Raw genomic sequence first — 72,089 nt, forward strand, 5'->3', positions numbered from 1 at the left:
CTGGAATCCTAAAGGATTCCTCTGGAATCCCTAAAGGATTCCTCTGGAATCTAAAGGATTCCTCTGGAATCTAAAGGATTCCTCTGGAATCCCCTAAAGGATTCCTCTGGAATCTAAAGGATTCCTCTGGAATCTAAAGGATTCCTCTGGAATCCTAAAGTATCCTCTGGAATCCCTAAAGCATTCCCTCTGGAATCCCTAAAGGATTCCTCTGGAATCTAAAGGATTCCCTCTGGAATCTAAAGGATTCCTCTGGAATCCCTAAAGGATTCCCTCTGGAATCCCTAAAGGATTCCTCTGGAATCCCTAAAGGATTCCCTCTGGAATCCTAAAGGATTCCTCTGGAATCCTAAAGTTCCCTCTGGAATCCCTAAAGGATTCCTCTGGAATCCCTAAAGATTCCCTCTGGAATCCCTAAAGGATTCCTCTGGAATCTAAAGTTCCTCTGGAATCCTAAAGGATTCCTCTGGAATCTAAAAGATTCCTCTGGAATCCCTAAAGGATTCCCTCTGGAATCTAAAGGATTCCTCTGGAATCCCTAAAGGATTCCCTCTGGAATCTAAAGGATTCCTCTGGAATCCCTAAAGGATTCCCTCTGGAATCCCTAAAGGATTCCCTCTGGAATCCCTAAAGGATTCCTCTGGAATCCTAAAGTTCCTCTGGAATCTAAAGGATTCCCTCTGGAATCCTAAAGGATTCCTTCTGGAATCCCTAAAGATTCCTCTGGAATCTAAAGGATTCCTCTGGAATCCTAAAGGATTCCTCTGGAATCTAAAGGATTCCTCTGGAATCCCTAAAGGATTCCTCTGGAATCCTAAAGTTCTCTCTGGAATCTAAAGGATTCCTCTGGAATCCTAAAGGATTCCTCTGGAATCTAAAGGATTCCTCTGGAATCCTAAAGGATTCCTCTGGAATCCCTCTGGAATCCCTAAAGGATTCCCTCTGGAATCCTAAAGGATTCCTCTGGAATCCTAAAGGATTCCCTCTGGAATCCTAAAGTTCTCTCTGGAATCCCTAAAGGATTTTCTCTGGAATCCCTAAAGGATTCCCTCTGGAATCCCTAAAGGATTCTCTCTGGAATCCCTAAAGGATTCCCTCTGGAATCCCTAAAGGATTCCCTCTGGAATCCCTAAAGGATTCCCTCTGGAATCCCCAAAGGATTCCCTCTGGAATCCCCAAAGGATTCCCTCTGGAATCCCCAAAGGATTCCCTCTGGAATCCCCAAAGGATTCCCTCTGGAATCCCTAAAGGATTCCCTCTGGAATCCCTAAAGGATTCCCTTTGAAATAGTTAAAATATTTTCTATGGAACCCATACAGGATTCACTTTGCAATCCCTAAAGGCATCGCTTTGCAATTCCTGAAGGATTCGCTTTGTAATCCTAAAGGATTATTTTTGCAATCCCAAAAGGATTCGCTTGGCAATCCCAAAAGGATTCGCTTGGCAATCCCTTAAGTATTCGCTTTGCAATCCTTAAAGAATTTTGTCATGGATTTGCTTTGCAATCCCTAAACGATTCGAATTGCAATCCCTAAAGTATTCGCTTTGTAATCACTAAAGAAATCGCTTTGCAATCCCTAATGGATTCGCTTTGTAATCCCTAAAGCATTCGTTTCGCAATCCCTGAAGGATTATTTTTGCAATCCCAAAAGGATTCGCTTCGCAATCCCTAAAGTATTCGCTTTGCAATCCCTAAAGAATTTTCTAAAGGATTTGCTTCGCAATCCCTAAAGGATTTGGTTTGCAATCCCTAAAGAATTTGCTTTGCAATCCCTTAACGATTCGAATTGTAATCCCTAAAGCATTCGTTTCGCAATCCCTAAAGGGTTTGCTTTGTAATCCCTAAAGGATTCGCTTTGCAATCCCTAAAGGATTATTTTTGCTCAGGGGTGCTCAGGACACATGAGTGAGTGATTGAGTGTAGCATTTGGCAAATCACACCAGTTATTTTTGCACTAACACTAACTGGCTCGAAACTGCTAACACTATACCGCAATCCTCTAGGGGAGCGAACACTTATTACCTATAATAGGTACTTTCAGCCCCCTCTTCCCTTCGTAAGTCCTTACGGGAAAATGTACAAACAATGGTGTATTATTTAGATGCTAGACCAACTCTCTGGGAATATTCCGACCGATCAGGAAAAACGATTTTAGGATGCTTCTAATTAAGATTAAAGAACTTGGTCGGGGAATATTCGACAGTCGGGGAATATTCGGAACTGGTGCCGCTGATGACTCACTACGGACGGACGCAGCCGTGATCACCCAACCGTGCATGTATCCATTGTAAATGTGAGGGAAAACTCCCGACCCGGTACCAAAGCCGTGCAATCGTGGCTCACAAGAAGATAGCCTGTCGGAAATTCCGGCAAGCTCCGAATCGAATTGCTGTGGCCACAATATACCGCTCCCCAGGTGCAGTCGTTCGCATACCAAGCCCGCATTGAGAAATCCCGCAACAAGTCACGCAATTTTTATTATGCTTAACGATAGCTTTCCATTTTTTTTGTCTGGAAACAAAGCAGAATCCATACGAAATAATTTGGAATGCTGAAAGTTGGTATAAACAATGACTCACCTTCTAAGTTAGGTAGGAATAACGATATTCTTTAAGAATATTATAAAATTTATTCCGGCACGACACTTTCGACAATTTCCACTCGCGAGTAAAAAAACATGGCGTGCGATTCGGGTTCGATCCAAAAGCAAATCTGACCAGTGTTGCCGAGATTCAATATTGCATTCTACTCAAATATAATATAGCATTCAAACCTGTGTAATTTTACACAACTTGTTTTGGCTGACTGGGTTGCATCTATTTTAGTGTAATATTAAATATTTTAGATATGAATAGTACACTGGAGCAACGTAAAAGAAAATTATCAATTGCAAACTGTGTAATTTTGAAGCGGTGTAGTATTACATCCAAATATATTCAAATATGCATTAGAAAATCGTTATTACATCGATTTTTTCGTACATCTGTCTGATTACGTCGATGCACTTTACAATCTTTTTTGCTGTGTACCTTATGAAATATACTGGTAAGAACCAAATAAACTTTACATTTGAATTTTTATTAGTGTACTATTAATAACATTAAATTGGCAATAGATTATATTGTAAATGAAATCATAGAAATACATTAGAATGCATTGTTATGAACCATTTATTCAAATGTAAATGAAGTTTTCGCAATATAATGTACGGGTTGTTAAGCATCGTAACTATACAAAATCTGAGATTTTTCCATACATTTTTTTTCGTCACACAATAGAGTGTATGGTTAATATATTGTTGAAATCTCCGAACAAAACTGTTCAAAATACAATAGATTGTATTGTATTTGTATAGTAAGACAATACGATGTTTAATTTCTCAGTTGTGACAACTTTACTGTTTAACAATGCAATTCAAAGGGAAAAAATGCATATTTCTCGGGTACTTTTTCAAAACGACGTATGTCGCAAATTGTAAACAAACCCGTTTTCAACAGCATATGGCATCAAATTCATTTAAAAATGTGTATATCTTCAAAGCTACATGAAAATGTGTTTTTAAAAATGTAAATCAATATTTTGCAAAACGGTGTAACATCATTGTTGAAAATATTGCACATACACCGCTTAGCAGAAAATGTACTTTAAAAAGTTTTTCGAACAACTAAATAGTTTAAAACGTGCATCTGCTTGTACTTTTCATCACTGATTTCAAAATTAAGCATGTCGCTTAAATATTCTGATTTTCGTTAAGAAAAACATTTTACGTTGTTTTTCTGCAGCAAATGTTGTTACGTCGTGTTGTAAGTGTTGCAATTTTTTTGTCGCATGTGCGTGAAACGTTTCAACTTGACGCAACATTTCGACGTATCAACAATGCAGCGTACGGAGCAGCGTAACATTTCGACGAAAGTAGCATGACCTCGGTCATACTGACGTATCAAAACGACGTATGTGATTTATCTGTTGCAGAACGTTGTAACATATATTTTTATCAAAATAACTGAAATGTTCACACGCAGTGCAGATTTCAAGGTCAGTGACGATGAACCTTTTCATAATGTATCGTTGAGGTGTATTCAATTGCAATAAAAATGATTAGTTTCTAAATAGGAATAAAAATGAAATCTGAAAACTTTCAAGCTCATTTTCTCAGCTTGATCAAAATGTTACATACGCCGATTTGAAAAAGTTCCCGAGATTTGGCGCTATGAGGCACATATTGTTATATAGTCTATACGCAATGTAAAGAAACGTTTCAAAAGTAATCAATGTATGAATCTAATGTACGAAAACGTTTCAAAAACAATTGCAAGTATTGTTATATTAGAGAAATATGTTGATTTATTGTATCCTCAGTGTTGATACAATCTGTGCAACTATCAAGAAACAATGTATCCTATTGTACACCGTACATTGTATTGTAATTCAATTGTTTACACTATTGAACCAATAGTACATTTTTATCCGGGCAGACTCGGCGACAAGGAGATAGTCGTCAAGTTGGTACTCCTGATTTTTTGACAACTGATGTCGATTGGTTGTGTGAGTGCACCGTTGTCAAAAAATAGAGCTTTTAGCTGAAATTTTAATTGTCAAATGCACATTTTGACAGTAATATAGATGTATGGGTGAATAAAATCTGCAAATGCTCTATCGCGGAAGCAGTCGCTGAAGACAAGTGTCAATGATTTCAGTGACGAAACGAAAAGTTTCAATGCAAAAAGCAATATTTGTATTTAGCTAGTTGTTCAATATACATTTCGATTTAAAAAGATATAAGTCAATAGCGTTTATAAAAGTATTATTCAGATACATAGCTGAAAGCAGAACAGAAGCTGGTTACAAATGTCAACAATGTTTGCCCAATTTGTTATTCCATACTACATATTGTTCAGCTACGAATACTTTAATTAAACGCTAGTTCGACAATGATGTCTATTTGTGGTAACTGATTGTTACTTGGGAATCTATTTCACAAATGTGGAACTTATTTGAACAGAAACATAAGTAATAATTATATTGAAATAGAAGTCAAATGACAAAATAACACTGATGGGGAAACCACGAGCTTTTTTCTTTTATCTACTTTCATATTCAAATTAGAAAAGAGTTAAGGAGTTTGATATTAATCTGAAACCAATAACTTCTGATTTTACTTCTGAAAGTGAAAGTATATATAAATATAAGATGTTCTATGAGATTTTTCAGCATGAGGCTAACTGCGCCATATGAAATCGACATAGTTGTTTCATAAGGGCCGAAGTCGCAAATGTAAACAAATCGAGTTTATGACATAGATCGAACCTCCTGGAAATGTACTATATGTAGCATATTAAAAATAGTACAAAATGTTGTTTTTTTGCTGTAAAAACAGAAAAATACAGAAGGGCGATATTACATTTCCGTTGGATATTTCGACATAGTTGTTTCATAAGGGCCGAAGTCGCAAATGTAAACAAATCGAGTTTATGTCATAGATCGAACCTCCTGGAAATGTACTATATGTAGCATATTCAAAATGGCACAAAATGTTGTTTTTTTTTTGCTGTAAAAACAGAAAAATACAGAAGGGCGATATTACATTTCCGTTGGAATTTTTTTCTCCATGGCAGCTATAGATAGTGGAATATAGACTACTATACTATCTATAATGGCAGCAAAAGGGCTAAACTGTGTTTCATTTTTGCATTATGACACTTCGTTCTTGCATCAAAAACACATGTGAGCAAAAGGGCTGAACGGTACTTTGAAGACACAACGGGGCGATGCAAACAGACGATACTGACAAACAGGTTGACAGCCGGGCGTGGAATTTGGGCGAAAAGGATGGTGTCAAAAACATTATGGCGCATTTCTGAAGGGCGCAAGTGTACACTGTTAGGAAAAAAGGACGACTAATTCTTTAATCATAATTTCAAATCGAAATAAATCCGAAGTAAATTTTATTTATATGTGGATTCAATGATTAAATATGGATGAATTTCATGCAAACTATTAACATTTAAAATAACATCTACTCTTTGAAATATAATTGAAAACATGTCATGGAACATTCCAACCCATTTTTCTCCATTCGAGCTCATGGCCCTTATGAAACAACTGTGTCGATTTTTTCTTGATGCGATTGCGCCCCGGTCTCTACATGGCAGCAAAGGGGCTAAACTGTGCTTCATTATCGCATTATGACATTTCGTTCTTGCACCGAAAACACATGTGAGCAAAAGGGCTAAACGATACTTTGAAAACACAACAGGGCGATGCAAACAGGCGATATTGACAAATAGGTTTACAGCCGGGCGTGGAATTTGGGCGAAAAGGATGTTGTCAAAAACATTATGGCCAAGGAATGTGTGGTATTCTAGAATAATCGTGTAGATTGGGAATCGAGTAGTTGGAGGTAGGCGTGCATTAGAGTGTCAATGCGGAGTGAAATGAAGAGCAGTGTTTTGGTGAATAAATATAGAACCTGTAATTAAGAATGATATTGTGTTGTGTTCAAATAAGGAATATCACATTGGCGATCCTAGCCATGAAAGAATCAGCTGAAGCAATGGTAATTATGGTTATGCGAGCGGTAAATCGAAGTGTTTTGTTTTTGTCAAACGGTAAGTTTTTGTTTTTTTTTTGTCGCGCTGAAGGCATCATGATGCGATGATTGTGAGATTGTGACAGAAGAAAGGAGGCATAGTGAATTATTCTATATGCCCTGTTTGTTTTTTTGAAAATACACGGTTAAGTAAATCAAACCAAACATAAATATAAATAAAAGTTCGTTTAAGTTGAGAGTAAATATAAAATTACTCATAATGCAATTTGATTATTATACCTTTTGTTTTTTCCGTTGATTCTGTTGATGGGTTGCATTCCTTGCATGATTATTTAAGAAATTGGAAAATCTTTATATAGAAAGAGCATTTCGCCGCAAAATTTCGCATGATAAGCTTCGATTTGCGTGTATCCGGAATAAATTTATACCGCTTTTTATACCGAAGTTGGGTTTTTCTCCAGATACAGGCAACTTTCATAACTTCGGAAGTAGTGCACTGGATTCGCCTAAAGAGGCGCTAAACAACGCATCAATTAATTTGACAAATAAAACTTCGGAAGAAAGTTCGGTTCGAAAGTCCTGACTTCCGAATTCTAACTACGTGCTACGCCGACAATACAAACGTATTCAGTATTTCAGTATTTATAATTTGGTATGAAAAGATCTTTTGGGCTCGAAAGTAGCTTTTAAGAAGGATGTATTTATTTTGAAACTTCAACTCGGAAACTGTTTGTAAGGTAAATAAGTGACTGAGAAGGAATGGTAAGAAATCAATCTAGTTTTAATTAATAAAAATATAGTAAACAAAGGTTTTTTTTTTCATTGTGCATATCGCAATGCTCCAAACACTTAACACACATCCTATTGTTTCAAATACGAGGCTTAACATAAATTTCATCTGATTGGAGAGTGGAGAGTGGTTAGGTGTGCTATTATAGATTTTATTAGTTGAACTTATCGATTGTTGAGGGTAAAAATGTATTAATTTATTACAGTGAAATGATTTAAATCTGGAAATATCTTTCTTCAAGAATTGATAGATAGCAAAAACTAAAGACGATGTAGATTTTTTTTTTTTCAATGATGATTAAATTAATAATTGAAGCTCAATCAACCATTGTATTTCAATGATTTTTTTCAAGTCCTGGTAGAAGGGTTGAGTGTTGTGTTGGGTGTTGTTGGAGATAGATGAGTCGGGTTAGGCCCAAGGCCATCTAGTGTTCGTTGAATAGTTGAAAGAGATGAGTCGGGTTAAGCCCAAGGCCATCTGGTGTCATTGTGTATATTGAAGAGATGAGTCGGGTTGAGCCCAAGGCCATCTGTTATTTGTTTTCACTGCGGAGATAGATGAGTCGGGTTAAGCCCAAGGCCATCTAGTTTTGGTTGAATAGTTGAAAGAGATGAGTCGGGTTAAGTCCAAGGCCATCTGGTGTTTGTTCTCATAGCGGAGATGGATGGATTGGGCTAATCCCAAGGCCATTTGGAGTTTGTTTTCACAGCGGAGATAGATGAGTCGGGTGAAGCCCAAGACCATGGTGTTAGTTGAACAGTTAAAAGAGATTAGTCGGGTAAAGCCCAAGTAGGTAAACTGGTGTTTGTAAAAAAGGTTGAGCCGAGTAAAGTCCATGTCGTATCGCTTTGATGCCATTACTTTGCAATTAATGAATTTGAATTACAATTTGAGCTGTTCTTTCAAATTTAGATAGCAAAAGTGTAAACTGAACTGTTCGGTTTGAACATAGAACACTGAATGACTCGGTTTTTCTCACGTGGCATTTTATACTATTTTCCTGCCTACTACGATAGGAATTTAAAATTAAATTCAAATTTGCTATATTTGCTAAATTAGCTATAAACTTAAATTCACCTTTGCTATAATTTGGTGGGAAGGTTTGTGCCATGGGTCAATATTATTGAATGCTATCACCTCTTCAATTGCACTAGATAAGCTTATAGAAACTTGGATAGATAAATAACATCGCTGTTTCTCTTACACTATTAATAATTACATGCAGAATGAGTTTATATTCCTAAAATTTTTTCTTCATTGTAAGTGATCATATACGAATCCTTCATATATCCCATAACGGTGTAAGCCACAATAATAAATGTTATACAATTCACACATTAATAATAGGTCATATATCCCACAATATTCCCCTTCACTATTCTCCTTTATATTTGTATTGAGTATTTTGTTTTAACTTGCAATTCATGTACCTCTGTTCTTTTCTTGTATTAACGCCTAACCTGAGGAGAATGACCTTATTTTTAAAACCTCTATAATAAATATAATAATAATGTACCTCTGTATATTTGTTTTATGTCACATCGAAATATCCATTACTACACAGAAAGAAAAACCATTGTTAGAATTAAAAAAACCATTGGTAAAAATAAAAAGTTTCGTTGGTTCTTTTTCGTAGAGAGTTGTAAGTATTCAAAATTAAAGTACGGTAACTGTTACGGCAACCATGGTTTAAAAGCTGCAAGCTATTCTGAAATTAAAAGTTTGAACTTTTTAAATAAATTGTCGAACTGTCAAATAGAAAAAAGGTTCACTGTGAAAAATAAAAGTGAAATATTGTTATTCCAAATGATGACATCATCGCTATTAGTTGCTTTTCTCAAAACAATCAAGGAGAACCAGTTTTATAGACATATTTTATTATACAATAATGGATATTATTTGACTAGGTACACGTTGATTTTACAGGTGCTTTTGCCCTCGACAGCCCTATAACTGTGATCTTCCGATCCAACACTGACGACTCTCGAACCATGATTATTTGTCAGCAACAATACTGCCATCGATTCCGCTAAAATTAACAAGAATAAAAATTAGCACAAATTAATTTTATTTTCTATAATTAATTATTTTGTGGCAAGATGCAAATATAGCACTGCGCGATTGATTTATGGTAAACAAATATGTATGTATGTTCCTACTTACTATCGATGGTATTTTATAGATCCGAAATTTGGCCAGCGATGTTCCCCCGCGACACACTCTGGGTCCATTTGAAAAATCCATTTCCATCGCTCTAACATTGTATGGGTGATTCCAATGGGACATCTCGTCATTGACTGGAAAGATCTGGGGAAGAGGAAGTGGAAAATATCTGAAGTCATTGTATAAATACTAGTCCCGTCCAATGGGCAGGTTCAAGTCGTTAGAAATTTATCATATCTGGCTCTATTTTTTTCAACAAGGGAAGACGAGGAGGATGGGTGAAACTTCCAGTGACTTCAACCTGCTCATTGGACGGGACTAATTTGAGTTTGATTGAATGCTTACCTTCCGTTTCCTGTAGCCTAGAGCAACGATTTCAGTTTGAGAGAATGCGAAGTTGTTTATCTCAGGGGGAAACCCGCAGCGCAGACCGATGCAGCTAAATTCACCGCTTCACAGCGGCAACCTATAGGAAAATATGCAGAAAATATCCAATAATTTATTAAATATAAATCGTGACTGAAATCTTTGTGACCTACCTTCTATTTATTATCCACTTTCCTGATATATTTAATCTAATTGAGGATATTTCTGTTTTGTCTGTTTTGTTGTTTGTTTTGTTTTGGATGTCTGTTTTGTTGTTTGGCAGATGGCTACGGGTGTTTTGCTTGGCGGCTTGACACTTTTGAAATACTCACACTGAAAGAAAACACTTTTTATTTTACATTATAAACAGACGAAAAATACTTTCAAATTGAAAATATAATTTTCACAGTAAAAAATAAACTTTTATTTTGATGAAATAAATACAATTTTTAAATGTAAAGGTCAAATTATTTAATTAAACAATTTTTGTTTTTTGTGTGTAGGAACTCTAAGAAAAAAATATACGTTGTTTTTGATAAACCATATTGAATCAATTTAAAAAAATCAACCCATATTGCGTTCTATTACATTTCTTTATTAGGATTGTTTTAAATTTTCATATATATATATATATATATATATATATATATATATATATATATATATATATATATATATATATATATATATATTATATATATATAAATATTTTTTTTAGCAACTTTATTCTATGCCATTTATGAAACTTAATCCCTATTATCAGTTGTTTCCTTTTTTTGTGCAAACCGATGTTTTCTCTGTGACATTTGAGATAGTGCTACCCAGGAGTGACACGGTGCGATGTTCATTACGTTTGCCAATTTCAAAGTGAAATCAAGCGTATAAATACGAGTTGCATTTGAATTCCTATTACGGAAAATTGTTATTTGGATATTTTCCGTTTTCTTCTATGGATCAGAACTGTCCGGATTGTAGGGTCATCTGGTAAGGTAATAATTATGGTATCATAGTGTTTGGTTTTCACGTAAACATACAATGTTTAGTTTTATAAGCTATCAATAGATAATGAACATTTGTTCTTTTGTTTCAGCATGTTTTTTTTTCAAGGAATTCAGCTGAGCGAATTAATGCCCCCTGCTGGAGGCCTTGTTATGATATTATCTGCCAGTTACGATGTGATTAGAAGACCTGGCAGCATAATGGCCCTAGGTAGGAATCTGTTGGATCGAACTCCCGTTCATGAAAGGACAGTCGGAAACCGCTGGTGGACTACCCATCGCGGCCTTGTTGCACTTTTACCATGAGTGAGTCATATTTATATTTTTATAATAACGATTTTTTTCCATATCCGATCAGGAGAAATGTGCAGAATACTAGCTGTAGTTTATGAGTTTCTCAATATTTACAATTAGCGTAGCTTATATCAATCGCATCAGCTACTATGTAACTTTATGCTCAAACATACACCCAGTTGTTGTGGTAATTCAATATGTATTAAACTATTCTACAATGTTCATGGTAGTATAAGCAAATCATTTCTATTGAAAAATTCTATAAACAAAATCGTCATTGAACCTTGTTGGCTTTTTAGTTTCTCTTCTACGAATACCTGATCTGGTTGGCATGTAGTTCTCTGCATTATCCTTTTCCACCTCTCGAGTGGCCGATTCTGATTCCCACTCTTCATCCGAATGTGAAGTAATTGTCATCCCAGATGCTGGTAAACTCGGAGCCTTTCTCAGGTCGTTAATGCTCCTTGCATACTGAACGCCGTTTGCACTTATAATTACCATTTTTGATCCCTCCTGAGCTACTACAGTGTAGCGTTCGGACGAAGGGGTGGGAGCCGTCTTCTACTTTTTGGCCTGTTTCACTAATACAATAGCACCAATCTTTATATCAGAGGGTTTGGCATGTCGAAGAGTGGCCGCATACTTTGAACTGACTAGCTTTTGTTCTGCGTCTTTCTCTCGAACATTTACTCGATCTAGTTCTTGGAATGCTGCACCGCTCCAAAGACTTGGAAATGTTCCACGAAACTTCCAACCAACGAGTAGTTCGAAAGGTGTTACGTTCAACCTAGAATGTGGTATCAGCGTGTTATGGTTGTGTACGAACACGTTTAGCTCCTTTCTCCAATTTTTTTCTTCGATTTTTGCTGCTGATAGAGTTTTGATTACAGCTTGATTTTGTCGCTCCACTAGACCGTTCGACTGCGGGCTTAGTGGGATAGATTTTCTCACCTTTACCCCTTTATCTCAGGCTTGCCAAAAACTCCTCGGCGAGTAGAAAATGAGCAAGAGCAAGAGTGTTTTTGAGGAGCAGAAATAAGCATCAAAACTCACAACATTGTGCATCATTAAACCTGAGCTTGTGCGTCGCAAAACAAGAGCGAGTCTATCTGTTCATCTTTTTCTTGTGGTGCGTCACTCACTTACACTCACACTCAAAACAGCCTCCAAGATTTTTTCACATACAAAGCGTCGCTCCGGAGGCTCAATGAATGTTCTTTCGCCCGACGCCTCACTCTTGTGTGTTTTTATTGTGCTTTCCCTCACTCTGCGTATTTGTACCTCTGCTTTTTTTACGCTTCCACTCAATTGTGAGGATGCGAAGCCAGCATTTTGCTGATGATGATTTTATTTGACTCTAGCGAGGTTGAGGAGTTTTGTCAAGCCTGCAGTTCCAGAAGTTGCAGAAGGTTGAGCTTTGAAACGGGGGTCCATTATCGCTCTGCATGATAAGTGGGAGGCCCCACCATTTGAATATTTCTTGCAATGCTCTGTTCGTTGCCTCGGCGTTCGTACTATGCATTTCGATCACAAATAAAAATCTTGAATACGTGTCGACTAGCATAAGAAATTCACCGGATCCGAAATCCGGTACTTTTAGAAAATCTATTTGAATGATCTCCAAGGGTCCTTCCGGAAGATCACGCGATGCAAGCGGAATGGGAGGGTTTTTTCTCGCTAGTAGTACACATGTTTCACAGTTGTTCAGAAATTTTTCAGTTTCTGAACTCATCTTAGGCCACCAAAAGAAATCGCGCATGATTCGCTTCATGGCCACCTGTCCAATGTGACCACTGTGCGCTGATTTCATTGCTCTCGCTCTCAGCTCCTTCGGTAGGATAATCCTGTCTCCTTTGCAAAGTAATGCTCCGATGTTATGGATGTTTTTCTTATGATCCTCAAAGCTACGTAGTTCTTCTGGCCAGATATTATGCTTCAATGCGGATCGTAGTTTCTCCAATTCTTCATCCTTTTCTGATTTAGATTCGATTTCGCTTAACGTGATATCCATACAACCTGCGTCCAGTGTGTATAAAACGTGGTTGCCATCGCCGTCATCAAAATGCTCTGATGTTTGAGATTCACGGACCAATCGTGATAACGCATCGGCTACGTTATCTTCTCCTTTGACTCTCTTGATCGTGAAGTCATAAGGCTGAAGTCTCAACGCATAACCTTCTGCCCTTGAAATTGCACGCTTTCCAATGCGGTGATTTGAATGGAAAATAAATTCATTTGCTGCCGCATCTGTTCGCACAATAAAGGGGCGGCCAGTAAGGTAAAATGCAAAGCGCTCTATACCCCACACTACCGCCAGTGCTTCTCGGTGGGATTGGGGATAGTTCTTCTCTGAAGCCGAGAGTGCTTTAGACGCGCAAGCGATGATTCTAGGGCTGCCGTCTAAACTGTATTGTACCAATACAGCTCCTAGCCCCACAGCGGAAGCATCTACGAAAATTTCTGTCTTATCGGTACTGCTGTAGTATCCTAGCGTCCTGATCGCTTTAACAGCGTCGTTCTGAAGAGAAGTGAATTCGTTTTCTTCGAAGTCTGTCCAGTAGAATCTGGTAGCATTGGCTAAAGCCCTCAGATGTTCGGTCTTTGTCGCACGATCGATAAGGAATTTATCGACAAAAGTGATCAGACCAAGGAAACTTTTCACTTCTGCGCAAGATTTGAGACGTCTAAAGTTCTTAATCGCGTTAATTTTGTCCTGATCGATTCGCCAACCATCAGACGTTAGTTCGAAACCTATGAACGTTACTTCTTGGCTGCCGAAAATGCATTTCGTATGGTTAACTTCCACGTTATGGTCCCTCAATCTTTCCTGCACTTTGGACAAGTTTCTGTCATGCTCCTCTTTCGTTCCACCGAAGACAAGCACATCGTCCAGATAGTTACATACGCCTTCGCAGCCGTCCAGAATTGTGCGTTCCATTACCTCCTGGAAAATGTCCGGAGAATTGCACAGCCCAAAGGGTAGTCGTTTATAGCGGTACACACCAAATTCCGTCATGAAATTCGTTAAGTGTCGCGAACGTTCATCAAGTTCAATATGGAAAAATGCGCTTGATAGGTCTATTCTAGAGAACCATTTTGCATCTTTCAGTCGCGCAAGAATTTTCTCTAGGCTTGGCATGGCGTATGGGCTGCGGACAATGTATCGATTAGGGCCTCTTAGATCTACAACCAGGCGGAAATCGTGTGGGCCTTTAGGGACGACCAACATTGAGGAACAAAACTTCGTGTCCATATTATCAGTAACACGTTCGATAATGTCTGCTGCGGTTAATTCTTTAAGCCTTTGGTCTACAGCCTCCTTCATAGCGGCAGGAACATTCATATAAATATTCCGGCAAGGCGGAATTGTTGTATCATAATTTATTCTCACTGCCGGTATGTTGAACTTAGGAAACGGTCCGCCGTTATTCACGAACGCGACACGATTCCAATTGTTGTAGTTATCCTTTCCAAAAGTTGGAATGCTCAATGGGACTTTCAATCCTAGGAGTAGGACACTGTACCTGGTAGCAGTAGACCTACCCAGAAGAACGCATTTCTCGAACCACATAAAACTTTTCGAGAAATACCGGTCGATTATCAGAAATTTGTAGGAAAGCTTCGAATGTGCATAATACTTGTATCCCTTCCGTTGTCGCATACGCTTTCAGTGGGCGATCGGTACCTTGTTGTATGTTATGTAGCCCATTGCTGTACTCAACGTTGCCAACCAGCCGTTGAAACGTCGATTCCGTCATTGTGTTAACCTGTGCGCCTGAGTCGATCAAGAAGTCGCAGGGCATTCCGGCTACAGTTGCCTGGATAACTCCATTGTCTAGCGATTCGTGCTCCGTTCCCAACGCAGTGACCATACGTGAATTGATCGATGATTCTGGTATCTATCCGGACAAAATGTATTAGATCAATTTGCTATAATATTTATCATCACCACGGATAAAGTAAGAATCTGCATGATTTGTATAATTTGTCAATAAAATATCTAATATCAGTAAATTTGTGTTTAGAAGTCAAGATTCGTTTTTTATTGAATGTATTTCAGAATTCAAGTTAATACAGTTCTTCTCACGTGTCTCAAGGTGGTGTTATTTAATAATTATTTAAACATCACTTACTGATTCTTTCACATTTTCACCCTCTTTTTTGTCTTCCAGTTTAGCCACCGCGTCCACTTCCAGGGTATCTTCATTCTGATTTAGATCATCATGTAGTCGTCCATTCCGAGCAGCCACTGGCAAGTTACAGGCTCTTAGCAAGTGGCCTACACCTCCGCAATTATGACATGTCATCTTGATTGCGAAACATTGCTCCGCTGCATGGTAAATGCTATTGCAGCGTGTACAACGTTCCGGAGTTTGTGAGTTCGAACCTCGCCATGTCATACCTCCTCTGACAGGCCTTTGTCCTCGTCTTCCACGAAGACTTGTTCGTTGGTATGGGGTTCTACCATATGCTGGGGTTGCGTAGCTAGGAACGTAACGTACTGGCCCTACAGTAGCACGCACAGCGTTCACTGAAGCCGTCAGTGGTTCGGTGACAACCTGCTTCTTGGCGACATATTCCTCATTGAGACGTATAGTCTCGATTTCTCTAACCTTATCAATGAGCTCCGAAAGTGATGCTTTGCGGCTCATCATTTTGAGCGCCGCAATCCTGATTTCTTTGTGTTTAGCTTGTTCTGCTACTGTGCTTAGAACTTCTTCAAACTGTTTTTCCTCCGGATAATCGCATTGTCTAGCTACTAGCATAATTCGTCTGATAAATGCTAGGTCTGACTCACTGGGCTGTTGTGCCATCAAGGCAAGTTTTCTGCGTTGCAGCATTATATCCGACGTTGACGCAAAGTACGATTTAAGGCGGTGCATGGCGTTCGAAAAAGGCTGAATCGCTTCATTTGGAGCCGCACTTGAAGATTCTGTCGCACGGAAAACATCAAGGAGCTTTTGTCCTGCCTTAACTTTGAAGACCACGAATTTGGTCATCTCGTCAGTAACCCCAGCCAACGCTAAAGAGTTAACTAGCAAATCTTGCCATGCGTCGTAATCAAGCCTGGAAATGTCTTCACCTTCAGCACTTGGCTTGCATTCTGGCACATTGATCGATGATATAGTCATCTGATTCATTGTAGACATAAACTGCGTCATTTCGACAGCCGGTTCATTTCGATGATTCTTAGTACTGGATGGCCCCAAATTGTTCTCAAACTCAACGCTGTTCACCTCTTCGCATTCACTTCTCGCCGACGATAAGCTGAATTGTAATGAGCGGATGGTCTCATGGGCTTTCTCCAGTTCTTCCGTTAGAAGAACATTGCTGGAGTTTGCTTCGGACAGATCTCTCATAGCAGCATCCAACTTGGAAATCTTTTTTTTTCTGTAAATTTAGTGTTAGTTTATAAATGTTCGTGCTTCTAGTTTTGGTTGGTCTGGTTGCACGTGCTTGTGAAACTGATGACGACGATAGTGAGCCAGATTATATTGGTTTTTACATATCGGCTTACCTTTTTTTTGCCATTTTCTCTTGTCTTTTTTTTCTTTGGCTCATCTTTTCTTTTGCCGTTTATTCAAAGGCTTTACTACATTTTTTGCCTGTTCTCATACTTTGATCGCGGCTTATCTTCATATTTTTTGCCTTATTTCCCAGTTATATTCATGCCTTGCTTATCTCGTTTTTTTTTTGCTAGGTGTCGCTTCTGAAAATGGCTTACCTTCAATTTTTTTTGCCATTTTTTCTGGGCTCACTATTGCCGTAATCATTGACTTCTAATATTTGCCTCTACATTCCTTTTTTTTGTCATACTTACTTGTTGGGAGCGATAGCCACGCCATTGTCGTATCGCTTTGATGCCATTACTTTGCAATTAATGAATTTGAATTACAATTTGAGCTGTTCTTTCAAATTTAGATAGCAAAAGTGTAAACTGAACTGTTCGGTTTGAACATAGAACACTGAATGACTCGGTTTTTCTCACGTGGCATTTTATACTATTTTCCTGCCTACTACGATAGGAATTTAAAATTAAATTCAAATTTGCTATATTTGCTAAATTAGCTATAAACTTAAATTCACCTTTGCTATAATTTGGTGGGAAGGTTTGTGCCATGGGTCAATATTATTGAATGCTATCACCTCTTCAATTGCACTAGATAAGCTTATAGAAACTTGGATAGATAAATAACATCGCTGTTTCTCTTACACTATTAATAATTACATGCAGAATGAGTTTATATTCCTAAAATTTCAATTTCATTTATTTAAATCTTCCATTATTTTTTCTTTATTGTACGTGATCATATACGAATCCTTCATATATCCCATAACGGTGTAAGCCACAATAATAAATGTTATGTACTAATTCACACATTAATAATAGGTCATATATCCCACAGTCCAAAATTTGGAGTTTGTTACATCGTTGTGAGAAACTAAACCCAAGGCCAGTTTATTCCATCGATGAGGACAAAGGCACCTGGTGTCCGTTTTAATGCTATCTTCTAAAAAAGTCCTCAATTACTTTTTGGACATGCTATATTGTAAAATAGACGGAATTCTTAATGTGCGTTCAAACTTTGTTCACATCTGTGCGGATAGGGTAAATGGCAAGCGGTATAAAGTATTCATCCTGTCGAGAAAAGTTGTAAGCAGAAAGAGTAAATTGACTCTTACTAATTATTTATAGTTCATTCCAAACAAAACTCAATTTCTTGAGTCATTCCAAATCTATCGAGGATTTCAATAAAAGAAAAGGTATGAATTATTTTACAATTGGCACTTGAATATATGCGAAGCAATCGACAAAATCTTTGAAATAATTAAAAAAAAAAAGATTGGCATAATGAAAATTTATTGTGAGAAAATAGTAACGGGTACGTAAACAATTGAGAGAGAATTTGCAGGTTCCAAGTAAAATAGCTTGAAATTTGAATTGTATCGAGTTTTCCGCTCCCTGTATTTGACATTGGAATAAAAAAAAATTAGAGCTTGTTATTTAGCCGAATGAAACCCCTCATTGAAATACAATCATTCAAATAGGAGTATCATGTGATCATATGTAAATTTTAATTGTTGGCTTATAAAAAAAAACAAAATATTTTTAAAGTGTTTGTTATATGAAGCATAACAGAAGTAACATGCCACACACGATGAATATTTAAAACAAACGAATCTGGTTGAACCCAACACTGTCTTATATTTTTTCCGACAAGAGTAATTCAAATTTATGGCCATATGCATCGCGATTACCTATTCCCCACTTCAAAGCTGGTATGGATGAAACAAAGAGTAAATAGACGTTCTCCACATGAACTTTCCAACTCTGTTTAGTATTGCGCTACAAGATACTTCTAACGCTAGAGTCTCATTTTTCGGAGATAGATTCAATCAAATTGTTGAAAAATATTGGAGAAAAAACTACATAAAACTTGCAAAGATTTCTGATAATCGAAAAAGTTAAATTCAAGGTATTGCCTTGTTAGTGCCTCTGCAGTAGACAAATTATGCTGAAGGCTGTATGGCTTGTTTAGAAAAACGCTCCGAGCTAAAAAAAAACAGTAGGTGTGAGATATGATCTAAGAAACGTTGGGCACTGTTTACTAGTTTTGATAAAACATATTCAAATTCAATTCAGAAAAATATCGAAGCATCAAATAAAATGTTATAGTGGCCTTCTCGTTTATTGAATAAAAAGGTGTAAATATATATGAGAATAAATTTTTTATGTTTAATAAAATCGATACTATTATTTTTTTGTGTGAATGATTACTATAATATTTTTGTTTATATTGGGTATTTTATCATAAATAAAAGGAAACATTCGTGGTATATTCTATTCGCTTTTTAACCAGAATCGCTATTGTGTTTTTTTTTGGTTATAGCTCCGGAATGTAATTATCAATCAGGTTGTAATTAGCATCATAATAAAAATGCTATGAGTTTTATACTAGAATAACTTCCTGACGACAAACAGATGTCATCACTCTAGTATATCTACTTATGCTTATAAAAATATTGTACCTTATCCATATATTTGTTTTGTTAATGTTATTTTTCAGCTAAGTTCTATATTCCTCAGCAAATATTTTCTAGGTTAACAGCGATCAATTAAAGTTTTGGTTGATATTCGACTTGGACTTTAAAGCAGCCTGCGACTCAGTGAAATGGAACGAACTGTGGCAGAGAATGCTAGAACATGACTTTCGATCATTGCTGATTAAATTGATTCTACGACGCTATATGGGTAAAAATCGAGCTTCGGAACAAACAGTGGAACATTCGATTCATTCATGGCATTGGGGGAACTGAATCAGGGCGATACGCAAGTGCTGTTCAACTTAGCCTTTGAAGGTGTTTAGGAACGAGTAATGGGAAAAGCAAGTTTGAGCGAAAAAAAAGGCGCTTAATACTTGGAGGCGTGGTGCAAAATGGAGAATGGCGCAGATGTATGAATCATGAGCTGTACTTAGTGAACAAGAATATAGAAATCGACAGGCCCATAAAATATGGCAAATTACAGGGACCTGAACATGTAGTTTTGTTTACCAGAGGAGAGAGCTGGAAATTGGCTGATGATTGGCAACCAAAGAACAAGCAACCTGGGAAATGGATTGTTTGACCATCAAAGAGATAAGTGGAAAGCTGCTAAGAATGCTAATGAAAACCAAATGCTGAAGGGCGGAAACCAAGCAGTTTGACAGATTGTGTTGATTTATTTCCATAATTTTAACAAATATAACATAATTATTTCCTTTTTTTCAGTTACTTTTTTCATTGTCACCGGAGGAAGATGAGGTTAAACGACATTACAATTGTATCTATGATAGCATGTCAACCGATAATCGTACTGAATGAATCGACCGGCCACAACACCTACAATGCGTCAACCGTACGGACTGAAGAACGAACTTAGTCTGCTGATTACACTTTTCTGTTACATTAATAATTTGGTACATTCTTATTTCTGTCAGGGGAGGATGTGGTATTCTAGAATAATCGTGTAGATTGGGAATCGAGTAGTTGGAGGTAGGCGTGCATTAGAGTGTCAATGCGGAGTGAAATGAAGAGCAGTGTTTTGGTGAATAAATATAGAACCTGTAATTAAGAATGATATTGTGTTGTGTTCAAATAAGGAATATCACAGAATGTAAAATAACAACATTGCCAATGACAACAACATTATCCTCTCTTGTAAATGTTGGGACAAACTCAACTCGCAATAAGCGTTTGTCCCAAACTGTGACAGAATAGGACAATAATCGCCTGCCAGATGTAGTCGGTTTCCGATGATGTTTTTGGTTAAATTAGTATCAGTTATCATAGATTAGACATAAACTTAACCATCTGTTGACATGATTTGCGTTTTACTTCTGAAATATACAAGTTATCGCAGTTTGAAAAGTTCACAACAATTATTTCTCCATGTTTGTTGCAAATAAAATGGAACGCAACAATGTCTTTATCCTCTGCAGATGGGGACAAAGAGTTATCACAGAACAGACGTAACACTATGAACATTCACTCATCAAATTCATCGTCGTTTAAACACTAGCGACATCTGTTGATTTCAGTTAGTTGGGCAAATCACAAAACAGATGGCGGTAGCGAGCAAACGTCAAACTAGAGTAAATCCGATGTGCGCGCCACGAGTGATCGATTGGTCAACTAATGATTATTTGAATTGATCAGTAAATCAGTGAACGATGTGAATTTGACGAGTGTTATGTCTGTTTGTCTGTGGAGTTATCGTTATTCTCTTTTGTCGCTTGTTTTTTGCATTTTTCAGCGACAATTACATTCCTTGATTATGGCGCATTTCTGAAGGGCGCAAGTGTACTCTGTTAGAAAAAATGACGACTAGTTCTTTAATCATATTTTCAAATCGAAACCAATCCAAAGTAAATTTTCTTTATATGGGGCTTCAATGATTAGATTTAGATGTATTTCATGCAAACTATTAACATTTAAAATAACATCTAATTTTCGAAGTACAATTGAAAATATGTCATGGAACATTGGAACCCATTTTTCTCCGTTCGAGCTCATTGCGACGAGGTCGAAATATTATAAATTCAGTAGAAAATCGAATTATAGCCGCTATTGAAATTGGATTTTTCTCACAATCTATACGTTAAACCAAGATTAATACACCACTAGGTGTTCCAATCTGCCAAATTCACGATTCAGCCATCTTGGATTTTAATATGGGAGAGCCAGCCGGTTTGTTTTCGTTTTGCACTGAAAATGAATCACCCCCGCCTTCTTCTCTTCCATATACTTGGCAGATTGGAGCACCTAGTAGTGTATTCATCTTGCGTTAAACCTAATTTCGGAAGTAGTGCGCTGTATAGCACATCACCAAATAAAAACAGCGCACCACTTCCGAAGTTAGGTTTAACGTACGAATTGTGAGAAAAATCCAACTTTGTTAGCGGCTATAATTCGGATTTGCACTGAATTTATAATATCCATTTCAAATATTATTTGAAACTATTTTCGGCCTACCGATAACTACCGATTTTTTTACAGTCAGTCTACCGATTTATCAAAATATAATCTGGCCACTCTGCTGTACTGTCACGCAACGTTTCCTTTTCTGTCTGCACGGTTGATCAACGCAAGAAACGTTTGCAGTCTTTGCAGCAGTTATTTTGCCAAGAAATCGCGTTTTATTTCACATTTTGGAGTGAATTTTGTGTTGTTTTGTCAAAAAGTTTCTGTAGCAATCGTTTAATTGAAATTAGTTCTGAAGCGAACCGATATTTTGTGAGTATTCAACGTAAACAAGTTTAGAAGATTCCTTTAGCCAACATTACGAAATAACTCGAATTGTTTTCACGAAGTTCGGCACACCAGTCCGATCATGGGCGATCTACCTAAACTTTCTCGCTCGATGCGGGCCAACACAGATTTGGACATTCGCCGGGTGCTCATCAGTCGGGCTGAAGACCGTCCCAAAATACAGATGTTTCGCAGCAAGGAGGCCAAAAGGTGATTGATTCATGAAATTGTTAAAATGTGATTCGACAATTAAAGTTATGTTTTCTAGCGGTGTATCTTGGAAGGAACTGAAGTTGTTCATCAATCAAAAGGTGGATCCGAAAGAGGCGTCAGTATTGACGAATCAGTTACGTGACCTATGGAATCACTGTCGGGAAATGCTTGGCAGCGAGGAGAATGCCGTCTTAGTGGACGAAGCTGCCATTTTCATCCTGCGATTGTTCATGGACCAGAAGATTGTCATGTTGAAGCATACCTCACGCATTAAGAAGGTTTTTGGTCAGGTACCAAATGCGCTTATCAATAAGATGTGTGTGGTAAGGCTTATATTGTAATTAACGTACTCTGTGATGTATTTAAAAATTTCTGATATTTTAGCTAGTTTCTACTATGAGCAACCATTTGAACGAAAACTGTCGTAAATACCTAGAGGAAACAGAAAAAGAGAATCATGACTGCTCTGAATCTGCTTGGGGAGGACATATTAAATGCTGTATGCCAAGTGGTCTAGATGGAGATGTAAGCCTGCTAACGGTAAGTTTTTTTGTGATTCTGTGATGAAAAAGATTTCTATTAAAAGAAAGCGCAATATGCTTCATTAATGGTTGTTTTTTCGCTAGCTTATTTTTCATAGACGGAATTGGTTCAGTATTACACTTCAATATGTGCATATAATATATATATATATATATATATATTTTTTTTTTCTTTCTGAGCAATGGAGGAGGAATCTGCTCAATAGACATCCTGGCCTGTCATAAAACGAGTTTATACAATCCCATTGAATTCCACCTGACAGATACGTATTTCGACCTCAACGGTAAGGCCGTCTTCAGTGTCTCGTACTTGACTCGACTTACGACTGTACGAGACACTGAAGACGGCATTACCGTTGAGGTCGAAATACGTATCTGTCAAGATACAATTAAGTGGTGGAATTCAATGGGATTGTATAAACTCGTCTTTCATTCCACTAAAAAGCTCAAAATAATTTTCTTATCAGACATCCTGGGTTGTCCAGGAAGTGCGGAGTTAGGGGCCACCTCCAACATCAAACGAGGGAGGCAGGACTGCGTCCCCAACCCGCTAAACCGTTTCCATTGCCGCCAAGCCCATCGGTACGACCAGAAAGTAATGCTTCAAAGGGGGGCCAGTGCACAACGCACCCTCGAGGTTAGCTGCGTGTCCTTGCTGCATCGAACATCGTGACTCGCTTTTTAGAACAACACCATGGTATCGTGCCAGCGCATTGCCGGCTTTCCAGGTGGCCTTACCATACCCTATGTCCTCGGAAGGTGGGAAGGGTCGACTTCGCGCCTGCTTCCCTCTGCACGACTGGTATCACGAATGATGATGCCGCGTGCACCCCAAATTGACCTCTCTGCGATAGGGCCTATTCGCCAACACACAAAGGGACTTTCCGACGCGGTGCCTACGCCTGCCCTAGCCTTGACGAGGACCCCTTTCCGTCCTCGGAGTCGGAACCCGCCCGGTTGACCGACGCCGCGAAAGCGACGATACCATGTTGTTCTTCGCGCGGCCACTTGTTTGATAAGAGGATCGAGTTCGACCACAGGGCACCGGTATGACCCATGAAGCCGACTCCGAACCCTTGGACCACCTCTTATTTGCGCCTGAACTAGCCATTCCTCGAGTCCACGCGACGAGACTAACGCGCATCCGTACCGATCGATTCGTTGCATGATGTCTTCTGGCGAACGTTCGTAGTAGACTGAGTCTAGATTGGCATTTCTCCTTTACTTCGTTGAAATGTTCGTTGAAGGATAGGTGTCGATCTATGCGTACCCCCAGTACTCGAATCGATTTTCCAAGGATCCAAGGATCTTACCATCGATGTGAATAGGAGAATGAAGAACTCGATGATTGGACGGACATACGTTCGTGTAGGCACATTTTTCCACACTCAGGAGAAAGCCTACGGAGATGGTGATTCGAGCGTGATTCCAATGCATACTTGGAAAGAACGATTCTGAAGAAAATTTTTGAGGGCTGGGCTGGGCTAAGACATCGGGCATCCAGGCTTGATTGTAAGCCTTCATTGGCATCTCGGAGTACTTGATTGAGGGTAGCAAAATATGTGCCTGTCCCATATCCGGGTCGGAAGGCATGCTGCCGATGGTCAATATAGTCGTTATTTTCCAAGTAATGAATTAACCGGCGATTTACTATCCTCTCCATCACTTTGCAGATACAATTCGTGAGCGAGATCGACCTAAAATCTTTGGTCTCTCTACCGGATGTGCCATGTTTCTGGATTGGGACAACCAGGCTGTGTTTCCAACTGTTCGGGACAGTTACATTCCCATAAATCGTTAAGATGTCGCACTAACGTAATCTTGCCGGTGGTATTTTTTTTTAGGAGTGGGTACCCTACATCATCAGGACCGGTTGATCGTCCGTTAGATTTGGTCAAAGCGAATTCCAGTTCCCGGAGGCCAAATGGCTGATTAATCTCTAAACACTCTACATCTTCCAAATTTTGTATGTCGTTCAGAGAGGTTACAGATACTTGTTTAATACGACAAAAACGTTCATCGTATCCTTCGAGTGCCGAGAGTGATGCGAAGTATTCTCCCATTGTATTAGCGATGGTGTCCGGATCCCGTGTAATCGTTCCGTTAACTTTATTGCCATTCCGCGGGATATGCGCTTACCACTCAAAGAATTGACTTTGTTCCAAAGATCGTTGGTCGTTTGATTGGCATTAATGCTATTCACAAAATTTTCCCAGCTTGCGCTTTTAGCATCACGGATTATTTGGCGACATTCGTTTCGCTTGGCTCTGAAGTCAGCGAGCGCATGTTTCTTCATAGAATGGTCCATAGAAAGTCTTCACTGCTGCCTTGATATCGGGTGACCACCACTGAAGTGATTTAGTTTCCGGTTTGCAGCTGGTTTTGGGAATTGCGGAGAGAGCTGCTCGGTGAAGGGATTCTACGAAGTCCTGGATTTTGTTTCCGTGCGAATTCAACAGCGAATCAGTCACAGACTCTTGGAAGAGAGTCTAATCGGCTTGGTTATATTTCCATTTTGATCTGAGTGATATTTCTAATGGCATCTTGTCTAGGGAAATCAACAGGGAGTTGTGATCACTGCCCATGGTGTCATCCTCAGCGTTCCAGAGCAATCTGTTGACCACATTTGCGCTGGCGAAAGATACATCAACTGAGGATTCTCTTTGTCCACTGGTGTATGTAACTGAACCGTCGTTGAGGACAATGAAATTCAATGTCTCTACTACTTGCATTCAAGTTGATCCTCTGGTGTTAACTTTAGGACTACCCCATGCCGGATGGTGACCATTTGTATCCCCGGGGAACAAGATAGGGTTATTCGAGCCCCTGAGAAGTTCTGTGAGAGTATCTTTCAGATGTAGATTTTTGCCGCACGGCAGATAGGCGAATAAGACCGTTATTGGTATTGGATACTCTAGTTTGACTGCCACGAATGGAAGATCTGTGGGCAGCTGGATGGTGGTGAAAGGAATTGGTGTCAGGACTCCTATGGCCGCCGAGTGGAAAATATTTTCTTTGCACTTGAGAATCCACTGGTATTGTCCTCCCAATAGACGGTTTAGTCCTTTGATATTAGCTCGGTGGATTTCTTGATTTCTTGGGACCCTCCTTAGCCGTGCGGTAAGACGCGCGGCTACAAAGCAAGACCATGCTGAGGGTGGCTGGGCTCGATTCCCGGTGCCGGTCTATGCAATTTTCGGATTGGAAATTGTCTCGACTTCCCTGGGCATAAAAGTATCATCATGTTAGCCTCATGATATACGAATGCAAAAATGGTAACTTGGCTTAGAAACCTCGCAGTTAATAACTGTGGAAGTGCTTAATGAACACTAAGCAGCGAGGCGGCTCTGTCCCAGTGTGGGGATGTAATGCCAATTAGAAGAAGAAGGATTTCTTGAATTGCCAGAATATTGGGTTTGTAGTTGCGAACGAGATTCTCCAGATCTAGCAGGTTATTATAGTAACCATTAATATTCCACTGCAAGGCAAATGGGAATCTTCTAGTTCTGAAAGCGGCGGGATTGTCTTGAGCGATACGGCAAGGGTCTGTATTTTGAGCTGGTGTGTGGAATACGGGGCTGGAGTACGAAGGGAAGGAGGATGTTGCAGATTCGTTTGACGCTATGGTGGCGGCATTTGTGATGCTGGTTTGCGGTTGTTCACATCTTGTTTTTTGTGATGACAAAGCCGGTACTGAGGAGGATGATATTTCATTTGGTGTGACTGATATAGGAGGCCATCCTGCATGCTGCAAAAATGACCGATTTGTAAGGAGACTGTGCAGTGCCCATGAGGGACCGGCAACGGGTGTTCCAATATTGCGACCTTTCGCCTGCCTTGAGTCATATTTCTGGGAATCCGTTAGAGCATCTGGTGGGATAGCGTTTATGACCACCAAATGATTGATTTTAGATGGGATAGCATTGGTTAATAATCGTCTCCCAACTGCACTTACTGACCGGGAGTTGCCCTTCGGTTCCGGTAAGCTTGGGATTCTGCTGGTATAACGAGTTTAATTGTTCCTGTCCATCGATGTCCACATGGGGGAGAGTGAGGTTATCACGCGACCCATTTAGCACATGAATGTGTTTGACATTTTCTTCCGGGAAATCCTTGTGGGGGAGTGTGAGGTTATCACGCGACCCATTTCGTTCATGGATGTGTTTGACATTATCGTCCTGCAAATCCTTGTGGGGGGAGTGAAGTTATCATGCGACCCGATAGAGCATTCATTAATTTTTATTTTGGAGGCGGCTAACGGGAACTGATGAGAGATTCTTGATCCTGGCTGACTATGGTCATAAGCTTTTTTATCAGCTTCATCGGGTATATGAGCTCCGAATTCAATAGGTGACTGCTGCTGGTGTTGATTTCTGTAATTTGAATCGTCTTCTTGATTTTGCTTGTTGAGATTTTCGACTCCAATGTGCTTTTTGGGATACATTGTAGAAATGCAGAAGGGGTTACGAGTAAGGGAGAAGCAGTGACAAGGACGATCATTTAAGACAGCGTTTCATTCTCCTCGCCGGACGGTTCGATTGACGAAATATCATAGTCATCGGAGGGCGAACGTTCGTCCATTGTGTTGAAGGTGCCGGGGGATGGTTGGGAGATGTAGTTGGTTTGGGAAAGATACATATCTTCTGTGTCGGAAATATACATAGCTGAGTTATCGGGTTTCGTCCGTTTTGCTTCTGACTCAGGCTGTTTGTTACTGCAAGTTTCTTTCTCAGTTTTGATTTGGCTCCTGCGTCTAATGTTCCTGTATATTGATTAATGCTCGGATTTACATTGCGGGAGTTTTCAGCGATGGAATCCGAAAATGTCTTCTTCGTTGATACTGACGATGCAGATACGTATTTCGACCACAACTGTGTGGTCGTCTTCAGTGTCTTGTACTTGACTCGACTTTACAGTACAAGTACAAGACACTGAAGACGACCACACAGTTGTGGTCGAAATACGTATCTGCAAAGATAACGAAAATTAACTAGTGGAATTAAATGGACAGTACTTAATTCGTCTTAGACGGTTTAATACATTCCACTAAAAGAGCTTAATATATTTTACTGACGATGTATTTTGTTGGGCAGGGATTGAGGATGCTTTCTCGGATTTTTTGCTTTTCTTTTGTTTTTCGCTGGAGCAGGATGACTGGTTGGAGCAAGCGTAAAGTTTCTCGTATGCATCGTTCTCGTTTCTAAGGGCATGGATCTGCTCGTCTTTCTTCGCCGCTGATGATTCGAGTGAGGACACCCTAGCGACGAGTGCCATGCTTCCTCACGGTGTCTAACCTAGAGCTCTTTTGGATGGTCTCTTCCAGCGTGTGAATCCTTTGATCTCGGCAATCTATTCGAGTTCTCAGATCGGAGATTAGACTTCTGAGACCCTGAAGCTCATTTGTGATGTTCGAGGATTGATCAGCTGGTGATGAAGTCTGGAGTACCCGAATCGTCGCATCTTTTTCAGTCATTTGGCTAGAGAGTGTATCAACTTGGGCTTTGAGGTCTGATATTAGTTTATCCTTAAAGAAGCAACGCCAGCAAAAGAGCGGACACCGGTATTTGCCTCAAAGATCTTCCTTGCTTCGTGATATTGGATTCCTTGGTCAACCCTTATGTGCTGGATAGCATCTTCCGATTGGTATGCAGGGCACCTTCTGCTTCCTATTGCATGGCCGTCGAATTTGCAACGTGTACAATAAGTAGCATTGGTACACCGCTTCCCATCGACGACTGTGTGTAGCTGACCACAATTAAAACACGTCATGTTTTCTTGCTTGGTATGACCGAATTGGTAGTAGGGCCGAGTCTTAATTTTCATATAACCGATATCTATGTGTTCGGGGCGTGTTGTTCCACTGATGGTGAGTATTACCGTGGGAGTTGGTTCTCTGCCCTCGTTGGTCTTCCGGGTAATACGTTTAGCATCAATTATGTTCTGGTCCTACAAGCATGCCAATATTTCATCTTTTTTTTCCGTTTCGGAAAAAGCTCCCTCTATCCTACCGTTGATGAATTTTTCGATTGATTGCCTTACCACGAAAGGATGATCAGGCATGTTACCGTTAACTGATTCCATTTTCAATATAGCTAATTTCCCATGCTTGCCGAGTGGGTCCATATACGAAGGCAAACATGCTCCAGCGTATGTTCCGTCTATGTAGCTGGGAATCCCTCCTCCAGGAATATTGATGAGGGGTGGAAAACCCGCATCTACCGGCATTGTGTGGTGTGGACAATTGTCACATATGAAGATTACAAATTTCGAGCGCTAACCGTCAGTTCTAATGATATAATAATATCTAATTGCGTGCAAGGTGCCGAACAAATATATGGGACTGATTTTGATTACTTCTGCGATGGAACAATGGCTCACTTTAGTCTATTGTTATGCGAGTAGAAACGAGAATAAAATGTGATATATTATTTCGACCGATAACTATGATAAAACGATTCGATACGCCGCGAATTTTGGACGATTTGGCGCGGTGGAATCAATAATTATGTACGCTTCGCTAACTAAGAAAAGGTCGCGACGGTGTGGAAATAAATCCGAAAAGACACAACCGCATGTATCGGTATCTCTGAATGAACTGAAGAATCACTTGATGCAAATCCTCATACATACAATTTTCTTTCTCCAATTCAACACGATAATTTTTACAATAAATGGAGTAATCTGAATAGCCTTCTTCTTCTTCTTCGTTGGCATTACATCCCCCACTGGGACATTGCCGCCTCGCAGCTTAGTATTCATTCAACACTTCCACAGTTATTAACTGCGAGGTTTCTAAGTCAAGGTGCCATTTTTGCATTCGTATATCATGAGGCTAACACGATGATACTTTTATGCCCAGGTAAATCGAAACAATTTTCAATCCAAAAATTGCCTTGACCGGCACCGGGAATCGAACCCAGCCACCCTCAACATGGCAATCTGAAGCAGCATCTGAGCAATCTGAATAGCCTATTAGAATTAAAATAAATATAAATAAATTTTGTTTTTTTTTTCATATTCTATTTTTTGTTTTTATTTTCAGGATTTGACTCCTGTCCAGCCATTAGAAATGAAATCTGCTGCACATTTCTCTATGAAATACGACAGTAAAAAGGTTGAACAACAGCAACCTGGACCAAGCTCTTCAAAACCCGTGGACGAAAAGTACTCTCGAAGTTGGCTGACGAAACAAATGTCGCCGGATTTGATAGACAATCTGGTAGAGCTCCTCAAATGTGGCAAATCCAACGACGAGTTACAAGGAGAACTTTTTGATTTCTTGGGTTTCGATAAATTTGAGCTGATTGAGGAGCTGCTGCAAAACCGTAAGCTCATCATCGAACGTGTTAAAGCCATAGCACAGATAAACGTGTTCAAGGAAAAAGCCGCAAAGAAATTAGAAGCGATGCAACATGCGCCTTCCTACTTAATGCCTGTGATGATACAATCTGAATCAGAGAAGCAGTTGCGCAAGCAAGTCAATAAAGAAGAGAAGAAGTTGAAAAAGTTCCTCAACGCAGTGGGCGGCGAGGAAGAGGATGAAGAACTCGATCCTATGAAGATGAGACTGAACTATCAACAAAGTCTTCTAATGGCAGCCCAAATGGCACCCTTGTTGGACGATAGGCCTCCTAGGATCGTAGCCCCAAGACCCCCAACCCATGTAAAGTATCCAAACGTTTTCGATTCATATAGCGAGGCTAAAGCACATGTCGGATTCATTGCTGGTGGGAAACTCATGCTTCCGGATAATGTTGAACGCAACGATACTAAAGTTTACGAAGAGGTCAAAATTCCAGCCACCGAGCCACCACCCCTGTCTATTGGGAACAACCGAATACAAGTCGGTTCTTTGGATGAGATCGGTCAAATTGCCTTTAAAGGTTGTAAGGAGCTCAATAGGATACAGAGTATAGTTTACCCAGCTGCATACCATAGCAATGAGAATCTTCTTGTCTGTGCCCCAACCGGTGCTGGTAAAACTAACGTGGCAATGCTAACAATCGTCAATACCATTCGGCAATTTGTAGACCAAGGCGTCATTCATCGGGATCAATTCAAAGTAGTCTACGTGGCACCCATGAAGGCTCTAGCGGCGGAAATGACAGCTAATTTTGGCAAACGTTTATTACCCCTAGGAATCTCCGTCCGAGAACTGACAGGCGATATGCAACTAACAAAAACCGAAATGCAGCAAACCCAAATGATTGTCACAACTCCGGAGAAATGGGACGTCGTCACTCGCAAAGGGGCCGGTGATGTTGCCTTCATCAGCTTGGTAAAGCTTCTCATTATCGACGAGGTTCATCTGCTTCACGGAGAACGTGGCCCAGTCGTAGAAGCACTTGTTGCTCGTACCCTTCGGCTCGTAGAGTCTTCCCAGAGTATGATCCGAATCGTAGGCCTATCCGCCACTCTCCCCAACTACATAGACGTGGCTCGCTTTCTGCGTGTAAATCCGATGATTGGTCTGTTTTTCTTCGACTCACGCTTTCGACCCGTTCCGCTGAGCACCAACTTTATCGGAGTGAAATCGCTGAAGGCCCTCCAACAGCTATCGGATATGGACATTATCTGTTACGACCGTTGCATAGATATGGTTCGCCAGGGTCATCAGGTGATGGTATTTGTCCATGCGCGAAATGCCACTGTGCGAACTGCAACGATTATCAAGGAGTTTGCTCAACAGAAGGGTCATATACAGCTGTTAACACCAGAAAGTAATCCTGAGTACGGCAATGCAATTAAAGCAATTTCCAAGAGCAGAAACAAGCAGCTGGTGGAATTGTTTCAGAATGGTTTGGCGATGCATCACGCTGGAATGTTGCGGCAAGATAGGAACTTGGTGGAGAAGTATTTTGGTAAGTGTGTGTGATTGAAGCAAATTGTTATTTATAGACTAAGGTGTATAGACACTATTGACTTCTCCAAAGCCAGAATCACCAACACTTATGTCACTGTGTAGGATGTGTAAAATAAAAGTGGGTGGTAATCCAGTTGCAGCAAAACTATCACAAACACTTTGAGAGGAATACTGCGGAATCACGCATACTTCTATTCATTTGGAAAAGTCAATAGGTTCCATAGACGAGCTGAGGCGAAGGCGAGTGTAGCCAAACGAACTGTCAGTTAGTCGAACTGCAATTCAAAATAGCCAAACGAGCATGACGTCACGATTGCAATCCAAGCAACGGAGCGTGTGACGTCAAATTCATGTGGTACACTGTGAAAAAGTGGAAAACACACCTAATCGAAATAACCCAACCGTTCCTGCGCTCGTCTATGGAACCTATACTGCCGTGAATCGCATATCTGTCCCATCTTTGCTGGGTTTCCTATTCATATGGGACAAATATGCGATTCACGGCAGTATAGTGTCTATACTAAGGTGGGGCGAGATGGGTCAATGTTATGGATTTTATATAGGTTCGGGCGAGAGAGCGCAAACGTGTTCGTGAAATGTCGGAATTAGTAACAGTGTTCGTTTCGCACGACGCCGGCGGTGGCTCGGGTGCCGGAAACAAAAGAACGGTGACGTCAAACTCACACCTCATGAATGAAATTTGGTGTGAGTTTGACGTCAGCAATCAGCTGATCAGAAATGTTTACACTTTTTGAGCTACTAATACGAACAAAAGGCACGCTCAACCGGACCTGAATAAAATAAATGACAATGGAGATGGGTCATCTGGTAAGATGAGTCAGTGCCGTTTTTGAGCAACATAAATTTTAATGCAACATGTGGGGCAACATGGTCATTTTTTCAAATCTAAAGTTTTTTTAAACTATTCTGGTCCCAACAAAATTTTGGCCCGGTTAATTGCTTAATCACTTTCCGTACGTGTTTGAAGTTTGGGAAAGTATATTTTTGCATTTTACAAAATCACATACGTCCTTTTGAATAAGTACCCGAGATATATAAAACTCAATGTTTGTATGTTTGTGTGTATGCTCCAGTCTAACTTCTGAACCCATTATTGTATTGTTTAGTTATCGATCAATTCTAGACCAACATTTGAAAAGGGCGTAACAGCCAAAATTTATTCCTTCTGATTCTTTTTCCACATATATAGCTTTATATGTAGACGAAGAATCAGAAGGAATAAATTTTGGCTGTTACGCCCTTTTCAAATGTTGGTCTAGAATTCAACCATTTATCGAAATCATGGTTTGACCAGTGAAAAGCAATGATTAATGTGTTTCCTTCTGGATGGTGAATGTGATCCCTTCTTTAAAAATAGACGTTTGCCGGGAATAAGGCATCGGTGGATGTTTTTCCTTCTTTTCCATAACACCATTGATTTCCTCCAAAACAAGCAAAGCATAATTGTAAAAATTGATTTTGCTTAATTTTTAACGTGCTTTTCACCAGTTGTCGCACTAGTGGTCCCAATTTGGCCAGTCCCATAAGAAAACAATGGGATTTGCCAAATAAGGTACCAAAATTAAGAATAGTGTTACAACTGGTGCATGCGTTTCTATTATATAATCCATTTTGAGGATAATAACACATTTGTTTGTGGTTTTCACAGCTGTTCTAAGTTGTGCAGGAAGTAAAACCTTTCGCTTGATAGATAAAGTCCATCCACATGCCTTTTACTTATTTTTTAAAAAAGTAGTTGTTCTTATGTATGGCGACAATTGGTACACCCACCCTAGTCATACATTCTCCAATTGTTAAAAAAGATGGAATGTGCCGAAGCAAGTTCATTCGCAGAACAAGTACACCATTAGAAATCCCCAGAAAGTAGTGCTTCCATGTTTCATTCCGGATAGAAATAACTTCTTCGTACTTGAACATATTCTCCTGTACGGCACTATGGCTAATCGTGGCGGGTAGATCGTGAATTCTAACGACTACCGCCTCACTGTTGTTGTACCGAAAGGCTATATGATCACTCCAAAAACGAACTTTTGATAGGAGCCCCGGAGACCCGTTATATAGCGTTATATACCAATCGACTCAGCTCGACGAACTGAGGTGATGTCTGTATGTGCGTATCTATGTGTGTATGTGTACAAATTTTAGACAGTAGACACACTTTTTGGAACTTAGCATTATCCGATTTACTTGCAACAGGTTCCATTCGACGGAGGATCTTGTCCCATTGTTTGCTATCGAAAATTGGCCAGATCGCACTATGGGATCAGGAGCTATGGCCAATACTATTTTTTATGCCCTAAACACGCTAAAAAATACTCATTTATATTTTAGTATTTTTTGCACGAGAAAGGCACCAACACCGCTAAGTGGATTAATCAAGGTTTTTTTAGTGTTTTTTTGCACGAGAAGAAACAACGCCGCTAGGTGGATTTAGTTTTTTGTTTTTTTTTTAAGTTTTTTTTGGTAGAAATGAAAACTCTGCCGGGAATACAATTTGTAACCGAAACGTGAATAACTTTTCATTTAAAGCAACATTCATCTAAAGTAGAAAATCGTACCCTGTAAAATATAACTTGGTTCCACTGATACAACTCACTCATAATATAAACGTCAACTTTTTTATTTCTTTTACTAAGCGCTACAACATTTTATAAAAAAATATCAATCATTGTGCGTATCGTTTCAGCTGATGGAATTATTAAGGTCCTGGTATGTACGGCTACCCTCGCCTGGGGCGTGAACCTCCCTGCCCACGCAGTTATCATCAAGGGCACGGAAATATACGATTCCAAACATGGTACCTTTGTGGACTTAGGCATACTAGACGTTTTGCAGATTTTTGGACGAGCTGGGCGACCCCAGTTCGATAAAAGCGGCGTGGGAACGATCATAACGACACACGACAAGCTCAACCACTATCTGTCACTATTGACGAATCAATTCCCAATTGAGTCAAACTTCATCCAATGTTTGGTGGACAATTTAAATGCAGAAGTTACGTTGGGCACGATCAGCAATGTCGACGAAGCCATCGAATGGTTGAGTTACACCTATCTGTTTGTGCGGATGCGAATGAACCCTCAGTGCTATGGGTTGAACTATCAAGATCTTCTGGACGATCCAACGTTAGAGCGCAAACGTCGGCAGCTGATCAATACGGCAGCGATGGCACTGGACAAGGCACGGATGGTGCGGTACAACGAACGTACCGGGGATTTGAACGTCACGGATTTGGGAAGAACAGCATCGCATTTCTACATCAAGTATGATACTGTGGAGGTTTTCAATGATATGCTCAAGCCGATAATGAACGAAGCAGATATTCTAGCTATGATGTCAAACGCGCAGGAGTTTGAACAGCTGAAGGTGAGAGACGACGAGATGGATGAACTTGATGAGCTAACGAGGATTTGCTGTGAGGTTCCTGTTCGTGGTGGAAGCGAAAACATTCATGGAAAGGTGAACATTTTGATGCAAACGTATCTTTCGAAAGGATTCGTGCGATCTTTTTCATTGATTTCCGATATGTCGTACATTACGCAGAACGCTGTGAGAATAGCGCGTGCATTGTTTACAATTGTTATTCGACAGAACAATCCTATCCTGGCAGGAAGAATGCTGAACATCAGTAAAATGTTTGAACGTCAGATGTGGGAATTCATGACTCCCATGTATCAATTTCCTATACTATCGTTTGATGTGGTGGAGAAAATTGAGCAACGTGGGCTAAGTGTATTAGCGTTGAGAGATATGGAACTGAAGGAGATAGGGGACATGCTTCGGAATCATCGACATGCCCAAGTTGTGAAGCGATGCGCTGAAGAATTTCCGTTGTTGGAAATCGAAGCATCTCTACAACCCATCACAAGAACTGTGCTGAGGATACGAGTGTTTATCACACCTGCGTTCAAGTGGAATGATCGTGTACATGGTAAAACGGCTGAATCGTTCTGGTTGTGGATCGAAGATCCAGAAAGCAATTTTATTTATCATTCCGAATATTTCCAAATGACCAAGAAGCAAACTATGCGTCAAGAAGTTCAGGAACTGGTAATGACCATTCCATTGAAAGATCCCCTTCCGCCACAGTATTACATTCGAGCCACCAGCGACACATGGTTAGGGAGTTCAAACCTCGTTCCGTTATCGTTCAAGCACCTCATTCTCCCGGAAGTACATCCACCTCACACTGAGCTGCTGCCATTACAGCCATTACCTATCACTGTGCTGAATAACCGGAAATTCGAAACGCTCTACAATTTTACCCATTTCAATCCTATACAAACACAAATCTTCCACTGTCTTTATCATACGGATAACAATGTTCTGTTGGGAGCTCCCACCGGATCCGGTAAAACGATCGCTGCGGAAATCGCCATGTTCCGTGTTTTTAAAACACTCCCCAAAGGTAAAGTTGTTTACATCGCCCCGTTGAAAGCACTTGTCAAGGAACGAATCGATGACTGGAAAATACGTATCGAACAGAAGCTGGGTAAAAAAGTCGTTGAATTAACCGGCGATGTCACGCCGGACATCAAAGCCATTCGGGAGTCACACGTCATAGTCACAACGCCGGAGAAGTGGGACGGCATTAGTCGATCTTGGCAAACACGTGACTACGTGCGAGATGTGGCATTGATCGTAATCGATGAAATCCATCTACTGGGAGAAGATCGTGGCCCAGTACTGGAGGTGATCGTTTCCCGGACAAATTTTATCGCTTCGCACACCGAACGTACGCTGCGGATAGTGGGATTATCGACGGCTCTTGCCAACGCTCGAGATCTAGCAAACTGGTTGGGCATCGGAATGATGGGTCTGTACAACTTCAAGCCATCCGTTCGACCGGTTCCGCTGTCTGTTCATATACAAGGATTCCCTGGGAAGCACTACTGCCCTCGAATGGCCACTATGAACCGACCCGCTTTCCAAGCGATTCGCCAATATTCACCTTGCACCCCTGCCTTGATTTTCGTGGCATCGCGCAAACAAACACGCATTACGGCGTTGGATTTGATAGCCTTTCTGGCCGGGGAGGATAATCCAAAGCAATTTTTGCGCATACCAGAACAGGAAATGGATCAGATTTTGATGAATATTAAGGATAATAATCTTAAGCTGACGCTTGCGTTCGGTATTGGTATCCATCATGCCGGTCTACAGGAGCGTGACCGTAAAACAGCCGAAGAATTGTTCCTTCATCGGAAGATTCAGGTGTTGATCGCAACGGCCACTTTGGCATGGGGCGTGAATCTGCCGGCACATTTGGTGATCATCAAAGGAACAGAGTTTTTCGACGGGAAGTTGAAGCGGTATGTAGATATGCCTATTACAGATGTGCTACAAATGATGGGACGTGCCGGTAGACCGCAGTTTGGCAACGAAGGAATCGCGTGCGTTTTTGTACACGATGTGAAAAAGAACTTCTATAAAAAATTCCTGTATGATCCGTTCCCAGTAGAGTCCAGTTTGCTAGAGGTCTTACCGGACCACGTGAATGCGGAGATCGTAGCTGGGACCGTACAAACTAAGCAGGGTGTGTTGGACTATCTGACGTGGACATATTTTTTCCGACGATTGTTACGTAATCCGGCTTACTACAAACTGGAAGACATTGAGCAGGCTCAAGTCAATTATTTCTTATCTTCCTTGGTGCAAAACGTACTAGATACTTTGTTGAGAGCGGGGTGTTTGGAGATTGCAGATGACGATCGCGGGTTGAATCCGACTTCGATGGGCAGGATATCATCGTACTATTACATGTCGCATCAGAGTATGAGGCACTTTGCAGATCGACTAAGTCACGATATGAACTTCGAGGATCTGTTACGAGCCATGGTGGATGCTTGGGAATTCGAACAGCAACCAGTGCGGCACCACGAGGATGTGTACAATACGTAAGTATGAAAAAATCAAATGTATTTTTCTACAGGTGTTTGTTTATTTGAATATCGCTAAGCTGGGTGTCAGGCCATTTGGCCGAATGCCGTCTGGCCGAATGCCGTTTGGCCGTACGCCATTTGGCCGAATACCGTTTGGCCGAACGGGTCGTTTGGCCGAATGCCGTTTGGCCGAATGCCGTTTGGCCGAATAGTTGAAATTCTCCGAATGAAGAAAAAATGAATAAGAAGGAAAGAGAAAGAAGAAAGAACCACAGAAGAAGAAAGAATGAAGGAAAAAAGAAAAACAAAAGAAGTAGGAAGAATAAAGAAGAAAGAAGGAAGATAGAAGACGGAAGAAGGAAGAAGGAAAAGGGAAGAAGGGAGAAGGAAGAAGGAAGAAGGAAGAAGGAAGAAGGAAGAAGGAAGAATGGAGAAAGAAGAAGGAAGAAAAGAAGAAGGAAGAAGCAAGAAGGAAGAAGGTAGAAAGAAGAAGAAAGAAGGTAGAAGGAAGAAGGAAAAAGGAAGAAGGAAGAATGAAGAAGGAAGAAGGAAAATGGAAGACGGAAGAAGGAAGAATGATAAAAGAAGACAGAAGAAGGAAGATGGAAGATGGAAGAAGGAAGAAAAAAGAAGGAATAACGAAGTAGGAAGAAGGAAGAAGGAAGAAGGAAGAAAGAAGAAGGAAGAAGGAAGAAGGAAGAAGGAAGAAGGATAAAAGAAGGATAAAAGAAGAAGGAAGAAGAAAGAAAAGAAGGGCGTTCGGCCAAATGACCCTTTCGGCCAAATGACATTCGGCCAAACGGCATTCGGCCAAATGACCCTAAACCCTAAGTTGGGGTGTACCTGACACCACAAACAAACAAACGTAACAGCTAGAACAATGTGTTATAATATCCATCGCCCAGTTACTTTTACCGGTGTTGAACTTAATCTAGAATTAAAAAAACACCTAAATAAAGATAAAAAACAGTTACTTTACCACATGTTGCACGAAATATAGTTTAGTACGACAATGTCAACAGAAGGCGCTAGTGTGAGATCTCAAATACAAAGGTATCCGATGCGCGGGCCCCTGGTTGTGAAACTCTCAAGCAGTTGAATTTAAAACGACCGTTGAGCTTATGATCGATGGGAACTTCATCAGTGTTACGTCTGTTTGTCGGTGCTGACACCTTGAAAATTTGAAACATAACCTAAACCTCATCGAACCAGGCTACGGACGCCTTTATATCGTGTCCTTTTTGTGTTATCATGGTGCAAGATTCTTAAACGCTTTAAAATATAATGCAGATAACAAAATGTATTTTGCCGCAAAACTTCTAACGTCAAACCAATCTGTCACGCCAAATGTCATCCGCCTGCCAGCTGTTGTCAGTTTGTCATTTTCCATTCTGTTCCAATATGAATTGAGTTATTGATTCATACAAAGACATCAAACGTGAAATATTTAAAGAATTACAAATATAAAAGTTTGATTTTGATTTGTATGAAGCTCATTGCTCCCGAACAAGAATAAATGGGTAATGCTATTAAAATCATGTCATTAGCTTTTACATACCTATATGATGGCAGACTAGAGCAAGTAACTCAGTATTATCCCAAAAAAAAAATTCCATTGATACTATCTAGTAGAGAGTAGAAAAATCAATTCACTGTCGATTCAAAAGTCACCCATTATCTACTTTCAAAATGAAAAGTTCGAACTTCCGAAATTAATTGTAGAGCTGTGAAATTGAAATCATGCCCCACAATCCGAAAACACGTTTTTAATACAGAGAGGCAAAAATTTGGCATTGCTTTGCTTTATCCCAATGTATTTTCTACAATTATAATAAATAATTATTGTTATAATTTCATAATGTTCTTTATTCTTTATTTCCAACTTAAATTTATTACTTCATAGGGGTAGATTAATCTGTAATAATTGTGGATCCAGACATTTAATTGTTCTTATTTTGAATCCATCCTATGTTGTCTTTGGGGTACGATTCTTTATTAATTTAATTTATCGGCTAGATAGGAACGAATCATTATTTTGTTCTGGAATAAAAATTCATTAAACATTTTGGTCAGATACTGCAGCCGATTTTCACTCCACTGCAACACGGACCGATCGCAATAGCGTTGCCCACAACACTTGAATAGTCGCACTGATCTCGGAGTCTTACTGTGGCTCGCCACCATCTCATCATGTGGTCCCGTTTCTTTTTGCAATTGCAATCCACATTGTTTGACGACATCCTTCCGTCGACATTCCTAAAAACATGTTTATCTATCAGCAATAGAAAAGCTAACATATAGGAATCTTTGTATCGAACTTACATTTATTTTTTTCCTATGGAATCGCCTGCCTTGGTGTAGGGTCCCGCGGAATACACTTTGTTGGTTGAATTTTGCCTGCTCCGTCATTCAGTCCAAAACTGTCACATCGCTGTCTGTTCGGAAATCAATTTATTCTGATAAAGTTGGTACAATCAACGTCACTATCGCGCACATATTTCGGTTGACTTTAACACTATTCGCCAGCCTGGGATGTTTGCTTGTCACTTCTTTCCAAAGGTGTGTTGATCACGCCTGGTATTAACATAGGAGCGAAAGAAACACTTGCTGCTCTGAACTATTACTACACACTTAATTTTTTTTACCGGGATCTCAGCAAAATGGTCAACTTTTACCGAGATTCGCCCAGCCGTGCCCCAGCAACCATGTTTTTTGCCGAGATTTCTGTCAAAATTGCTGAAAATCAGCAAATATTTTGCCGAAAATCAGGTAACAAACGTCATTTCTGTTGAAATATCAGTTTTTTATTTTGCTGGCGCACGGCTGTGCGAATTTTTGCCGAGCTGCAGAAATAAAAACTAAGTGTGTAGCACTATTATTTAAAGAAGTTAGATTTGAAACGTTTTGTTATTTGCAAACTAATTTGCGAAACCAAAATGAACTGATTTGCGAAGTATTTTTGTTTGTTTTGATTTCGCTCTGATAGATTCTTTCTGCAGATTTTCCCATTAGAAATCTTGTTGGAAAGAAAAAAAATAGAGAAATCGACATTGTTGTTTCAAAAGGGCGAAAGTCGCAAACGTAAACATTGACTTCTTCTGCTGATTTCAGGAAGATTAGAGACTTCTGGTGGTATTTTCCACTTCCGTTTGATAGAAGGCGCGGAGCGCCACCAGTTCCAAGTGGTTGTTAGCTGGGAGTGGTCCTAGTTGTTGAGGAATTTGCAGGAAAAGGCATTGTTTACGTTTGCGACATTGGCCCTTATGAAACAACCGTGTCGAAATGTCAAAAAAATAATCGCGTGCATGCTGCGTTCCTGTGGGGAAAAGCGGTGACTTTGCGGGAGCTTTCGCCGCAAATGAGACGCGAGTCGACGCCGCGCTAACGCAAGTGCGTGTGCATGATTCTATGTGATGTTGGGTACTTCCTACCGCAAATGCGTGGACGCCGCGTGCACGCAAGTTCAAAACCGCTACGTGGACATCGGCCCTAAGACATTTCTTTGTGTTACTGAAATTCAGCAGTCAGCTTTGCCACAGCTTTCGGCAATTCAGAAATTAACCGAATGTGTTACACATCCGTCAAAAAGAAAAAAAAATTCGCGCCTTATTTATGTATCGCTTACACGTGAAACGGAAGAAAAAAAATCATCTTTCAAAAATTTTCCTGTAAGTATTCAATCGAACCTCCGTTTCCTGTTAAATTTCAAATCATTTTCAGCATACCGTGACCTGCCCTAATTCCACGCATCGCCTAATACCGTGGTTTTCATAAAAAAACAGAACCTGGCTATCATGGACATCACATTATTTGGTGAAATGTTCAAACATAATATGTAGCCAGGTTCTGATGCGCGGAATTAGGGCAGGTTACGGTACTAGTTTTATTCAATTTCAGTGGATTCACAAAGATCAAGATGCCTTCTGCGCTGAGGAACCAAACTCGACATGTTGGGTCACCGTCCAGGAACATACGGAACCGCGGAGTAAGTGCGACAAACCAGGAGCAACAATTTTCGCGAGGCAATGCACAGTCGCATGTTCGTGGCAACGATTCTGTGGTGTGTTGGTGCAGACGGTACACGGCCGTGTAAAAAAAATCCGTGTAAAAACAAAATCGGGTGTAATGGAAAAGCAAATATAGAACAGCAATTACATGTTTACATTTTGCTCAAATTGCCTAGCTGAGGGTTTATATAGTGTATTCTATGCGTACCGCAATTAAGGGAATGGTGTGATAGACATGGCTTCAAAAATGTACATATATCCAGATTTGGACATCGCATCACGCCTTCTAGAATTGTGCAATGTGGCTCAATGACATAGATATTTATTGTTTTCGGCACAACCTTGAATTATTGGCAAGTAGAGTTATTAGACTGGACTGTTTTGTTTCTGATTTTTGATTTAAAACTCCCTTTTCCGTCATGAAAAAAAAAATGCGGTTTTTTCAAGTCTTGTAGGATAAACGTACACCTGGTGCTGAAAAAAAGTTTTTTTTTGCAACTAGTTGCACAAACTAGTATTTCAGTATATATTCAGTATCAAACTAGTATAAATCTGCCTATAGAAATAAAGGCAATTTTTGTATGTAAATGTGTGGAATTTGAACAAACAGATTTTACTTCGTAATGTTGTTTCTGACATATACTTTCTGCATCTGAACAATACGATAAAACTTAATAGGATCAAAATTTACATTTGCAAGTTTGATTGATGAATCGAAAGAAAATAAATATCTGAAAATCACTGTTAAACTTCAAATGTTGTTTGCTTGTAAAGAGCGTCATTCAGTCACGTCAGTCATTTTCTTTCGAGGAGTAGATTAATATTGCTAGACGCAATGTAAACGTCCCGGAATATTTGAAGAGATGAACCAATTCAACTGCTCCACCGACAGCAACAATCTTCACTCTAACAGCTGCATGATCATCTATAGACGAATCCAAGTAAAAATAAGAAGAAGACACACGACGGTGTTAACTTTGACAGATCCTACAGCACAGCATAGGAAGATCATTTTAAAATGCTAGCATTAGCATTGAGCAATTCGCACAAATTCGTAGGTGGTACAAGCTATAGATAGTAGAATCTATAGATGAGCGAAAGCATGGCTGAATCGATTTTTTTGCCCGTGCACACGCGCATATGACGTCACAGCCCTTAACGTTTCCATTGAAATCGTGACGTCATGCTCGTTTGGAGACACGTTTGACAGTTCGTTTGGAGACAGAGGATTTATCTTCGCTCATCTATATATTCCACTATCTATAGTACAAGCCAAGACTATTGTATGAGAGTAGCATCACTTACATCCGTTACCACAGATATTAATTTGGGACTAATCATTATCTCTTAGATGGCAGCATTGCACTTTCCAATAGTCAAGATCTGTCCTGGCCACGTCCTTGCGAATGCTGGGAAAGGGGAAGGATGGTTAGTTGGACACCTACTTAAGAAAGATGCAGAGAACTCTACGACCTATCATAGGTTCCACGGGAGGTTTTGGGATTGTGTGGAAGATTATAACAGTAGGAATCGTTTTGGTAGAACGTGAAAACAGAAAGAACTAAGATAGAAATACAAAGTATGAAAGGGTCGAGCCTGGAATTGAACCCGCAACCTTCTGCTTATAAGGCAGAAGCGGCAGCCACTAGACCACCGAGCTCGTCTAGGAAGATCATTTTAAAATGCTTATTATAAATTCTAGATAAAATGTAATTAAAATCTGATTGATGTATGATACGGAAAAAGTTCCGAACTGTATGATAGATACATTTATGGAAAATATTCAAAAAATTGAGATAAGCTTTCAGATACGTAATTCAGAACTTTTTCCGTACCGTACATAAATCAGATTTTAATTACAATTTGTCTAGAATTTATTACAAGCATTTTAAAATGATCTTCCTATGCTGTGCTGTAGGATCTGTCAAAGTTAACACCGTCGTGTGTCTTCTTCTTATTTTTACTTGGATTCGTCTATAGATACGAACCTCAAGAGAATCTTCACAGCCGCCAAATTAGCCACGGTTGGACATTGCGGCAGATGAAAGCAAAAGAGTAGAAGAAAATGCAAAATGCATGAAAATGATGTTGTCTTCTTGGATTCTATCACTTAGTGGGTCGACGTCCTATTCAAAACTGGAGCTAGTGGGCGAACTAAATTGGTTTTATTGATTGATTTTTAAACTGTTTTATTGCTTTTATAAATTGACTAAATACGTACAGGGCATCGTTTGCTGTTATTGCCGCGGATATTGTGGGAGTCCCAGATATCCGGTTCACGCTTTAGTAAGCAACGGTGGCTCTTCTAGACCTTCTATTCCCTGAGTAGTTATTACGAATAAGGGCGTCCTTGTGAAGTTCTGTTGTACCTGTTATGGACGACTAGTACATCCTATTCCCAATACTTTCTGAAGAATCCTTTTCTGCTTCAGAAGTGAATCCTTTTTGTAGTACTAGTCTTCGTAACAAAAAGGGCACCATTACAGAGCATGAGATCTGATCAAATTATTCGTAGTACTACTTGACCAACACCCCAGCTGGGTGAGGGGTAGAGGATGACGCACACACACACACACACACAATTGAAATATTAAATAAATTTTCATCTGTAAATAAAAAAACACTAAGGTTAGGTACCTGATTATATATTTGTACTTTATTTCAACAAAACACAAACGTTCAATTTTTTTTTTACTTTCTAGCGATCTTTCCAAGTTGTGTAGATTGAAAATCGATCCTCTTTCGGTGGATAATCCGCACACCAAGGTTTTCCTACTGATGCAGGCCCATATGTCTCGACTGCCTCTTCCTAACTCTGACTATGGAACAGATACGAAATCTGTTCTGGATCAGTCCATACGAATCATTCAAGTAAGTAAAATTGGTTCTAAACTATTTATCAGAAAACCATACCCAGAATGTTCCCTATTTCAATGTAGCTCGAAAGTCTCCAGGCAAATTTTCAGACAAATCGATGAAGATTTTAAAGACTTTTACTTAAAAATATCTTCTGAATGATAAGAAAATTATTTTGAGCTTTTTAGTGGAATGTTTTCACCTGTCGTAAGACGAGTTTGAACAGTCCCATTGAATTCCACCACTTTAAGTGGTGGAATTCAATGGGACTGTTCAAACTCGTCTTACGACAGGTGATCTTCTAAATGCTTGATTTTTTTCTCCACATAATAGCAGCATTAGTCGTTTATTTCCTCTTTAGAATATTGTCTACGGCTTTGTCATTTATACTGACATGGTGTCCATTCAGTCGGGATTTTTTTTTAGACTTGTTAATGTTAAAACTGTGAACTGTTAAAATAAATTGGGTTAAGTTAGAGTTTGCATTGGCCTATTGTAAATTGGCCCGATCGAGAGACCGAGACGAGTTAAGTACTCTCCATTTAATTCCACCAATTTTTTTCAATATCTTTGCAGATACGTATTTCGACCACAACTGTGTGGTCGTCTTCAGTGTACTTGACTCGACTTGGACAAAACAAACGCAACTTACACTATTTATACTACGCTACCTAATTTAATCTTATTTAGCATTAGCATTAAGCAATTCGCACAAATTCGTAGGTGGTACAAGGACTATTGTATGAGAGTAACATCACTTTCATCCGTTACCACAGATCCTGATTTGGGACTAATCACTATCTCTTAGATGGAAACAATGTACTCTCCAATAGTCGAGATCTGTCCTGGCCACGTCCTTGCGAATGCTGAGGAAGGGTAAGGATGGTTAGTCGGACGTCTAGTAAAGAAAGATGCAGAGAACTCTACGACCTCTCATAGGTGCCACAGGATGTTTTGGGATTGTGTGGAAGGTTATAACAATAGGAATTGTTTTGGTAGAACGGGAAACACAGAAAGAACTAAGATAGAAATACAAAGTAGGAAAAGGACGAGCCTGGAATTGAATCCACGACCTCTTACTTATAAAGCAGAAGCGGTAGCAACTAGACCACCGAGCTCGATGCTACCTAATTTTATCTTATTTGCCTACTTTATTTACCTATACAGTTAATAACTTCTCGCTTAACTTTTCAAAAGGACCTAAGTAACATTTTTTCATGAATTAATTTGAGTACCGTCAACTGGGGGGAAGATGATCATTGAGGTGAAGATGATCATTTGATGTGTCAGTCAAAAGTGCCAAATTTTTTTATGAAACGGTAGTCAACAATATTCTCTGTTCAACTAATGTTACCGCTAGGTAGAAATCCGAGTTTTTCGATTATAATCATGAAAATGTATTTTGTGGAAGAAAGAGAGAGATAGTCATAAATGACGCTATTTTCGTTTCAAATATTGACTTCGTAGACTTCTTTACGTAGTAAATTCAACATTCATACAAATAACCAAGTGTATTTTGACTACTAGGTCATAATGATTTTAGTAGAGCTGTCTTGATCAACTTCACCCCAAACCAGATTACTCAAAAAATGTGTGATAATTTAATTTATTTTAATAAATGCGAATGCATTTCAGAAAACTAAAGTAGTTGATTATTGCAACGTATAGCAGTACATGTTTTAAAAATATTTGTGTCGATTTAAAATGTAAACACACATTGTTATTGCATGTTTTGTCTTAAAAATGATCATCTTCCCCCCAGTTGACGGTACTATAATCAAAAGCCTTCATGTTGTTCTGTTGATTGCGCTATTCAAATTATTTCATGAAAAAAAATGTTACTTAGGTCCTTTTGAAAAGTTAAGCGAGACTTTATTGCTTAGGTAGAAACTTGAAGAGCCAAGAACTGTCGTTTCCCTGATCCTTATTCAACAGCGCTGTTTGTATCTGTCGGTAGATTTCCAAACTCACAGCTACATCGAGTTTCCATGGGGAATCTACCGACAGATTCGTCAAATCGACGTTTGAATCTTTGTTTACAAAGGCAGATAAGTCGTTTTGAAAATTTTGTCTTGAAATCACCGCTTGGTGGATTATTCTGCACTCTGAAAAATCCTCACGTCATATTTACCTGAAAACGAATGTGGTTCTCATCCACCATACTTTTCACGTAAGACTGACCTGAATGACAAGTAACCTGAACAAATTTTAGTTTCCTTGAGTTACGTGATTTATCCGGTGATTCTGACTGGATCTTCCAGTACTATTGACGTGAAGCTTTAAAGTAGTTACGTGTTTGATCAGGTGAACCTGACGTGATTTGTGCGTAGGGGAAGTGCACCGGTTTTGGCCAACTTAGTGCCTAATTTGGCCAACCCTGAAAAATACACATTTTTCCAAAATAATCGATCAGTTGAAAGCAGCGTTGAAGGGTGAGGGATATATCTCTTGCTGGAACTAATAAAACCCTTGCGAATTGGTTTATTTTTGGAGTTATTCGCAAAATTGACCAAATTAGGAACATGGCCAAAACCGGTACAGTTCCCCTACTGGTTACGTGAAATTTTAGTGAAAGCTACAAGACAGCAGGTAACCACTACATGTTTTAAAATGTATTGCAATATAGTGATTTTGGAATGAATCCATAAATGAACAGGGACTGGCCATAAAAGGAATCTTTTTCGCGTTGTTGATGCATTGAAACATTGAAATGCCGCCATTTGGTCATTGCGCTTTGGAGTTACCACAAAAACTCTTTTGATGAAAAAAAAAAGTTATCGGCGGATGTTGAATGGAATTTATTTATCAGATTTGTTGAGAAATGATGTCAAATTTTAAAACCACTTTCTCGCTCGAAAATTGCTAATATTGCCGCTGTTAATTAACCAAAAAGTAGTGGAACAAAGACTACAAATTTTATACTAACGCGACCGGAAAACTGTAGCTCTAGACTTCCATGCAGCTTCTTTTTCTTCCACATCATTTCAACTAATCTAATAAATTTTATCCAACCTCCGTTGATTTTTTTCCAAGGAGGAAAAATGCAGGCACGGAAAATATCCACCAAGATGCACCTGAAATATCACTTACCTCCGCGAAGCTTTATTATGTTTAGGTTATGTATCTGTCATTCTTGTTTACAATGCAGGTCTTTCGCAAATGCCGAAGCTGCAATTACACTAACACAATCTCACTTAAATTGTTTACGTGGGTATACAGTCATATTCGCCAAGATTTTTAGTAAAAGTTACGTGAATTTCAGGTGAGCATTACTAACGTCACGTAACAATCGTCGTTTGCTCAAGACAGACGAGTTACGTGATTTTTCACGTGAATATGACGTGATGATTTTTTAGAGTGTGGGTTTATATAAAAGATATTTTAGTTACAAGATGAAGATTGTCGCTTCGGTTCCCTTTGTTCTGCTGTCCGAAACATGTTGTATTTTTCCTTCATTGACATGTATAGCACCCTATCCTCGCCAGCTAAAGATGTTCCGGACAGCGACAATCTTTATCTTGTAACTATTTAAAATACCGTTGGTTGATATAATCTGGATTATTCTGGTTTATAACAATCAGATATCGAGCGGCCGTGCATGCCATGCGTGAGTAGAACTTATAGAAACTATAGGTTCCATATCTTGCAAGACGAGCGGAGGCACGGTTGAGTCATTTCGATTTAGTGTGTTTTTCCGTTTTTTCACAGTGTACCACGCGAACATGACGTCATACGCTCTGTTGCTTGGATTGCAATTGTGACGTCATGCTCGTTTGGCTACACTAACTGACATTTCGTTTGGCTACACTCGCATTCGCCTCAGCTCGTCTATGGAATCTATAGTGTCTATAGTAGAACTAGGCCCATTTTTTTCACTGATTGAAATATTATGCTACTAATTGTACCTTGTATAGAAACACAAATCATTGACAGCATGATTTTTGCCTTTCTCGTACAACGAAGTTGTACCGAAAGGCTACACTACCAAAAATCCACGCATTTTTATTGGCAAAAATCCATAGATTTCAGTTGTTATGTATATTAGCGCACCCTAACTATTGTTCACGCAAACTAGAAATACTACAATAAGAGATCAGCGAAGACGCCATTTTGTTTCCAATCGAACCGTCAAAAGCGGTTCCAATTCGACTTGTTTACTTTTTGCATCCATAAGAAGCAAGCAAAAAGTTCAAGTGATGCCAGTATTATTTTTACGATTTCATGCATTTTCATACGTTGCCATTTCGACAGTTTTTCACTCCGCCGGTCTCTGGTTATAGGGTTGCTAACGCAAACCACTTATTCGAGAAAGGCAGTATCACTACTTGGTATTTAAATTAGGTTGGGTTTTTAATAGGAAACAATTTCTGGAATATTGTGCATTCTGGGGAAAGCTTCATTCTGGGAAATGGTCGTACATTCTGGGGAACGGCTTTCGGGGCAATGGTAAAATTGTGTAGTAAATTATTGCCGCACCGCTAATATCTTATTTTATTCTGTCAGGCAATGATAGATATCACCGCGGAACGAGGATGGCTTGTTAGTACCCTACGCATTCAGCAACTGATGCAATGCATTGTTCAAGCACGTTGGATTGACGATCCAGTGGTTATGTGCCTGCCAAACGTTGAGTCACACAATGTCCACGTCTTCAAACATGTGAAGCTGGAGTGAGTTTGGCGATAACAATTTGATAAGCCAGCAACGCTAACCGATTCTAATTTTTAGCCATCCATTCCTAACACTTCCAGCACTCAAGGAAAGGTGTCATCGAAAGTACGAAAATCTGGCCGGACCACTACGACAAGAGTTCGAGGAACCTGAAATTGAGCAAATTTACAAAGTCCTGTGCTCCCTTCCTTCAATAAATGTGCAGCTCTCGATCCGAGGGCCTCATAAAGATGATTTGAACGCGGATCGCTCGGTGAATCAACCACAGACACGCGAAACCTGGATGGAAATCTATGCGGGTCAGGAGTATGTTTTGAACGTGCAAATGATACGATTGGGCAGTTTCGAAACTTTAAACATCCATTGCCCAAAGTTTCCTAAGGGTAAGGATGAAGGTTGGTTCCTGACACTTGGCCACCAAGCCGATGCCGAACTAATAGCTATGAAACGTTGCACCTACCGTAGCAATAAGAGTTCCCATCAGTTGTGTTTCCACGCACCATGCCGATTAGGTAAATATCTATCCAAAATATCATAGCTATCTTACAATACTTAGCTTAGAGCTAGTGTAGCTACTGTAACAGTTTTGTTATTCACCCACATGTTTTTTTAAGGACGCTGCATATACACGGTGTATCTGATGTCGGACGGCTACATCGGCCTAGATCAACAATATGACATTCATCTGGTCGTTGTGGAACCCCCAAAGATGATCAATGAATTGAATGAAGTGGACGATTGTGACTATTTTCGACTACAGAAGCTGTGAACAATTCCACGTGAGCGTCTTATGGTGAATACAAATAGGCTATTTTCAAAAGGATTGCTGGAAATGCTGCCCATCAAAATATGCAGTGATTGGAAGCATTAAAATCAGGTAAAGTTGTTTTTATGTGATTCGTTCATCACCAGCATATTGTATTCCTGTGCTACGTACTACTAGAAGTGGTATTTGATAGATTTGTTTTGTTTATAAATATAAAGTATTTATTGCTGGATATAGAATATTCCGCGAATTAGAACAAAAGAATGCATAACATACATATTCCTGATACAGGTAATCTTCGATGAAACGTACCCCCGATATAACGTACACTCGATATAAAGTCACTCGATATAGCGTACATTTTTCCCCGATATAACGTACACTTCGGAAAATAATTTTAATTTGGGTAGTTATTCCGAAATAATTTACGAAATTGTTATGATCATTCATGTGGGGATGACATCATCTTCTGGAGTTTTTTTTAATCAGCTAGAGGCATTATTGTTACTGTTTCTTCAGTTCACACGATCCTCAGAACTCCCCCAAAGTATTGGATAATATTGACAATAATGATGCTTTAACCATATTATATGGACAAATGTCTAGTTGATATTGGGCAAAGATTCTGTCAAAGTCAGAACTGATGTCGGGTTGCTTAACGGTCTAAGTCGGCCAATGTCGAGTATTGGTATTGTAGATTCAAGCTTGAAATGTGTACCATAGATCTGGGTACTGCGGATAGAGCCGCTTTTCTGCGCTCAAGCGAGCAGAGGGATATTTTGAAATCACTACCATAAACAAAATTATTTTGCAGTTACTTGGCTGTCAAACATTTCCCGCTCTTCGAATTTCTCTTTCCACGCTGCATGAGAGCGCACAAATGCGCTAGACTCTACATGACTTTACGATTGTTTACATACATTCATGCTCCGATCAGCTGCTGAATCTCGTGAAATTTCGTAACGAATGCTTTTTAGTTGCACTAATTTTCCACTCGAAATATAATGTGAGAATATTTGTTACAAAGAATACAAAACTCAAACAAAGTTTATTTTTATTTTTTCCCAAAATAATAACAATACTTCTCAATATTAGATCAGAAACGAACATAACCACAATCTTCAATGTTTGGCTCCGGCACAATAGAAAATTTTGGCTTCAGTTTGACAACCAAATCGATTCTATCCGCACCACCCAGCCATAGATTATTTTTAAATTAATCCTAGGGCAAATTTCTGGAGGAGCTCCCAAAAGAACTTCTGGCGAATTTTGTAGAGGAATGGTGTGTGTAGGAAGTTCTAAATGAGTTCCAGGAAGAATATCCGAGTCAATTGAACAAAAAATCTGATTGAACCCATGAAGGAATTGAAAAAAAAACTAAAGAAATTTTCGAAACAAATTTGCAAAGTAATTTCTGGAGGATTTTGGGGAGAATCACCAAACATAATTTCTGAAGAAATATCTAGAATTATTCAGCAATTCCTTCGGAAATTCTTTCAGGAACTTCTGCCAGAATTCCTTCTGGAATTGTTCCATCTGGAATTTCTCTTGGATTTCATTCGAAAATAGCCCCAGATAGTTGTTCTTCCGATAAATTCGCCAGTAATTTATTCTAAAATTCCTCCAAAATTTTTTTTGATGATGACTTCGAAATTTCCCGTACGATTTTCTTTAAAACATCCTCCTGAAATGATTCCAGTAATTCCTTCAAAAATTCTTCCGGGAATTCCTTCGAAATTCCGAATAACACATTAGGTCAATACTTACACATCTTCCTTTCTTTAATTTCTTTCAAGAGCATCCTATGACCTCCAGAAATTGCTGCAAGAATTCCTTCGTCAATTCCTTGAGTAATAATTTCAGAAATTAGCCGAGGAATTCCTCCCAAAATTTTAGAAAAAATCAAAGAAACTTATGGGGAGAATCTGTACTCCTGAAGGATTTTTAAAAGGAACTCCTGAAGGAATTTCCAACATTCTCAGATGTTTCCAAGAATTTCTTTGGGCATACTTCAGGATTTCCTTCAGAAATTCCTCAAGGGATTTCTTTGAAAAATTCTCCGGAAACAACTTCGAAAATAAATTCAAAAATCCTGTTCAAATTCCTCCGGATGTTCCTTCGAAAATTGAAAGAATAAATTTTAAGAATTAGTTAGAATCTACCTCAGGAGTTCCTTCGGGATTCAAAACTTCCTCCTGGATTTCTTTTGGAAATTCTTTGAATCATTCATTTAGAAAAACATTTACGAATTCCTTTCAAAATTTCTCTGGAAATACCTTTTGAAACACCTTTAGAAATACCTACGGACAATATTTTGGTAATTCTGTGGGATATTCCTTCGAAAATTCCTTAGGGCAGTGGTTCTCAACCTTTGTCTTGAGGGGTACTCCTTCGAAATTTTGGATTCATTGAGGTACCCCCTATTTTTATCGTCGTAATGAAAATAAGCGTAGCTAATAAGGGCAGCAGGGACTATGTCCAAGGGCTTGACGATCCCTCCCCAGGCCATCTGCGAGTTGTGGGGCTTGCCTAGGATTTGGTGGGGTTTGACAGTGGGCCCTGTTAAACCTCTATAAAAAGCTGCATGTATCCGCAAGTAGGCCCCACCAAAGCGACCGTGTGCCGCTCAAAGCGCACAAGCCCAAGTCCTGGTGTTAGGTGGGACGCTAAACAGCCCTGACACGACGGCCCTCCGACGAGACAGGAGGTTTGCGCAGGCCCAATAAGCCGCCTAGAAAACCAATCATTACGAACAATATAAGAGATAATGCGACTCGATATAATCGGCAAAGACCTAGGCGACGAATACAGGATCACGATTGGAAGCTTGGAACATGGAATTGCAAGTCGCTAGGTTTCGCAGGTTGCGACAGGATGATCTACGATGAATTACATCCCCGCAACTTCGACGTCGTGGCGCTGCAGGAGATTTGCTGGACAGGACAGAAAGTGTGGAAAAGCGGGCATCGAGCGGCTACCTTCTACCAAAGCTGTGGCACCACCAACGAGCTGGGAACCGGCTTCATAGTGCTGGGTAAGATGCGCCAACGCGTGATTGGGTGGCAGCCAATCAACGCAAGGATGTGCAAGCTGAGGATTAAAGGCCGTTTCTTCAACTATAGCATCATCAACGTGCACTGCCCACACGAAGGGAGACCCGACTGCCCACTGCGGGATGTCAAAATCGTCATCGGTGACATGAACGCGCAGGTAGGAAGGGAGGAAATGTATAGACCGGTCATCGGACCGGATAGTCTGCACACCGTATCGAATGACAACGGCCAATGATGCATAAACTTCGCAGCCTCCCGCGGAATGGTAGTCCGAAGCACCTTCTTTCTCCGCAAAAATATTCACAAGGCCACATGGAGATCACCTAACCAAGAAACGGAAAACCAAATCGACCACGTTCTAATCGACGGTAAATTCTTCTCCGACATCACGAACGTCCGCACTTACCGCAGTGCGAATATTGAATCCGACCACTACCTCGTTGCAGTTTGCCTGCGCTCAAAACTCTCGACGGTGTACAACACGCGTCGAAGACGGACGCCGCGGCTTAATATTAGGCGGCTACAAGACGGTAGACTAGCCCAAGAATACGCGCAGCAGCTGGAAGTGGCACTCCCAAAGGAAGAGCAGCTAGGCGCAGCGTCTCTTGAAGATGGCTGGAGAGATATTCGATCCGCCATTGGTAGCACCGCAACCGCTGCACTTGGCACGGTGCCCTCGGATCGGAGAAACGACTGGTATGACGGCGAATGTGAGCAGTTAGTAGAAGAGAAGAATGCTGCATAGGCGAGATTGCTGCAACACCGCACGAGGGCGAATGAGGCACGATATAAACAGGCGCGGAACAGACAAAACTCGATTTTCCGGAGGAAAAAGCGCCAGCAGGAAGATCGAGACCGTGAAGAAACGGAGCAACTGTACCGCACTAATAACACACGAAAGTTCTATGAGAAGTTGAACCGTTCACGTAAGGGCCACGTGCCACAGCCTGATATGTGCAAGGACATGAGCGGGAACCTTCTTACGAACGAGCGTGAGGTGATCCAAAGGTGGCAGCAGCACTACGAAGAGCACCTGAATGGCGATGTGGCAGACGAAGATGGCGGTATGGTGATGGACCTAGGGGAACGCGCGCAGGACATAATTCTACCGGCCCCGGATCTCCAGGAAATCCAGGAGGAGATCGGCCGGCTGAAGAATAACAAAGCCCCTGGGGTTGACCAACTACCAGGAGAGCTATTTAAACACGGTGGTGAGGCACTGGCTAGAGCGCTGCACTGGGTCATTACCAAGATTTGGGAGGAAGAAGTTTTGCCGCAGGAGTGGATGGAAGGTGTCGTGTGTCCCATCTACAAAAAGGGCGATAAGCTGGATTGTAGCAACTACCGCGCAATCACATTGCTGAACGCCGCCTACAAGGTACTCTCCCAAATTTTATGCCGTCGACTAGCACCAATTGCAAGGGAGTTCGTGGGGCAGTACCAGGCGGGTTTTATGGGCGAACGCTCCACCACGGACCAGATGTTCGCCATTCGCCAAGTACTGCAGAAGTGCCGCGAATACAACGTGCCCACATATCATCTATTCATCGACTTCAAAGCCGCATATGATACAATCGATCGGGACCAGCTATGGCAGCTAATGCACGAAAACGGATTTCCGGATAAACTGACACGGTTGATCAAAGCGACGATGGATCGGGTGATGTGCGTAGTTCGAGTTTCAGGGGCATTCTCGAGTCCCTTCGAAACCCGCAGAGGGTTACGGCAAGGTGATGGTCTTTCGTGTCTGCTATTCAACATCGCTTTGGAAGGGTAATACGAAGAGCAGGGATTAACACGAGTGGTACAATTTTCAATAAGTCCGTCCAGCTATTTGGCTTCGCCGACGACATAGATATTATGGCACGTAACTTTGAGAAGATGGAGGAAGCCTATATCAGACTGAAGAGGGAAGCCAAGCGGATCGGACTAGTCATCAACACGTCGAAGACGAAGTACATGATAGGAAGAGGTTCAAGAGAAGACAATGTGAGCCACCCACCGCGAGTTGGCATCGGTGGTGACGAAACCGAGGTGGTAGAAGAATTTGTGTACTTGGGCTCACTGGTGACTGCCGAAAATGATACCAGCAGAGAAATTCGGAGGCGTATTGTGGCTGGAAATCGTGCATACTTTGGACTCCGCAAGACGCTTCGATCGAATAGAGTTCGCCGCCGTACCAAACTGACCATCTACAAAACGCTCATTAGACCGGTAGTCCTCTACGGACACGAGACCTGGACGATGCTCGTGGAGGACCAACGCGCACTCGGAGTTTTCGAAAGGAAAGTGCTGCGTACCATCTATGGTGGGGTGCAGATGGCGGACGGTACATGGAGGAGGCGAATGAACCACGAGTTGCATCAGCTGTTGGGAGAACCATCCATCGTTCACATCGCGAAAATCGGACGACTGCGGTGGGCCGGGCACGTAGCCAGAATGTCGGACAATAACCCGGTGAAAATGGTTCTCGACAACGATCCGACGGGCACAAGAAGGCGAGGTGCGCAGCGGGCAAGGTGGATCGATCAGGTGGAAGATGACTTGCGGACCCTCCGTAGACTGCGTGGCTGGCGACGTGTTGCCATGGACCGAGCCGAATGGAGAAGACTCTTACATACCGCACGCACAGGCCACTTCGGCATTAGTCTGAATAAATAAAATAAATAAGCTGTTGGTTTGATGCACTATACATATTTTGTTGGTAAACGTTGGAAATATAAGTGATTTTTGGGTAAAATAATTATCAAAGTGCATTTATATAATTTAATATATATTTTATAATTATATTTTTTTATAATATAATTTTTTAAATATAAAGTAAGCTTCTGAGCTTGTTTGACCTCAAAAACCCCCTGGAATCATTTTTCCTAAATGCAATATACGAATATTTGTTATTTTCATAGTATAATAGACAATTTATTATTGAATTAATATTACTCCATCATTTCTTAGCTCAGAATTATTGAGCTATATAATTTCATAGAGGAATTTGGGCGAAAAGGCATAAGAAAAGAATATGTCCGAACTCATCACTACACTAACACTATCTATTGTCACATCGACTCTCAAATAATATGATAACTCTTGTCTAGTTGGGCAATGGGGTATGGTTAGGAAATGTACGGCATCGGCTCTATTCAGACGTATTTAAGAATCGAGTTTTACCCAATAAATCACAAAACAAATCATTTGCAAAATGATTTACTTCATTAGTTATTGTTTCACAAACATATATCAATATCTTTACAACATTTTAGGACAATAATATCAACAATTATCTGTAAATATTATTTATTTTTACAGAATACATGAAAAATTCACATAAAATGCTCTCTGATGCTTATTTGACTCCAAAATCCCTTAAATGTCTAACTTTTATTAGCAAAATAGAGAAGATCCATTAATTACGTAACGCAAAAATTGGGCATTTTCAACCATCCCTCCCCCTATTTTGTAAGAAACATCTGAAAGTTTTGTATGGATCGTCACACTTTGCTTAATTCTCCGTCCTTCTTCTAAGCGTTACGTAAGACGATCCCATATATTTAGTGTACCTTTATGGATACATCAGTGTAGAGATGAACACAATTTTAGAGAAATTTCCTCATGATAAAATGACAAAAAATATGAAAACTCGTGATATATGGAACATTAGGGCAAAACATGCTCAAGTCAATACAATACAATACAGAAGTCCACGTCCAATGAAACAGCACTCACTGAATTTTCTTGGAAAATTCCGTTTCGAATAAGCCCTTGATTTCTTCTGTAAATTGCTCGTAAAGAAAGTTGAATTTTTTTCCTCCTTCGAAATCAGATTTTCCCAGTGTGCATTGGCTCTACATTCCACTGAAACTTGGCCTACCTTTAACTTAGTGTTCTATTGGCATTATTACTTCGTTTCCAACCCGCAAACATTCTAGGCCGGACGGAGAATCGAACTCGCCATCTGGGTTGGGAATCCTACGCCTTTGCTCGCAAGGCTAACTGAAGACCCGTATAAATGATTATAATTTAATAAAATTTAAATTAACTATTACATCAAATATAAACCATGAAATAATAAAAAATGAGTTAATACAGTTATTTCCAGTTAGCCTTGCGAGCAAAGGCGAAGTATTCTCGATTCTCGTTCCGGTCTAAAAGTATTTTTTCGGGTTTTCGGGCATTCTCGACTACCTTGGCATAGCGTATCTATTGTACTTGCCACATAGGACACGTATCCATTAGGGTGGTTCAAAAAATCGATTTTGATCCACAGTGCTCATCTGATTCTTTACCATGTTCTGAGTGTCCTCTGAAAATTTGAGCTCATTTTGGATTAAAACTGATTTAGCACAAGCCGTTTCAAATTTGCATGCATGTAGTATGGGGAAATTTATTTTTTCATTATACTGTTAATGACGATTCCCCATTAAGCGCAGGTTAAAAGGAAACCTACATAGCTAAAAGGAATACTCAACAGATTTCACCCAACGAAAACCGTATGTAGATTAGTCGCCCTAATAATTAGTAATCGATTTTAAGGCAGGTTGCGAATCTTTAGTCATGATCTTTAAACTTCTTTGAGGGCATCACTGAAATGTGCAGTGCAATGTTATGCAATTTGCTCCAGAAAACCACGTAATAGATTAAATTCGATTACTAATTATTGGTACGATTAATTGAGATGCGGTTTTCACTGAGTGAAAGCTGTTGAGTATTCCTTTTAGCTATGTAGGTGCGTTTTTGACGAACTTGATGAGGAAGCGTCATTAACAGTATAATGAAAAACTAAATTTCCCCATACTAATTTGCATGCAAATTTGAAACGGCTTGTGCTAAATCAGTTTTAATCCAAATGAGCTCAAATTTTCAGAGGACACTCAGAACATGGTAAAGAATAAGATGAGCGCTGTGGAGCAAAATAATTTTTTTGAACCACCCTAATATCCATACAATTGACGGGCACAGAAAAGTCTTCAAATAATAACTGTGGAAATGTTAATGAAATATTGATTAAAGAAGCAGTGGTAATAATAGAGCCATTGAAGAGGAAGAAGAAGAAAAATAATGAATTTATTTTTTATGAATGAAGTAATCTATCTATGAAATTATAAATTTTTCGAATGAATATACTAATTGAAGTATTAAAAATATTTAAAAAGAAAAACTAATATTACCAAATAATAAAAAAGAAACACAATTCATTTATGAGAAACTACTGAGTTAGTTTCCTTCCGACCAAACCGATACGAGCACATATTGTTGTAATGCGCTCGATGAGTAGAAGCCGGAAATCGATGTTTTGGAATTTAATATGGTCGATTTCCGGTTTGATAAAAGGACCGGAAACCCATGCAATTGTTAGAATTCATTTGCTAGTAATCTAAAAAGTATTCAAAATTGCAATTCATCTATAATTAAACTATATACAAAAATATTTACAAGAACTATTTACAATGCCCACTCAGGGTCATTCCGGGAGAATCGTTAGGCAGACTTAAATCCCACACTTGAATTCATTCGCGACAACAAAAGCACGACAAAAGATGGTGGAAAGGGAATAAAGCGTTAAATAATTTTACTCTAACTCTAAATTGTAATTAAGATTATAGTTTTTTTTTATTTAAAGGATAGCAAAAGTAATGATAAGGAGGAATTTGGGTTTATGATACCACTGTGCACTGTTAGCATTCACCTGATAGTGTCTGGTGTGACAAAAGATATTTTAGTTACTAGATAAAGATTGTCGCTGTCGTCGCTGTCCGGAACATCTTTTGCTGGCGAGGATAGGGGAGCTAAATGTCAAAGAAGGAAAATCCATACGATTTGACAGGTATGTACCACACATGTTTCGGACAGCAGAACAAAGGGAACCGAAGCGACAATCTTTATCTAGTAACTAAAATATCTTTTGGTGTGACGAGCGGCTTTGGGGTCGGGATGACGTCTCGGATCAATCTCACCACCGTCGGCGGCGGCTATATCGACTTCGGGTGTTGGCCTTGGGTGACGAACGGCCGTGTGCGCTGCGATGGCTACCGAAAACCAACTTGGTCACGTGTCTTGGCTGGTCCACTCGTTTCGCCAGCTGGGCACGGTAGGACAGGGTTGTCTCCAATGGTCGCACTACACCAAAAAGGGCGTTCACTTCGAATGTCGATTTTTTTCACTTTCCGGTAACTGGCGGCGGTTTTTCTTGGCTTTAACGCGGCACTTTCCAATTCGTTACTGTGGATTATAATACGGGGTTGAAATAAAACTTTCGAATTAACCACTTTGGAATTCGTTACCAAAAAAGAGCTCGAAACCTTCTCCTTCATCCCTATTTATCCTCTTCCGAACCGCATTCTAGCTCAGGTACAATTTGCTTCCAAACAGTTGGTGTTTTGCAGAACTGTGCTCACGGCGAATGGGGGACATACCAGGGGGTATTTTGGAACGGGATTTTTTTTCAAATTCAAATTTAAATTCTTTTTTTGGTATACTGGTATCTTAGGACAAGGAGTTCATTTTTTTTCATTTTTTTTAGAGTAGAATTATTAGCTATGTACAACAAATTAATGAACTATAGAATAATATAATAACAAGTGTGAGATTGTGACCTTAATAAAAGGTAACACAATATGGGTATTTCGATTTCCGGAATGAGCTCGACTAGTAGAAGCCGGAAATCGATGTTTGGCGCCATTTTGGAATTCAAGATAGCCAACTTCCGGTTTGATAAAACGACTGGAAACCCATGTAATATGGGTATGACCGTAATGCGCTCGATGAGTACAAGCCGGAAATCGATGTTTGACGATGTTTTGGAATGTAATATGGCCGATTTTTGGTTTGATAAAAGGACAGGAAACCCATGCAATATAGGTATTGCCGGAAAAGGCTCGATCAGTAGAAGCCGGAAATCAATGTTTGACGCCATTTTGAAATTCAAAATGGCCGACTTCCGGTTTAGTTAATGCAATATGAGTATTGCCGGAATGGGCTCAAAGAGTAGAAACCGGGAATCAATGTTTGGCGCCATTTTATAATTCAAGATGACCGACTTCCGGTTTGTTATAACGACCGAAAACCCATGCAACATGGATATTGTCGGAATAGGCTCGATGCAATGAGAATAGATAGGAGGTGAGGAAGAAGACCAAATGCAAGTGTATTAGTGGATGAAAGAAAATGTAAACAGCAAATGGTGACGTACATATTTGCACGGCTTCTTATGGGAGCTCGTTCGAATGTAGTAGTGAAAGGTTTTTCGCCATATACGAAAGGCACGCACACAGTATATGGATTTCCATACCTTAGTATTTATTTTCATTGGGCTCGATGAGTAGAAGCCAAAAATCAAGGATTGGCGCCATTTTAGATTTGAAGATGGCCGAATTCCAGTTCGTTAAAACGACTGGAAACCCATGGAATATGGGTTTTGACGGAATGGTCTTGACGAGTAGAAGCCAGAAATATATTTGCCGCCATTTTTTAATTCAAGATGGCCGTTTTCCGCTTGGATAACACGACTGGAATACCTTTCAATATCAATGGCCGGAAACCATTATAAGAATTCCTCCAGCATTTCTTCCAGAAATTCCTCCGGGAGTTCCTTCGAGTGTTCCTTAAAGAAATTTCTCCGGAAGATCCTCACAAAAACTTCTTCGGGAATTTATCTAAAAGTTCATCAGAAGAATCATCAGAAGTTCTTCAAAGGAATTCCATCGGGAGTTCCTCAAAGGAATTCTCTGAAAGTTCCTTCAGGAATCCCTCGGGATGTTCCCCCAGGAATTCCTCCGTAAGTTCCTCCAGGAATTCCTCCGGAAGTCGCTAAAGGAATTCCTCCGGAAATCTCTACAGAAATTCCTCTGGAAGTTCCTCCGGAAATCTCTACCGAAATTCCTCTGGAAGTTCCTTTGGAAATCTCTACAGGAATTCCTCTGGAAGTTCCTCTGGAAATCTCTACAGGAATTCCTCTGGAAGTTCCTCCAGGAATTCCTCTAGAAGTTCCTCCAAGAATTCCTCCGGAAGTTTTTCCAGGAATACATCCGGAAGTTCCTCCAGGAATTCCTTCAGAATTTCCTCTTGGAATTCCTTCGGAAGTTCCTCCTCAGGGAGTTCCTCCGGAAGTTCCTCCGGGAATTCCTCCGGAAGTTTCTCCGGGAATTGCCCCGGAAGTTCCTCCGGGAATTGCCCCGGAAGTTCCTCCGGGAATTGCCCCGGAAGTTCCTCCGGGAATTGCCCCGGAAGTTCCTTCGGAAGTTCCTCCGGGAATTCCTCCGGAAGTTCCTCCGGGAATTCCTCCGGAAGTTCCTCCGGGAATTCCTCCGAAAGTTCCTCTGGGAATTCCTCCGGGAACTCCTCCGGAAGTTCCTCCGAAAGATCCTCCGGGAATTCCTTCGGAAGTTACTTAATTATGCTTGTCGACGGGACAAGCGTGCGTGGGTGAACTTGCTTGCCGACGAAGGGGAGAGAGAGCCACAGAAACCGGGGACATTCGCCTCCTCTACGATATCTCGACGCTTAAGCGGGGCGAAGATGAATGCAACGATGCCTGTGAAAGACGCGAATGGTCAGTTATTGACCGACCCAACTGTCCAGCTGAAACGCTGGTTCGAGCACTTTGAACAACTTTTTCAAGTGCCAACCAGGTCACCACAACCTCAGCATGATATGCCCAGGATTCGACGTGTAACGCACGTCAACACCGGAGCACCATCACTGCTAGAGACTCAAACAGCCATCCATTAGCATTGAGCAATATGCACAAATTAGTAGGTGGTACAAACCTGGACTATTGTATGAGAGTAGCATCACTTTCAAACAGCCATCCAATGCATGCAATAGAACAAAGCCCCAGGAGTCGACCGCATATCAGCCGAGATGCTCAAAGCAGACCCCATGACATCTGCTCAACTTCTGCATCGTTTATTTCGTAATATATAGGACACCACAACTTTCCTGGTCGACTAGTTGCAAAGTTTCTTAGTGAAGGTACCCAAAAAAGGTGACCTGACTGTGACGATAATTGACAAGACTCAAAGTGCAAAGCGAGGTGCAAAGTTATCCTAGCCCGAATTCAGGAAAAGATCGATGCGACTTTCAGGCGGTAGCAGACCGGGTTCCGTGACGGAAACGGAAACTCGAGATCGGAAGTGGGGCTGGGTCGGCCATACTTCACGAATGGGCGGAAACGAAATATGCAAACAAGCATTAGACTGGAACCCAGCGGGACATCGCAGCAGAGGCAAATCCAGAGGCTCATGACCGCTCATAGAAGATGTCGACCGAAATCTTACCTGGCAACAGGTTAAAGCGATAGCTGGATGTCGCTCAGGATGGAGATCTTTCAAGTTGGCCCTTTGCTTCACCGGAGGCGTACAGGACACATCTTCTTCTTCTTCAATAGCTCTACATTCTAACTGGAACCTGGCCTGCTTTTCAACTTATTCTATTAGCATTTCCTCAGTTATTAATTGAAAGTTTTTCTATGCCCGCCATTGCATGAGTATGTAACCTGGGTGGCAAGTACAATGGATACAGTATGCCCAGGGTGTCGAGAATGTTTCCAACCCGAAAACATCCTAGACCGGACCGAGAATCGAATTCGCCATCTAGGATTGCCACTACGCCTTTGCTAACAAGGCTACTGGAGACCCCATACCAGGACTCATAAGTAAGAAATTAAATAATCTCCATGCTGCTAGATAAAACTGAATTTAACAGTAAAAATCCTCTTCGAAATTATACAATACCCTTCAACAGAGGACATAACCCCCCCAAGAGACGAAATTTTTAGAAGAATTTTTTTTTGTATAAAAAAAATGTTCAGAAAACCCCCCCCCTGACCAATTTTCTGGCTACGCCACTGCCCTTCAACCTACTTCTTTAATAGTTTTTCAATGAATCGCCTGCTTTGAGCGTGCTTACAGCGGCACACTAGGAGTTAACTTTCTGAAATCAGTATGGCGAAAGGCTGTATGCAAATTTACCACGCCACCGAATATTTTCTACCATGTCGATGGGTATGAATTATTGGCAGTGGCTGATTTTCTACCCGCCGCTGTCACATCCAGGCGCTATAGTAAATGCGCAAAATAGCCAGCAAGAGTTAACCGCCAGAAATTTGTATGGCGAAAGTCATCTAACGCGGGTTTTCTCAAAATAAGAAACTTTTCATGAAAATCTATTTGGTACCGATTATGTATGAAGGTATCCGCTACCATGCCTACCAAATATTTTTTTGATGAAAGTGCTTAATGAATCGCCTGCTTTGAGCGTGCTTACAGCGGCACACTAGGAGTTAACTTTCTGAAATCAGTATGGCGAAAGGCATCTAAGGTTCGATTTCTCAAAATTAAGCACCTTCATCGAAAAAATATTTGGTAGGCGTAGTAGCGGACACCTTTCTACATAACCGGTACCAAATAGTTTTTCATGAAAAGTTCCTAATTTTGAGAAAACCCGCATTAGATGTCTTTCGCCATACAAATTTTTGGCGGATAACTCCTGCTGGCTATTTTACGCATATACTATAACGCCTGGATGTGGTAGCGGCGAGTAGAAAATCGGCCACTGCCAATAATTCATTTTGAGAAATCGAACCTTAGATGCCTTTCGCCATACTGATTTCAGAAAGTTAACTCCCAGTGTGCCGCTGTAAGCACGCTCAAAGCAGGCGATTCAACACGTTTTTTTACATGGATTTTCGAATTAACACGGTTTTTTTTACGAGGTACGTATCCCCCTCGTAAAAAAACCTGGGTGTATGTAGTTTCTCATACAAATCTCGCTTAACTTTTCAAAAGGGCCTAAGTAACATTTTTTCCATGAATTAATTTGAATAGCGCAATTAACAGAACAACGTGAAGGCTATTGATTGCAGTATTCAAATCAATTCATGAAAAAAATGTAACTTAGGTCCTTTGAAAAGTTAAGCGAGAAATGTTTCAAATGGAAAAATAACTTTTAAACTCTGATATCCACTCTTCACATTTCATAAAAAAAGTCACGTTCTATATTACGTAGTTTCTTGGACTTAACATGTCCACAACGACCAATTTTAGCTGCCCGTTGCATGTCAATTACAAATAACAAAACGGCCCCCAAAGGAACGATATCACTCACTGCACTGAGCTACATACATATAACCATATCGATTTTACCAATAGCCATGTAGCAAATGAACCGAAAGCGGATTTAACAACGTTCAAGTTTTCAAAGCGTTATCGTTCGCTAACTATGTATAGTCGCAAATGAATCACATCAGCAGTTATCGAGATTAAACAAACCTTTCAACTGGCACATTTATCAGGACTCATTAATCGCCTTTAAGAAATCACTGCACGCAAATAGTGATTGTCTTATCAATTTGTCCCTCTTTTACTACTGTTTTACAACTTTGTTCGTTTGGAGCCAAGTGTAATGGGTCAAACACAATTGGTACGTTTGCGTGCGTTTTGACAGTTTTTCCATGGGAAAACTGTCAAAACGCACGCAAACGTATCAATTGTGTTTGGCCCATAAGGAACGTTCGCGTTAGTGATGGAATTCGGCGAAAGATAATTTATTGTAAAAGGCTGATGTAATAGCATCACAACGGATTGAACTTATCATTTCATTATCATTTAGTAGTCACCCAATAACTCATTCCAGAGGCGGAATTCAAAAAAGTGTTGTATGGCAGACTTCTATCGCTGGTGGTTTAGTGGTTTATTACATAATGAATTATTCGTCAGTGTCAAACTTAGTTATTTCCTAGGTCAGCCTACTATGTTATTACTACATCTCTAATAACATAGTAGGCTGACCTAGGAAATAACTAAGTTTGACATTTCATCTAAACTTCCTCCAAAACAGCTTTGATTTTCTTCTACAGCTTGAATTGCTGCATCAATCGGCTCCAAATCTACCGAAGGCTCTTGACTAGACTGGAAAATCATGGTTTATCCCACTTCTGAACTGAAGTAATAAAACGTGTGTTTCTAGTTCAGTGGTTTATTACATAATGAATTATTCGTCAGTGTCAAACTTAGTTATTTCCTAGGTCAGCCTACTACAGTGATATACTGCCCATGATCGCATATTTGTAACATTTGCATTTCCGTTGATTTTGTAAATCATTTGTCAATCCTCCCCACAAGCTCAATCATTTCCAGCTTATCACAGATAAGCAAGTTAGTAAAGCCTATTTTACTGTTGTGGGATAAGATTCAGTAAATTGAGCTTTCTGAACGATTTACAGGCTGTCTACAAAATGAATAAAAATGCGAGTGTTACAAATATGCGATCATGGGCAGTATAGCTGCTTGAATCTTATAGAATCTTGGCATGAGATGTCATATGCATTATTTGCAGTGAAAATAAAATATGCGAACTTTGATGTCAAGCTACTCTATATCAAGGGATATAGCTCGTAGTCTGGAAGGCTCATAAGGGTGCATTGCTCTATGTCTAATAAATATTTACAGCGTGAAACGCTAGTATCAGTTAACATACTAAATGATAATAACACTTATAATCATTCAGTATATTAAGTGATACTAGCGTTTCACGCTGTAAATATTAGACATAGAGCAAAGACAAGACAAAGTTGTAGAGGGGAAATAGCGTCATACAACACTTTCCGGAATTCCGCCTCTGGAACGAGTTATTGGTTGAATACTGAATGATAATGAAATGATAAATTCAATCCCTGAGCAGCACAGAAGAAATAAACTACCCAATAGTGAGTTTAATTCACCCAACCTCGAACATCCGTACGGGAAACCAAAATTGAGTAAGTAAGGTCGAAGTAGTTTGCCTTTACTCTCATGTTAAAAAAGTACTCAACGGAAAATTTATTTACCCAAATGTAAGTTTAATTCACTCAATTTCGACCTCAGGTAATAAAACGCAAAATTGGCTTCCCGTATTAGGTTCTGCCTGCTCATCCGGGCGTTTGACGTTGAACGTTGAAGTTGGTTTTGCGTGGCGTCGTGCTCGATTTTGGTTCGTCAGGGAGCATCTTCCGGATGGCCAGAGCTTCGGGGTACATGGTATAGAGAAACAGAATCGGACAAGAAAAAAAACTGAGAAAGAGAGGAATACAGACATTAAACTTTTTTTTTTTTTACCTAATTTTATTTGCTAATTATCTAATACATGCATTCATCTCTTAGACTAGGTGTTCCGTGTTTTCTTAACACTATCATCCTTATTTGCTATGTCATATTTTTAGTTATTATTAATACATTTCAATTGCCTCTGGCAGTTAGAATTTTTTCCTCTGGTTTAATTGAACCATGTAGGAATTACAATGTTTTCAACTTAAACTAAACTTAACCTATTTTATACTAAGGGTACAAGGAGTTAATCGTTGCAATAGAAGATTGCAACGATTTTTGTCTAAAATTGGAAATTATTTTGTTGGACATTTGTTGCAATGTCTCAATATTAGAAATTCTATGAAGTTCATTGGTACTATACCACGGAGGCAACTTCAGAATCATTTTCAAAATTTTATTTTGAATCCTGGAGTGCCTTCTTTCTGGTATTGCAGCAACTAGCCCATATTGGCACAGCATACAACATGGCAGGTCTAAAAATTTGTTTGTAAATCAAAAGTTTGTTCTTAAGACAAAGTTTTGATTTTCTGTTTATAAGTGGATATAGACACTTAATATATTTGTTACATTTGGCTTGAAGGCCTTCAATGTGATTTTTAAAAGTTAATTTTTGATCTAGCAGAAGTCCTAAATATTTAGCTTCGCTAGACCAATTAATTGGAACCCCATTCATAGTGACAATATGTCTGCTAGAAGGTTTCAAATAAGAAGCTCTCGGCTTATGTGGGAAAATTATAAGCTGAGTTTTGGAAGCATTCGGGGAAATTTTCCATTTTTGCAAGTAAGTGGAGAAAATATCCAAACTTTTTTGCAATCTACTACAAATGACACGAAGGCTTCGCCCTTTGGCTGAAAGGCTCGTGTCATCTGCAAACAAAGATTTTTGACACCCTGGTGGTAAATCAGGTAAGTCAGAAGTAAAAATGTTATACAATATGGGCCCCAGTATGCTGCCTTGGGGGACACCAGCCCTTACAGGTAATCTATCAGATTTAGTATTCTGATAGTTTACCTGCAGTGAGCGATCTGATAAATAATTTTGGATCAGTTTAATGATGTACAGAGGAAAATTAAAATTCATCAATTTTACAATCAAACCTTCATGCCAAACACTGTCAAATGCTTTCTCTATATCAAGAAGAGCAACTCCAGTCGAATATCCTTCAGATTTGTTGAGCCGAATTAAGTTCGTCACTCTTAATAACTGATGAGTGGTTGAATGCCCATGGCGAAAACCAAATTGCTCATCAGCAAAAATAGAATTGTCATTAATATGAACCATCATTCTATTGAAAATAATCTTTTCAAACAGTTTGCTTATTGAAGAAAGCAAACTGATTGGGCGATAACTAGAAGCCTCAGCTGGATTTTTGTCCGGCTTCAAAATTGGAACAACTTTGGCGTTTTTCCATTTATCTGGAAAGTATGCCAATTGAAAACATTTGTTAAATAAATTAACCAAAAAGGATAAAGAGCTCTCAGGAAGTTTTTTGATAAGTATGTAGAAAATACCATCTTCACCCGGGGCTTTCATATTTTTAAATTTTCTAGTAATAGATCTCACTTCATCCAAATTGGTTCCCAACGAAGGGTCAAAAACATTCTCTTGATTGAGAATGTCTTCAAAGCTCCGTGTAACCTGATCCTCAATTGGACTAGTGAGACCTAGGCTAAAATTATGGGCACTCTCGAACTGCTGTGCAAGTTTTTGAGCCTTTTCGCCATTTGTTAATAAAATTTTATTTCCCTCTTTAAGCGCTGGAATTGGCTTTTGAGGTTTTTTAAGAATTTTTGTTAATTTCCAAAAGGGTTTCGAACTGGGATCTGAAACTCTTCACCCGAGATATACTTCTTTGAGATAAAATAAGGCACAGATTATGATCAGTTAGGATTCTAGAACACAACTGTTTATTTCAGTTACAGATCGACAGTTTTATAACATGCTACATTGTCTTCTTCTCAGTTAGCTCATATTCGAAAGAGAGAATTATCGTTTACGTTCTAATTTCGGTATCGGTACATTTTACCGCCGCTACAACTCCTCCTTCCATAAGTAATTCCTTAATTCGATATTTCTTTTCTAAACAACTAAAATTAATTCAGAACAGAATTCATTTTGAATTCTAAAAAGTTAGGTAATCCATTCAACAAAGTATTGGCTTATTTATAATACACATAATCTTCTTTTCTTCTCTTCTTCAAAATTCGTTTTGATTTTCTGATCGGTTTCACTGCCGTTTGCAGATGACTTTCTTCAAAAACAGGAGCATCTTGAAAAACAAAGGAGTCCGCAGCAAATCCGTAAAACTCCGAATCGGAATCGGAATCCTCTTTTCTTTTTCGCTTGCGGCCAAAATCGCTCCCCAACGGAGACGAATCGATGCGGTGATCAAATAAATAGGAACAAGCTGCTTCTTTTTCTTCATGTTGGACTCTTTTACTGGTACTTTCCTCATTGGTAACAGAAAGCTGTGCTGACGGTGTACCCAAAATCTCTCCATCAAAAGCAATTCGTTTGCGAGATCGATGAAGAAAACCAGTGGGGATTTTGATTTGTCGTCTATGCGCAGATACTACTCTTCCGCCCAGTAAAACTTTTGATTTTGTCTATCGTTTCTTCTTCAGTCAGGGCATTCACACGTTGTCTTGTTAAAGAAGATCCGGAAAATGCGTTTCTCCATCCTACGTAGAACGCATCAAGCCATGTACGCCCCATCAGTGGGATAAAATCCTTGTCACACCGAAGAACCACCATAGCAAGCTCCTGTTTTAATCCATTCATCTGTGCTGTAACTTGAACCTTTCCTACAACATCCAGTCTATTCCCGTCAATTACGAATAACTTTTTGCTGCACCTTTCCAGCGGACAATCATTGTAGTTTCGCTGGTAAAACTCTTCTGATACTACACTTTCAGCAGAACCGCAGTCCACTTCCATAGTTATTTTACGGTTTTCGATTAGTACCTCAGTATAACATGGCTCATTAATTTTACGTTTGGATGCGATCATCATACATGGTAATTCTTCCTCCGAATCCGTACTCAATTCATCCTTCAATCTTTTAAATAAACCGGAGGTACGTTCAGTCAATGCTGGTTTAGGCGAATCAATAAATTTCACATCATGTCGAACTTTACGGGGGCTTTTCCTCTTAAGTCGAAAGCAAAATTTTTTAGTGTGTCCTTTTTTATTGCAAAAAGAACACACAAAAGTCTTTCTCGAACCCCTATCTTGGCTACCATTCCTGGATGAAAAAGAACGATCATGCATTCTTTCCCTGCTACGGTTCCTAGCTCTATAACTTCTTTCAATAGGTGAATGTATAATCCGCCTGCCTAATCTGGCAATTACGCTTCCTTTGCGGTCATCGTCCCTATCCATGAAACGCGTTCTATCAGTAGACAATTCCTGTGTGACTATAAGCTTAACCGCTCTTTCGGAAGTTAAATCTTCCTCGTCAAAAAGTCTTTTTTGAAGCTGACGATCGTAAACACCAATTACAAGAGCGTCGCGAATCGCCCGTTCCTTGAAAGCTCCAAAATCGCAAAGTTCTGCTAATTGTTTAATAGCAAGAACAAAATCTTCCGATTTTTCGTTTGAGCTCTGTCTACGCGTCCAGAATTTAAACGTGTGAATAACGTCTGAATCTTTCTTGTCGAAACGCTTTTGAAGTGCTTCGGTAATCTGCTTATATGTTAAATCTTTTAGATCATGACCAGGAAATAAAAGCTTAAGCTGAGTGAACACCTCTGTTCCACACACAGCTAAAAACGAAGTTTTGTATCGCTCCTCACTGTAGTTATTGTGCAAAAATTGCCATTCGAGTTGCTCTAGGTACTGTGAAAATGGGATTGTACCCGGAATAAACGGCTCTGTGGTTACTGATAAAGACATCCTTTTGAATCACAGCGGTGATAAAATCGGCTGGCACCAAACAGCGGTAAAACGCTAACTGTACAAAAGCCAAACCGCTCCAAAAGTAGTACTAGCCACTAGCACACCGAAACTTCGTAATGTGTAGTTGTCCAAATCTCTAAGCAATGATCATAAACGCCACTGCAACAGCAACTCCTCGCAGCAACAGCAACTCCTCGCAGCAACAGCAACTCCTCGCAGCAACAGCAACTCCTCGCAGCAACAGCAACTCCTCGCAGCAACAACAACAGGGCAGCAATCGTTTTGATGTCAATGACCTTCCTCTTTAATTTTCTATTCTGCTATTGCACCAGTCCTTCAAACGTCAACGTAAGACACCAGAAAAAGAGAGTCAAACGGTAAGTTGCTTTTTACCGTATTTATCACAGTATATTAATGATGTCGTTGATGGCTCTCAAAAGAATGTAGAGTAGAGTGGGGCAAGAGTACGCACTTAGTTTTCAATCGATCATGTGGCCCTTATGAAGCAAGCTTCTGCATATCAAATCAGTGTCGATGATTCATATACTCTTCCTTTATGTTACCCAGTGGAAAAAATATTGAAATTATTTTAATTCGTTTTAGTAGAACCCTTATTGCAAGACAAGTGAAAAACGCACTCTTACCCCACCGGTGGGGTAAAAGTGCGCATCGGGTGGGGTAAGAGTACGCATTTATCCAATCATGTGCTTTGAGTACACATTAACACAAATAAGAGTTAATAACATTTAATTGATGTTTAATGAGCATATATTAGGGAATGTTTAAAGATTACGTAACTCTTAAAGGGGGAGGGGTCCTAAAAATGTGCACTTTCGTACGAAAAACCATTGTTTTTTATATATTCAAAAAAACTACAGAGGTAAAAATATATATCAGGTTTTGCGTGGCGTATACAAAGGCATTTTCCTTAAAGAAAGTCCACCAATCACGTAACGTAAAATTTGGCTATTTCATCACCCCTCCCCCCCTATCTTACACTATTTGTATGAATCCTCTAGAAATTATATGGATCGTCACACATATCACAACCCCTCCCAGCAAAACGTTGCGTAATTTATGAATGTTTCTTCTGATTTAATGAAATCATCATTTAGATGAAATTGTGTTTTCGAACTATGTTTAGGTGTACAACAAGTCCTAATACAATTTCATTATTTCGCTTCAGTGCTTTGTTCGCTAAGTCTTTTCTAACACCAAATTACTTCAACTTATCCTAAAAACTTGTGATAATTTCGAATTCTGTCCCTATTTTCTTAGTTGTGGATCATTACGCTTTGGAAGAAGTCTTATTTCGGCCGGAGATACAGGTTTGACATCATAACTTGAAGATTCATATGCGTACTCTTGCCCCACCGGTTCCTGCGTACTTTTACCCCACAGTCCCAAAAATTATTTAAGTAATGGTTTTGACTTCTTGGAAAACCAACCGGATTGGTGTTCTGTACCATAAAGTACTCTATACAATAGGTTATCGAAATGGTATAATGTTCACCTGATTGAACGTATATATGGTAATGAAATACTAGTTGCGGAAATCCAATTATTTTTAGCAAAATGACCAAAAAGTTATCTAACTCCATATCTCCCTTGTTGTTTGTTCAAATCGTTTACAATTACACATGATAATAGTTGGCCAGAATACCTGTCAAACTGATGCAGTGCTGCTAGTTTATCTTTTTTCATTACTTCAAAAAATCGTAAACGTACTCTTACCCCACGCGCACTCTTGCCCCACTCTACTCTATTGTGCACTGTTGTATGTTTGTACGGAGATAACCAAATAAAATCACGCCAAAGTGCACGAACTACACGCGGTCGTGATGCGGTACAGAAGCAGCCTTTTTTTTTAACAGAATTTTCACCTCGTCGCCACTGAAACTCTTCACCCGAGATATACTTCTTTGAGATAAAATAAGGCACAGATTATGATCAGTTAGGATTCTAGAACACAACTGTTTATTTCAGTTACAGATCGACAGTTTTATAACATGCTACATTGTCTTCTTCTCAGTTAGCTCATATTCGAAAGAGAGAATTATCGTTTACGTTCTAATTTCGGTATCGGTACATTTTACCGCCGCTACAGGATCCAACTTCGAGACATTATTCTCAAAGTTGGTATTTCTCAAAATAGCGAAACGTTTTTTAATTTCATTTTGCAAATCTCGCCAAATAACTTTCAACGCGGGATCGCGAGTTCTTTGGTATTGCCTTCTTCTCACATTTTTAAGACGGATCAGTAGCTGAAGATCGTCGTCAATAAT

General features: G+C 39.9%; 1 protein-coding gene and 2 long non-coding RNA genes across 4 annotated transcripts; 1 reads left to right on the forward strand and 2 right to left on the reverse strand.

Annotated features, from left to right (window-relative positions):
- Positions 1 to 9,201: 9,201 nt before the first annotated feature.
- LOC134221307 (uncharacterized) lies at positions 9,202 to 10,222 on the reverse strand. Its single transcript, XR_009982316.1, has 4 exons — positions 10,044 to 10,222; positions 9,850 to 9,970; positions 9,505 to 9,648; positions 9,202 to 9,370 (listed from the first exon to the last, which is right to left on the reverse strand). It is a non-coding gene; the product is annotated as an uncharacterized LOC134221307 (long non-coding RNA).
- Positions 10,223 to 21,755: 11,533 nt separating this feature from the next.
- Positions 21,756 to 50,013, forward strand: LOC134224077 (activating signal cointegrator 1 complex subunit 3). The gene is made up of 10 exons (XM_062703310.1): positions 21,756 to 21,938; positions 22,016 to 22,163; positions 22,222 to 22,489; positions 22,551 to 22,706; positions 29,751 to 31,569; positions 34,279 to 37,489; positions 44,184 to 44,352; positions 48,841 to 49,007; positions 49,066 to 49,520; positions 49,623 to 50,013. The coding sequence occupies exons 2-10, from the start codon at positions 22,036 to 22,038 to the stop codon at positions 49,775 to 49,777; spliced, it is 6,528 nt and encodes a 2,175-aa protein (XP_062559294.1). The 5' UTR covers positions 21,756 to 21,938; positions 22,016 to 22,035; the 3' UTR covers positions 49,778 to 50,013.
- Positions 39,001 to 40,410, reverse strand: LOC134224078 (uncharacterized). Of its 2 annotated transcripts, XR_009982838.1 has the most exons (3): positions 40,253 to 40,374; positions 39,797 to 40,097; positions 39,001 to 39,730 (listed from the first exon to the last, which is right to left on the reverse strand). It is a non-coding gene; the product is annotated as an uncharacterized LOC134224078 (long non-coding RNA). The 2 variants fall into 2 exon arrangements; XR_009982837.1 differs by having other exon boundaries at positions 39,797 to 40,410.
- Positions 50,014 to 72,089: the final 22,076 nt, after the last annotated feature.

Source organism: Armigeres subalbatus, chromosome 3, assembly GCF_024139115.2.
Source record: "Armigeres subalbatus isolate Guangzhou_Male chromosome 3, GZ_Asu_2, whole genome shotgun sequence".
In the NCBI taxonomy this organism is placed as follows: domain Eukaryota; kingdom Metazoa; phylum Arthropoda; class Insecta; order Diptera; family Culicidae; genus Armigeres; species Armigeres subalbatus.

Bases quoted from the DNA above. Each gene is read 5' to 3' on its own strand.
- LOC134224077 (XM_062703310.1), top strand. From the start codon at position 22,036: ATGGGCGATCTACCTAAACTTTCTCGCTCGATGCGGGCCAACACAGAT. The intron at 49,008-49,065 runs GTGAGTTTGGCG...TCTAATTTTTAG, and splicing joins TTCAAACATGTGAAGCTGGA to CCATCCATTCCTAACACTTC. The intron at 49,521-49,622 runs GTAAATATCTAT...TGTTTTTTTAAG, and splicing joins CCACGCACCATGCCGATTAG to GACGCTGCATATACACGGTG.